At 37.4% G+C, this 71764-nt stretch overlaps 3 protein-coding genes and 1 non-coding gene across 7 annotated transcripts; 2 read left to right on the forward strand and 2 right to left on the reverse strand.

Moving 5' to 3' along the window:
• Positions 1 to 7919: 7919 nt before the first annotated feature.
• LOC148547236 (small nucleolar RNA R71) lies at positions 7920 to 8027 on the reverse strand. The gene has a single exon (XR_015898718.1). It is a non-coding gene; the product is annotated as a small nucleolar RNA R71 (small nucleolar RNA).
• Positions 8028 to 20156: 12129 nt separating this feature from the next.
• On the forward strand, positions 20157 to 25892 carry LOC107612360 (transmembrane E3 ubiquitin-protein ligase FLY2). Its single transcript, XM_016314107.3, has 14 exons — positions 20157 to 20740; positions 21563 to 21632; positions 22136 to 22263; positions 22389 to 22504; positions 22699 to 22759; positions 23012 to 23078; positions 23166 to 23243; positions 23511 to 23668; positions 23754 to 23813; positions 23964 to 24057; positions 24249 to 24416; positions 24693 to 25021; positions 25205 to 25321; positions 25409 to 25892. Exons 1-14 carry the CDS (start codon positions 20600 to 20602, stop codon positions 25508 to 25510), a joined length of 1689 nt encoding a protein of 562 aa, XP_016169593.1. The 5' UTR covers positions 20157 to 20599; the 3' UTR covers positions 25511 to 25892.
• A 248-nt stretch (positions 25893 to 26140) lies between these two features.
• On the reverse strand, positions 26141 to 28786 carry LOC107612361 (ADP/ATP translocase 1, mitochondrial). Of its 4 annotated transcripts, none has more exons than XM_016314111.3 (4): positions 28667 to 28786; positions 27811 to 28278; positions 26971 to 27345; positions 26141 to 26699 (listed from the first exon to the last, which is right to left on the reverse strand). In XM_016314111.3, the coding sequence occupies exons 2-4, from the start codon at positions 28255 to 28257 to the stop codon at positions 26400 to 26402; spliced, it is 1122 nt and encodes a 373-aa protein (XP_016169597.1). In that variant the 5' UTR covers positions 28258 to 28278; positions 28667 to 28786; the 3' UTR covers positions 26141 to 26399. The 4 variants fall into 4 exon arrangements, with proteins under 4 accessions (XP_016169597.1, XP_016169596.1, XP_016169594.1 ...); XM_016314110.3 differs by having other exon boundaries at positions 28641 to 28758; XM_016314108.3 differs by having other exon boundaries at positions 28627 to 28746.
• Positions 28787 to 66439: 37653 nt separating this feature from the next.
• LOC107612053 (squamosa promoter-binding protein 1-like) lies at positions 66440 to 67716 on the forward strand. Its single transcript, XM_016313886.3, has 2 exons — positions 66440 to 66958; positions 67338 to 67716. The coding sequence occupies exons 1-2, from the start codon at positions 66663 to 66665 to the stop codon at positions 67561 to 67563; spliced, it is 522 nt and encodes a 173-aa protein (XP_016169372.1). The 5' UTR covers positions 66440 to 66662; the 3' UTR covers positions 67564 to 67716.
• The last annotated feature ends 4048 nt before the right edge of the window (positions 67717 to 71764 follow it).

Consider the following 71764-nt stretch of genomic DNA (forward strand, 5'->3'; position numbering starts at 1 on the left):
CACAACAGACAGAAAGATCCTACTTAGCCATTGTCCATTGATGCAGGGTAGAAAATTGAAGAAGTCATTCTCGGTGGTTTACAGTAAGTGTGGTGAAAAGGGCCACGACTACAAAACCTGCAAGGGAGCTCCATCAAACCCCAACTGGAAGCCGAAAACAAAGAAGCCTAAGAAGAAAGGAGGAAGCAGCTCTCAACAACTGGTTGTGCTTCCTTTGTCCCAGTCAGCTCTACCCCCAGGGGTAAGTTTGCATTGTGTATTTTGAGTTTGGATTATACACTCTTATAGAGAGTTTGATTTAGGATTAAGTTTGACAGGGACTGATCTGTCTTAATGCCATATAGTTTAGGGGTTAATGAGTATTAGTAACATATTCTTCAAGGCTCAGTATGTCTTAGTGTACAAAAGTTAGGGGACTAATCTGTCTTATTATCATACTGATAGATCATGTTCATTAACTCTCCAGGATTCTTCAAGTAGCCAACCAAGCAACACAACATCCCTACAACAAGCAACTACTGTAACTATTTAATTTGTTGTATATGTGATCAATTTGATATATGAGTTGTTTGAACCCTAGTTGATGTGCTTTATTTTTTTCCATGGATTGGTCTTCTCCTGCGTGCAGGTTATGAGTGCAGCCGCACCAAATCCTGCAAATGTTGTACCAGCTCCAACCAGGGTTACTAGATCCACACTTGTGATAGCACCTCCGGGAGCAACAGTCACTCCATTCAGGCCACCAGCCCCAACTACAACCCCTCCATGTAAAGATCCAGGCAAGGCTCCATCGATAGTTAACCACACTTCTCGTCCGAAACCATCAAAATTCATACCAAAGCAGAAGATCTTCAGGCCACCCGCACACCACTGGTTCAAGGACAATCTAGCACACTGCAGGTAGCACCAGCTGAGGAAGTCTCCTAAACAATAACACCAACTGACCCAACATCTAGGGAATCAACATGAGTGAAAGCTGACGATATTATACTTTTTTTTTTTGTTTAGATGTGACCCAATGTAACTGATAACCACAAATTCTAGATACAATTTTTTTTTTGGTTTGGGTCTTTATTTTGGTTCAAACATTACTTGTGAAGTAAGGAGATGTTAATGGTAGCATGCCATACTAGTTTCCTTATATTTTGATGTTAGTTTAGATGATGAATGTATAGTTTTACACTATCAATGGTTGAAACTTTGATTTCATGTGATTTTGCCAACTTTCGTTTCATACATACATAATCACAAACATGACTCAAAGTGATACCAGATACACAAATGAGTTATAAATTTCATTTTTAACAATTTACATGTCTTACATCATTTCTTACAACTAAATAAAGTAAATATCAGGACAATAAACATTACACATATGCTCTACCCAATTGGATTTTTTTAACCTCTAACGCTTCTATCCTCTTCTCCAACAACATTATCCTATTTTCCATGTCTTTGTTCCAGTGACGCTCTTCACCATGCAAAATTTTCTCCTGCCCCAGGTACCTTGTAACACCAACACCAAGACCAGCTATGTGCTCGTCCAGCCACAAAAAAACTTGCAACATGGTTGTCTTACCTACACAAAATCAATCCTCAAAGCTCAGAAAATTAGGAATTGAGGATAAACCCTAACACTAACGAAGTTAGACAGATTTTCTTTGCATACCTTATAAAAGGGACATCCCAAAAATAATCTGTTCGGATTGCTGGTCGTCCTCGACATGAACATGATTGCATTCTCTCCACAGAAGCACTTTGGTGACATGCCCTCTTTTCCATCATTGCCGTTCGGAACTGGGCCTCTTCTCGAGCTTGACGACACTCCTTCGGATGCCATGGTCGGAATGCTCCCTTTCTTCCTTCACCCGCTTCACCCTCAGACTGCATTCGAAGGATTAGGGCTCAAGGATTTCATAGATTGGGGATGGGGGAGAAACGGCAGCGTTTTCGACTATGGGGTTTAATTTGTCCTCTTTTGGAAAGCCCATCCGATGTGGCAGCCCGTAACTAGGGGTGTTCAAATCCAAACCGATCCAAATTAAACCGCTTATTGAATCCGATCCAAACCGAAAACCGATTAAAACCGCACTAATTTGGATTTGATTAGATTTTATTTTTTGCAAACCGCTGGATTGGATCAGATTTCGGATATACTTTTCATAACCGATCCAATCCAATCCAAACCGCACAATGTGTTATAAAATTATTATTTTATTATTATATTTACAATTATACTTATAACATGTTCAATTTGTTATACATTTTTCTATTATTCCTGTATTATTATTATTTAATAAATATTTTATATTCAAAATGTTATTTATTTATTTATTTTAACTAACCTATAATTTTATTTCTATTGTTATGTTATCGTTAGCTTTTTAAGATATTGTTAAGACTTGTTATGTCATTATTGATTATTTAAAATTTGATATTGAGACTTGTTATATGTATTTAATTTTTTTATTTAAAAAGCCACAAATCCAAACCGATCCAAACCTCTTGTAATCGGATCGGATTTCCAAAAAAAATTCATCCAATCCAAACCGCACCGCACATAAATTAAGCGTTCGGATCGGATGACTTTTTCCCTTAAAACCGAACCAAACTGCACCGCGAACACCCCTACCCGTAACGGCCAGGTCAGCGCCACGGAACCCACGTCATGGTTTTCCGTCAGGGCAAACAGAGACACTCTAACGGAGGGGTAAAAATGTCTGTTTTTCTGGGGGATCAGGGACATTAAAGTATTTTCCAATCTTCAGGGACGAAAATGTCTGCGGTAAAAAAGGTCAAGGACGTATTTGTCCTTTACTCTAAAAAAATGCCCCCGTTCCTTCTCCGTCATTGCAAGTTCTTGTTTAATTACCCCTTAAGAAATGCAGATCTCCTCGGTAAATTTTTGAAAAAAAATAACACAAAAAGATATAATATAATAATCATAAAATAATCAGTTCAATATAATTCAACACAATTTATAACATATTCGTTATGAAAAATAACATTTCAAAAGGAGAAAACATAAAAACATATTCCAATATAATAACATAACATAATTTTTTGGGACGATACTGAGCGACATAGTGACGGACTTGAGAGGCAGAGAAAGTGAATTAGAGAAAGAGGATCGAGGCTGAGAATGAGTCTGAAAGAAAAAGGAAGAATTCGAATTGGAGGTAGAAATTAGGATTACTAAATTAGGATAAATTAATAATTTTATTCCATGGGGCGGGGTACTCATGTCTGTGTCCCATTAAGGGTGGCAAACAGAAAAGCATGCCCTGTCTTGCCAAAAGTCTGCGATCTGGTGGGCTAGCCTTCCCCGCCCCGCCTAGTAAGGCGGTCTTAAATTTCTCCCCCGCCCTGTCTTATGGTAGGCTGGCGGGTTGGTGGGCTCTCTTTTTTTTATAAATTATTAAATATTAAAAAATATATATAATTTCACAATAATTTTAATAAATTTATAATTTCTAAAAATATAAAAAATTATAGTTATAAATATGTAATAAACATAATTATAAACTAAATTTTTTGAAACAAAATACTCAATATTGTCCAAAGCAAAACAAATATTGTCCAAAATATATAATTAAACATCTTTAAGTTTATAATCAATCAAACATAAAAACATAATCTAAAATAAAACTTAGAACATCTTCAATTATCATCTTCATCCTCTTGTAGATTAATAACACTCATAGAAATTTGTAAAAAAATGGTCTTGACAAAATAAAAAGTTGGCCCAACGGGAAAACCTGCACCGTCCCACCGAAACCCGCCAAAGCTCATGGATTAGGCGGTGCGGAGTAGGCGAGCTTTTTAAGTTTGTGATGAGCGGATAATTTATACGCTTTTTGGCATTGTTTTTAGTATGTTTTTAGTAGGATCTAGTTACTTTTAGGGATGTTTTTATTAGTTTTTATGTTAAATTCATATTTATGGACTTTACTATGAGTTTGTGTGTTTTTCTGTGATTTCAGGTATTTTCTGGCTGAAATTGAGGGACTTGAGCAAAAATCAGATTCAGAGGTTGAAGAAGGACTGCTGATGCTATTGGATTCTGACCTCCCTGCACTCAAAGTGGATTTTCTGGAGCTACAGAACTCAAAATGGCGCGCTTTCAATTGCGTTGGAAAGTAGACATCCAGAGCTTTCCAGAAATATATAATAGTCCATACTTTGGCCGAGTTTAGAAGACGCAAAAGGGCGTTGAACGCCAGTTCTATGCTGCAGTCTGGAGTTAAACGCCAGAAACACGTCACGAACCAGAGTTGAACGCCAGAAACACGTTACAACCTGGCGTTCAACTCCAGAAAGAGCCTCTGCACGTGTAACATTCAAGCTCAGCCCAAGCACACACCAAGTGGGCCCCAGAAGTGGATTTATGCATCAATTACTTACTTCTGTAAACCCTAGTAGCTAGTTTAGTATAAATAGGACTTTTTACTATTGTATTAGACATCTTTGATCAGTTTTATGCTATCTTAGACTCTCATGGGGCTGGCCATTCGGCCATGCCTGGACCATTATCACTTATGTATTTTCAAACGGTAGAGTTTCTGCACTCCATAGATTAAGGTGTGGAGGTCTGCTGTTCCTCATGAATTAATGCAAAGTACTACTGTTTTCTATTCAATTCAACTTATTCCGCTTCTAAGATATCCATTCGCACCCAAGAACATGATGAATGTGATTATTATGTGACGCTCATCATCATTCTCACTTATGAACGCGTGCCTGACAAACACTTCCGTTCTACATGCAACCAAGCTAGAATGAGTATCTCTTAGATATCTAATACAGGGGACCGAGTCCAAGTTATTAGTATCTTCGTGGTATAAGTTAGAACCCATGGATAGCCATTCCTGAGATCCGAAAAGTCTAAACCTTGTCTGTGGTATTCCGAGTAGGATCTGGGAAGGGATGGTTGTGACGATCTTCAAACTCGCGAGTGCTGGGCGTAGTGACAGACGCAAAAGGAGGGTGAATCCTATTCCAGTATGATCGAGAACCTCAAATGATTAGCCGTGCTGTGACAGAGCATTTGGACCTTTTTCACAAAAGGATGGGATGTAGCCATTGACAACGGTGATGCCCTTACAGAAAGCTTGCCATGGAAAGGAGTAAGACTGATTGGATGAAGACAGCGGAAAAGCAGAGAGTCAGAGGAACGAAAGCATCTCTATACGCTTATCTGAAATTCTCACCAATGATATACATAAGTATTTCTATCTTTATTTCCTGTTTATTTATTATTAATATTCAAAAACTCCATAACTACTTGATATCCGCCTGACTGAGATTTACAAGGTGACCATAGCTTGCTTCAAGCCGACAATCTCCGTGGGATCGACCCTTACTCACGTAAGGTTTTATTACTTGGACGACCCAATGCACTTGCTGGTTAGTTGTGCGAAGTTGTGAAGTTATGTCTGGACCATGGTATTGTGCACCAGTTTTTGGAGCCATTGCCAGGGAGAGAACGAACAACAAATTTTACAACCTCAGAGTAACAATTTCGCATACCAAGTTTTTGGCGCCGTTGCCAGGGATTGTTCGAGTTTGGACAACTGACGGTTCATCTTGTTGCTCAGATTAGGTAATTTTCTTTCTGTTTTATTTTCAAAAATTTTTCAAAAAAAAAATCTTTCAAAAATTTCTCACCTGTTTTCAAAAATTATTCTAAAATTTTTTTAAGAATGAATTCTAGTGTTTCATGAAGCATGTAAAGCCATGTCTAAATTCATTTGGACTGGGGCTTCCAACCCAACATTATCAAGAGCAAGCTAGTTGTTGCTAATCCACCTGCTGCTGTTCCTGATCCACCTGATTTACATGCTAAAGCTTGACTGGCTATTAAGCCATGTCTAACCCTCAGATTGGAGCTTTAGACTAAGAGTGCAAGATTCCTGGAATTCATATTAAAAATTTTGGAATCCTTACTTTTCTTTTTCACAAATAATTTTCGAAAAATACAAAAAAAAAATTATAAAATTATAAAAATAAAAAATATTTTGTGTTTCTTGTTTGAGTCTTGAGTCACTTTCAAGTTTGGTGTCAATTGCATTTTTTCTAAAAATTCTTTACATTTTTCAAAAATTCATGCATTCATCATGATCTTCAAGTTGTTCTTGGCCAGTCTTCTTGTTTGATCCTCATATTTTCTTGTTTTGTGTCTTTTCTTATTTTTCATATGCATTCTTGCATTCGTAGTGTCTATACATGAAAAATTTCTAAGTTTGGTGTCTTGCATGTTTTCTTTTCCTGAAAATTTTTCGAAAATATGTTCTTGATGTTCATCATGATCTTCAAAGTGTTCTTGGTGTTCATCTTGACATTCATAGCATTTGCTTGCATTCATTGTTTTGATCCATAATTTTCATGCATTGCATCATTTTTCATGTTTTTCTCTCTCATCTTTAAAAATTCAAAAATAAAAAAATATCTTTCCTTTTTTCTCTCATAAATTTCGAAAATTTGGATTGACTTTTTCAAAAATTTTTAAAATTCAATTGTTTCTTATGAGTCAAATCAAATTTTCAATTTAAAAATCTTATATTTTTCAAAATCTTTTTCAAAAATCAAATCTTTTTCATTTTTCTTATTTATTTTCGAAAATTTTAAAAATATTTTTCAAAATATTTTTCTTATTTTATCTCATAATTTTCGAAAATCACATCATCAATTAATGTTTTGATTCAAAAATTTCGAGTTTGTTACTTACTTGTTAAGAAAGATTCAAACTTTAAATTCTAGAATCATATCTTGTGATTTCTTGTGAGTCAAGTCATTAATTATGATTTTAAAAATCAAATTTTTTTCAAAACTAATTCTAATCATATCTTCCTATCATATCTTTTTTTTTAAAAAAAATCTTATCTTTTTCAAAAATTTGATTTTTAAATATCTTTTCTAACTTCTTATCTTCTTATCTTTTCAAAATTGATTTTCAAAATCTTTTTCAACTAACTAACTGACTTTTTGTTTGTTTCTTATCTTTTTCAAAACTACCTAACTAACTCTCTCTCTCTAATTTTCGAAAATATCTCCCTCTTTTTCAAAAATTTTTTTTAATTAACTAATTATTTCAAAATTCAATTTTAATTTATTTCTTCTTTTAATTTTCGAAAATCACTAACCATTTTTTCAAAAATAATTTTCGAAAATTCTCCCTCTCTCTCATATCCTTCTATTTATTTATTTATCTACTAACATCTCTTCCTCACTCACCAAAAATCCGAACCCCTTCTCTCTCTCTGAGTTCAGATTTTCTCTTCTTGTTTTCTTCTACTCTTCTTTTCTTCCACTCACCTAAGGGAACCTCTACACATGGGCAAAAAGGATCCCTATTATTATTATTTTTCTGTTCCCTCCTTTTTCATATGAGTAGGAGCAAGGACAAGAACATTCTTGTTGAAGCAGATCCAGAACCTAAAAGGACTTTGAAGAGGAAACTAAGAGAAGCTAAATTACAACAATCCAGCAAGCACCTTTCAGAAATTTTCGAACAGGAAGAGGAGATGGCAGCCGAAAATAATAATAATGCAAGGAGGATGCTTGGTGACTTTACTGCACCTAATTCCAATTTACATGGAAGAAGCATCTCCATCCCTACCATTGGAGCAAACAATTTTGAGCTTAAACCTCAATTAGTTTCTCTAATGCAACAAAATTGCAAGTTTTATGGACTTCCATCTGAAGATCCTTTTCAGTTCTTAACTGAATTCTTGCAGATCTGTGATACTGTTAAGACTAATGGAGTAGATCCTGAAGTCTACAGGCTCATGCTTTTCCCTTTTGCTGTGAGAGACAGAGCTAGAATATGGTTGGACTCTCAATCTAAGGATAGCCTGACTTCTTGGGATAAGCTGGTCAAGGCTTTCTTAGCCAAGTTCTTTCCTCCTCAAAAGCTGAGTAAGCTTAGAGTGGATGTTCAAACCTTCAGACAGAAAGAAGGTGAATCCCTCTATGAAGCTTGGGAGAGATACAAGGAACTGACCAAAAAGTGTCCTTCTGACATGCTTTCAGAATGGACCATCTTGAATATATTCTATGATGGTCTGTCTGAATTAGCTAAGATGTCATTGGATACTTTTGCAGGTGGATCCATTCACCTAAAGAAAATGCCTGCAGAAGCTCAAGAACTCATTGACATGGTTGCTAATAACCAGTTTATGTACACCTCTGAGAGGAATCTTGTGAGTAATGGGACGCCTCAGAAGAAGGGAGTTCTTGAAATTGATACTCTGAATGCCATATTGGCTCAGAATAAAATATTGACTCAGCAAGTCAATATGATTTCTCAGAGTCTAAATGAAATGCAAGCTGCATCCAACAGTACTCAAGAGGCATCTTCTGAAGAAGAAGCTTATGATCCTGAGAACCCTGCAATAGCAGAGGTGAATTATATAGGTGAACCATATGGAAACACCTATAATCCCTCATAGAGAAATCACCCAAATCTCTCATGGAAGGATCAACAAAAGCGTCAACAAGGCTTTAATAATAGTGGAAGAAACAGGTTTAGCAATAGCAAGCCTTTTCCATCATCCACTCAGCAACAGACAGAGAACTCTGAACAAAATACCTCTAATTTAGCAAACTTAGTCTCTGATCTATCTAAGGCCACTGTAAGTTTCATGAATGAAACAAGGTCCTCCATTAGAAATTTGGAGGCACAAGTGGGCCAGCTGAGTAAAAGGGTCACTGAAATCCCTCCTAGTACTCTCCCAAGCAATACAGAAGAAAATCCAAAAGGAGAGTGCAAGGCCATTGAATTGACCATCATGGCCGAACCCACAAGAGGAGAGAAGGACGTGAATCCCAAGGAGGAAGACCTCCTGGGACGTCCAGTGATCAATAAGGAGTTTCCCTTTGAGGAACTAAAGGACTCTGAGGCTCATCTAGAGACCATAGAGATTCCATTGAACCTCCTTACGCCCTTCATGAGCTCTGATGAGTATTCTTCTTCTGAAGAGAATGAGGATGTTATTGAAGAGCAAGTTGCCAAGTTCCTTGATGCAATCATGAAGCTGAATGCCAATTTATTTAGTAAAGAGACTTGGGGAGATGAACCTCCCTTGTTCACCAATGAACTAAATGCATTGGATCAACTGAGATTGCCTCAGAAGAAATAGGATCCTGGAAAGTTCCTAATACCTTGTACCATAGGCACCATGACCTTTGAGAAGGCTCTATGTGACCTTGGGTCAGGAATAAACCTCATGCCACTCTTTGTAATGGAGAAACTTGGAATCTTTGAGGTGCAAGCTGCTAAAATCTCATTAGAGATGGCAGACAACTCAAGAAAACAGGCTTATGGACAAGTAGAGGACGTGTTAGTAAAGGTTGAAGGCCTTTACATCCCTGCTGATTTCATAATCCTAGATACTGGGAAGGATGAGGATGAATCCATCATCCTTGGAAGACCCTTCCTAGCCACAGCAAGAGCTGTGATTGATGTTGACAGAGGTGAACTAGTTCTTCAATTGAATGAGGACTCCCTTGTGTTTAAAACTCACGGACATCCTTCTGTAAACATGGAAAAGAGGCACAGTAAGCTTCTCTCAAAACAGAGTCAACCAGAGCCCCCACAGTCAAACTCTAAGTTTGGTGTTGGGAGGCCACAACCAAACTCTAAGTTTGGTGTTGGGGAGTCTCAACAATGCTCTGAACATATGTGAGGCTCCATGAGAGCCCACTGTCAAGCTATTGACATTAAAGAAGCGCTTGTTGGGAGGCAACCCAATTTTTATTTAATTATATTTTTATTAGTTATTTCATGTTTTATTAGGTTCATGATCATGTGGAGTCACAAAAACAACTGAAAAAATTGAAGAAAAATCAAAAACAGCAAAAGAAAAATCACACCCTGGAGGAGGATCTTACTAGCGTTTAAACGCCAGTAAGGAGCATCTGGCGTTGAACGCCAGAAACAAGCAGCATCCTGGCGTTCAGACGCCAGAAATGCACAGTGAAGAAGAGCTGGCGCTGAATGCCAGAAACAAGCATCTGGCTGGCGTTCAACGCCAGAAATATGCTGCATCTGGGCGCTGAACGCCCAGAACAAGCATCAATTCGGCGTTTAAACGCCAGAATTACATGCAAAGGCATTTTACATGCCTAATGGGTGCAGGGATGCAAATCCTTGACACCTCAGGATCTGTGGACCCCCACAAGATCAACTCAGCATTTGTGGACCCCACAGGATCCCCACCTATCACCACTTCACCACTCTTTTCCATTACCATTGATGGCACCTAAGGCCGGAGAATCCTCTAGAAAAGGGAAAGGGAAGATAAAAGCTTCCACCTCCGAGTCATGGGAGATGGAAAGATTCATCTCCAAAGCTCATCAAGACCACTTCTATGATGTTATGGCCAAGAAGAAGGTGATCTCCGAGGTCCCTTTCAAGCTCAAGAGAAATGAGTATCCGGAGATCCGACATGAAATCCAAAGAAGAGGTTGGGAAGTTCTAACAAACCCCATCCAACAAGTCGGCATCCTAATGGTTCAAGAGTTCTATGCCAATGTATGGATCACTAGGAACCATGATCAAAGTAAGAACCCGAACCCAAAGAATTATCTCACCATGGTTCGGGGGAAATACTTAGATTTTAGTCCGGAAAATATGAGGTTGGCGTTTAACTTGCCTATGATGCAAGGAGATGCACGCCCCTACACTAGAAGGGTCAACTTTGATCAAAGGTTGAACCAAGTTCTCATGGACATATGTGTGGAAGGAGCTCAATGGAAGATTAACTCAAAAGGCAAACCGGTTCAACTTAGAAGACTGGACCTCAAGCCTGTGGCTAGAGGATGGTTGGAGTTCATCCAACGCTCCATCATCCCCACTAGCAACCGATCTGAAGTTACTGTGGATCGGGCCATCATGATTCATAGCATCATGATTGGTGAGGAGGTAGAAGTTCATGAAGTCATCTCCCTTGAACTCTACAAAATAGCCGAAAAGTCCTCTCCCTTGGCAAGGCTAGCTTTTCCTCATCTTATTTGCCATCTATGTTACTCAGCTGGAGCTTTCATAGAAGGAGACATTCCCATTGAGGAAGAGAAGCCCATCACTAAGAAAAGAATGGAGCAAACAAGAGAGCCCACTCATGGAGCTCAAGAAACACATGAGGAAGCTCATCATCAAGAAATCCCTGAGATACCTCAAGGGATGCACTTTCCTCCACAGAATTTTTGGGAGCAAATCAACACCTCCCTAGGAGAATTAAGTTCCAACATGGGACAATTAAGGGTGGAACATCAAGAGCACTCCATCATCCTTCATGAAATTTGAGAAGATCAAAAAGCAATGAGGGAGGAGCAACAAAGACAAGGAAGAGACATAGAAGAGCTCAAGGACATCATTGGTTCCTCAAGAAGGAAACGCCACCATCACTAAGGTGGATTCATTCCTTATTCTTAAATTCTCTGTTTTTCGTTTTCTTTATGTTAAGTGCTTATCCATGTTTGTGTCTTATTACATGATCATTAGTATTTAGTAACTATGTCTTAAAGTTATGAATGTCCTATGAATCCATCACCTCTCTTAAATGAAAAATGTTTTAATTCAAAAGAACAAGAAGTACATGAGTTTCGAATTTATCCTTGAACTTAGTTTAATTATATTGATGTGGTGACAATGCTTCTTGTTTTCTGAATGAATGCCTGAACAGTGCATATGTCTTTTGAAGTTGTTGTTTAAGAATGTTAAATATGTTGGCTCTTGAAAGAATGATGACAAGGAGACATGTTATTTGATAATCTAAAAAATCATAAAAATGATTCTTGAAGCAAGAAAAAGCAGTGAATACAAAGCTTGCAGAAAAAAAAAGAGAAAAAAAATTTAGCGAGAAAAAAATAGAAAAAGAAAAAGCAAGCAGAAAAAGCCAAAAGCTCTTAAAACCAAAAGGCAAGAGAAAAAAGCCAATAGCCCTTAAAACCAAAAGGCAAGGGTAAATAAAAAGGATCCCAAGACTTTGAGCATCAGTGGATAGGAGGGCCTAAAGGAATAAAATCCTGGCCTAAGCGGCTAAACCAAGCTGTCCCTAACCATGTGCTTGTGGCGTGAAGGTGTCAAGTGAAAACTTGAGACTGAGCGGTTAAAGTCAATGTCCAAAGCAAAAGAAGAGTGTGCTTAAGAACCCTGGACACCTCTAATTGGGGACTTTAGCAAAGCTGAGTCACAATCTGAAAAGGTTCACCCAATTATGTGTCTGTGGCATTTATGTATCCGGTGGTAATACTGGAAAACAAAGTGCTTAGGGCCACGGCCAAGACTCATAAAGTAGCTGTGTTCAAGAATCAACATACTGAACTAGGAGAATCAATAACACTATCTGAACTCTGAGTTCCTATAGATGTCAATCATTCTGAACCTCAATGGATAAAGTGAGATGCCAAAACTATTCAAGAGGCAAAAAGCTACAAGTCCCGCTCATCTTATTGGAGCTATGTTTCATTGATAGTTTGGAATTTATAGTATATTCTCTTCTTTTTATCCTATTTGATTTTCAGTTACTTGGGGACAAGCAACAACTTAAGTTTGGTGTTGTGATGAGCGGATAATTTATACGCTTTTTGGCATTGTTTTTAGTATGTTTTTAGTAGGATCTAGTTACTTTTAGGGATGTTTTTATTAGTTTTTATGTTAAATTCACATTTATAGACTTTACTATGAGTTTGTGTATTTTTTTGTGATTTCAGGTATTTTCTGGCTGAAATTGAGGGACTTGAGCAAAAATCAGATTCAGAGGTTGAAGAAGGACTGCTGATGCTGTTGGATTCTGACCTCCCTGCACTCAAAGTGGATTTTCTGGAGCTACAGAACTCAAAATGGCGCGCTTTCAATTGCGTTAGAAAGTAGACATCCAGAGCTTTCCAGCAATATATAATAGTCCATACTTTGGCCGAGTTTAGAAGACGCAAAAGGGCGTTGAACGCCAGTTCTATGCTGCAGTCTGGAGTTAAACGCCAGAAACACGTCACGAACCAGAGTTGAACGCCAGAAACACGTTACAACCTGGCGTTCAACTCCAGAAAGAGCCTCTGCACGTGTAACATTCAAGCTCAGCCCAAGCACACACCAAGTGGGCCCCAGAAGTGGATTTATGCATCAATTACTTACTTCTGTAAACCCTAGTAGCTAGTTTAGTATAAATAGGACTTTTTACTATTGTATTAGACATCTTTGATTAGTTTTATGCTATCTTAGACTCTCATGGGGCTGGCCATTCGGCCATTCCTGGACCATTATCACTTATGTATTTTCAAACGGTAGAGTTTCTGCACTCCATAGATTAAGGTGTGGAGGTCTGCTGTTCCTCATGAATTAATGCAAAGTACTACTATTTTCTATTCAATTCAACTTATTCCGCTTCTAAGATATCCATTCGCACCCAAGAACATGATGAATGTGATGATTATGTGACGCTCATCATCATTCTCACTTATGAACGCGTGCCTGACAAACACTTCCGTTCTACATGCAACCAAGCTAGAATGAGTATCTCTTAGATATCTAATACAGGGGACCGAGTCCGAGTTATTAGTATCTTCGTGGTATAAGTTAGAACCCATGGATGGCCATTCCTAAGATCTGGAAAGTCTAAATCTTGTCTGTGATATTCCGAGTAGGATCTGGGAAGGGATGGTTGTGACGATCTTCAAACTCGCGAGTGCTGGGCGTAATGACAGACGCAAAAGGAGGGTGAATCCTATTCCAGTATGATCGAGAACCTCAGATGATTAGCCGTGCCATGACAGAGCATTTGGACCTTTTTCACAAGAGGATGGGATGTAGCCATTGACAACGGTGATGCCCTTACAGAAAGCTTGCCATGGAAAGGAGTAAGACTGATTGGATGAAGACAGCGGAAAAGCAGAGAGTCAGAGGAACGAAAGCATCTCTATACGCTTATCTGAAATTCTCACCAATGATATACATAAGTATTTCTATCTTTATTTCCTGTTTATTTATTATTAATAGTCGAAAACTCCATAACTACTTGATATCCGCCTGACTGAGATTTACAAGGTGACCATAGCTTGCTTCAAGCCGACAATCTCCGTGGGATCGACCCTTACTCACGTAAGGTTTTATTACTTGGACGACCCAGTGCACTTGCTGGTTAGTTGTGCGAAGTTGTGAAGTTATGTCTGGACCATGGTATTGTGCACCAGTTTTTGGAGCCATTGCCAGGGAGAGAACGAACAACAAATTTTACAACCTCAGAGTAACAATTTCGCATACCAGTTTGGCAGTCTCAAATTTTTAGTCCAACCCTCCTTTATGTCGGGTTATACGAGTCACTTCGACGGATTTTGGCCCATTTGCACCCCAAGTTCCCATCCATTTTCGGGTGGCAGGTCGTGAGAATTTCATGAGTCCCAATCTAGCCCCAAAATACCAGTAATCCCTGCAAATACCTTTTTTGGCTGTTTTTATGATCATTCCTATTACTAGCATTCATTGGTTTGTGATGTGGAGTTATTCTAGCCACTCAATAAATTCTCAGATAATCAATGTTTAGCTAGGTTATATCATTTTTATACAGTCACATGTATCCTTGAGAAAGCTTTAACTTTTTATTTTTTATTGAATAAATTACCATTTGTACCCATAAAGGATACAGATGATGACAAATGTACCCATATAAGAATAAAACAACAATTATAACCACGAAAGATGGCTTCCGTGTGCCAAGAGTACCCGGACGTTGGTTACACAATTGGTCTATTGGGGTATTCTTGGCACACGGAAGCTATCTTCCGTGGGTACAATTGTCGTTTTATTCTTATATGGATACATTTGTCAGCGTTTGTATCTTTCATGGATACAAATGGTAATTTATTCTTTTTTATTAGCTATCTTTTTATCTACTTTGCACTGGATCTTTCTCATTGCCATCCTTCCAAGCTGCTCCAACTATCTGCAATATGCGTCTATCCTCTCTCTTCTTTTTAAGTTTCAAACTTTGTTGCATACAATTAGCTAGCTCAATTTTCCACCCTGATGACCCTCTGTTATTCTCCACCATCTTCCCTCCTTCTTCTTCGCCGTCGTTTGCTAATTTAACATAATATATATCTCCACTTTCTGCTTTATAGTCTTGCTTGTATTTCTCTTTCTTTCTTCTTTCATTGTTCTCACTCAACTTCTCCTTGTTGTTCCTATAATTCCAACGTGTGTGTATCAGCTCATAATCATTATATAATGCTGGAGTTATTTTTTAAGCATGCACTTCTCTATTGCTGCCATTTGTCTAGTTGTTGTGAATCACTACTTCATATTCTGTTATCCTTGGGATGTGGACTTCATAGCTTGATTCAAATATGTGATGTTCCTTTTGATCTAGATTCTTTCTTTCTCTTTGAGTTAACTCTTTCCTGATCTAATTAGTTGGATCTTCAATGTTGGGCTCTTTTTCAGCCTGCTTGCTTAGTTGAACATGAGTTGTTTCTCTATTGGGCCTTTTGTCAATATTTAACCCAAATCTTACCCTCTATTGGAACTCTCCTTCAGCTTCTTGTTGGGCTGGTCTTTCTATTCCCTTATTATTTTCCCTGGTCTCCCTTGCTGAACTATCTATTATATAGACTGCCCTTAATTCCTCTAGGTTAGTATTCATTCTCTGAAAATTTGGGATATTCTGTGTTTTCTTTACTTGCCCCTCTGCTCTTTCTCTCTCATTCTCTTCCACAAATTGATTTTTCAAGAAATCTTCTTCCTTTAATTCATACTGCAAATTCTGCTCATCTTTGATCATACTTTTTTCAGTATCTTGTTTGTCCTCACTCCCTCTTCTCATGCTTTGTTGTTCACATGCTATTTCTTCTACATCTTGCTCTTTTCATCCTCCTTGTCTTGAGCTACCAGCACCCATGGATGTAGTAGATTGAACCTTGCTAACTTCTAAATCTGCTGAGTATCTAAGCTTTGTCAGATCCCAAACCACCATTGCTGTTAGGTTTTTGTAGCTTTTTTTTTTTCATGTCCAATGATGCCACAGTCATATTGAAAATATACCTATAGGTTTAACGATTTGTCTCTTGCTAACCAAAATCCTGTTGGAAGAGCCTTCGTTATATTGATGCCTATTCTGATTCTCAAGAAAAATCTCCTAAGAACTCCATCCACCTTTGGGTTTTCTACTTCAGCAACAACTCCGAACATGTTCCCAATATAAATGGTCGTTTCCTTGCTCATGTAGTCAACAAGAATACCATGAACTTGAACCCAAAATTTCGTAAAATCATGATTAACTTCAAACACAGATTCACCTTCTGTCCAAAGCTAAAGATTAATCAGATTGTCTCTCACATTCCACGATCCATTCTGAAGTATTTGCAGCCCTTTTTTTCCTGTCTTTGAAGCTGAAAAGTATCTTCTTTAATCCTATCTCAGTGACAGCTACACCTGGTGGATTGCCCCACATTCCCAATAAAGCATTCCTGCATGCCTTATAACTTATCACTTTATTAGAGATAACTTTTTCCACTATGTTGAGACAATCGACTTTGAATTCTAGCTCCCCTAGTTTGTTGAGACTGATAACTTTTCCTTCTATAGAGTCTATGTCTAACTTTACCTTCACTTGCTATTGCTTATCTCTTGCATGTTCTATGTCTGTGTCTTGCTATTGGTATGGAAGTCTATGTAAGAGTATGAGCTTAGTTCGGGTTATGAGATCAGTTCGGATTATAAGACTAGTTAGGTTGTTAGTAATACTAAAGATAAGTGATTGTTAAAGTAGTTAGATTATTGGTATAAATGAGGATTGGTGATAACTCCATATTAGAGAAGAACCTGATATTCAATAAGAACTCTCCTATTGAGAGAGAATTTTCTCTTATTGAAAATTTTCTCTTAGACCATGAACTTCAACCTAAAATGCTAATTTTAGGTTGGCAAGGTTTCTTCCAAATGTTTTGATTCCTTAAGAGTTAATATTCAAAATCGTCCCTGAAAGATACCTCGATCTCCATTTCAGTCTCCAAAAGAAAAAGTTAACCAAAACAATCCCCGAAAGATATGCGAGTTATTCAAGTTCGTCCTTCCGTCATCTCCTTCGATGATTTGGCTAACGTTCGCTGACGTGTGATGTTAACTGCCACCGTGGCAGATGCCTACGTGTGCCCTGCTATTGCTGACAAGGTAACTATGTTAAAACAGTTCAAATCAATCCCTTAGTGTTTGAACCTTAATCCTAAATTCGACGATAAATAAGTCGCGTTCAACAACCAGAGGACCATATGCCTGGGTAGACCTTGAAATTGTTGGTTTGCAGTGAGGATGGAGGCAGGAAATGGAGGTCGTAGTGGTGGTGTGTCATTTCCGTCGAACGGCAGTAATGGTTCCAGCGCTTCAATGCGAACCAGGAGAAAAACTCATGGGGAATCATGTTTCTGTGGGTTGAAGGATGTGATAAAAAAATCTGGGACAACAGAGAACTCAGATAGACTATTCCATGAATGTCCAAGGTACCGGGTGAGTGTTGTGGAAAAAGCTAAAGGTTTTCCATCTTGTTTTCTGTTGTTGGGTATTTTTCAATTTTTTGTTTTCTGATTTTTGAATTTGCAGAAGGGCAGTCACTGCAATTACTTTAAGTGGGTCGATGATGATGACTATCAAGGGGTGACTGAAGGTGGAACAAAGAAAGATTATCAGACTGATTTGCAGGTTGAAAGTGACTATGATGAATGGAGGTTGAAGGTGGCATGGAGACTGGGCAGCTTGGAAGCTGAAGTTAAAGCATTGAAACTGCTAATAATTTTCATGTTTGTGGTAGTTGTCATTAATGTGATCCTTTGTTGTTTGTTATGTAGTTCCAAGTAAACTAAATTCTGTTGATATGTCATGGTGTAATAAATTGAATGGCTTGAATGAGAATAGATGTTTCCATTTGGTTTTTTAAGATTAAGACCAAACTATCCATCAAATGTTCCAAACTAATTAGAATCACTGTTACAGTAAGATATATTAAGCCATGAATAGAATCAGTAATCGAAGTACTCTTAAGCCTTGTGTTGCCACAGAAGGCTAAATGTCACATTGTCTTAAGGATAAATACCATAGCAAATTCATAAGGTTTTACATGAGGATACAAAGATGAAAAGAAGGCTAGACCAAAATAAAAAGGCAGAATACAACTTTCAATTACACAGATAACCACAATGTTTATAATGGAACTTCAATTGCCTTGTGCAAAAAACATAAAGTACCCCCACACAGAAAAAAGGGCTTCATTGTTGGTTTGTTAGGCTGTAAGGTTGGTCTATTGGGCTGAGAGGTTTGCTTCTTGGACTGAGGAACCATTGTTGTGGGCATCTTGGCAGGTTGAGAACTACACTTCTTAGCTTGGGAAGATTTCTTCTGTTTCAAGCTTTTTGCTTCGACATTCACTAGATCCTCCTCCATGTTGTCTACTATACAAGGCTGTGAAATACAATTCTCAAGGTAGAGATTGATTACATATTGGTTTCTCCTACAATCCTTGCACATTGCAAGTAAGTCTGCATCTGTGACTAACCTTCTTAACCCGGATGAAAGAGGAACTCCAGGATCTTTTCACCAACAGTTTCCAGCTTCAATGTAACCTAACTCCTTATAGTAACCCCTTACAAAGAACACATCAAGCGTGTACATCCATCAACACCTCTGTATTATCAGGTTCATATATCATGTCTCCTTCCACATTCCTTTAAACAATCCACTATGGTGAAACATAAAAGTCATCGGAGGACCTTCCATCTACAATAACAAAAACGAAAATACCCTTAGCCCACAGATTGTCACTAGCTATTCTCAATCATAAGAAAACAAATCCTAACCCCAAAATGAACATGCAACAACGAAAAAGAACCATCATTAAAATGAAACACCCATAACCAAAAATTATCATAATGGCAGTCAAAGTAAAGTATTCTGACACACTCAAAATCTTCAAGAACAGTCACACAAACCCTTAGCCACCCCAAACTCCTGCCTTAAATCAGAGGAAAACATACAGCACACCACTAGGAAGACATCATGCCACAAAATGACTCAAAAAACATGAAAAAGCTTTCAGCCTTACCTCTAACCGTCGTGATTGCTTCTTCTGCAATCAATGTTGCTCCAAGAGACGATGAACTCTGTTTTCAGTAGCGATACCTAGTCTGCTTTAATCGTCAACCAACACTAACAAAGGTTGATGGCGTGGTTCAAATGCAAGGTGAAACGCTTAGGGCATAGCTTGAGGGAGACAAAACATTTTGGAGCCAAACATAGAGAGATAGTTGTTATGAGATGTGGTGAGACTTTGCAACATTTTGAATCTCTTCTGCACACAAAACGACGACGCATCAGGGCTAGGAGGGCATTCAATCAAAACTGCATCGTTTTCCTTGTCTGCCACGGTGGCAGTTAACGTCACACGTCAGCGAACGTTAGTTAACTCAGCGAAGGAGATGACGGAAGGACGAACGTGAATAACTCGCATATCTTTGGGGGACTATTTTGATTAACTTTATCTTTCAGATGGAGATCGAGGTATCTTTCAAAGATGATTTTGACTATTAACTCTATTTCTTAATTGGTACAAACATCTTGGACCAATTTCAGCTGCTTTTTTGACAAGGTTATTATTACTATATCTTTATTTTATATTTTTTTTTGGACCAAGATGAGTACACACCGTTACAATGGTGGGCTTCAATATGTGGGCCTTTTTATGAAAATTTGACTTAGGAATTACTTTTGCTAACATTTTTTTTTTTTGACTTTTTTGCTAGCGTTTCTTACGAAAAACAGTTTACTAGTTACTTACGAAAGTCTTTAGATGTGAAAACTTGTTCAGACCAAAAACGGTGAAAATAACTGTGCAATCAGATACTGACAAAAACTCCTGACAAACAAAAAAAAAAAGATTTTTCTGACAAAAAATCGCAGGGAGCATTCAGAATTTCAGATATACATATATTCAGGTAATAAAACTACCTAAAAAAAAACTTTCTCAATATATTAAGGCCATGATTATAAAATTTGCAATAGTATCAGTAAAAATGTAATTATGTAACACAAAAATGAATTTGATTAGTAGGAGTAATAAACTGTGCAAAGAAACAAGTAATAATAATATTAAATTAAATTAAATTAATAATAGCGTGGAGTGAACCTCCGTTTACCAAAAACCACAACACATCGAACTCGTCAACAACCTATGCCGCAACAAACATTACAACAAAATTCCCGTAATCTTTCGCTTTCACTTCTAATTTGATTATTGATTTGTACAACGTAAGCTTCGCATTCTCTTTCAAAAACTAAGCTTGTCTAAAGCACCCTTGTTTGTTGTTTGCTTCCAAATTTTGCATTCTTTGGTCACCAATTGAGTAGTTAATCTTTCATTTTCTTCTATCTGATCAACGTTGGGTTCTACCCCTTTTGACTCCTCTTCAAGCAACCCCCTTTCTATTGATTTTTTTGTTCCTTAAGTTAATTACTATGTTGAGTACTGGGTTATTCCCTTTGATTCGCTCTAATCAGCTTCAGCTCAGAACTGGGTCGTTGAATTTGAGTTGAAAAGCTTCTCTTTTCGACATCTCGGGAATGAGATTTGACATGGTTCCCAGTGAAAGATTCAAGCTTTGTATAAGAATTGCATTTGGGTGGTGGATTTTTCTACTGTTTCTTCCCTCTGTGACTGGTCTCAGACCCTTACGGGAAAGAACTCGTTCTTGGGGCGATGAGGTTTGCTTCTATCTTGATTCTTGAATGTCTGGAAAATTTGAGGATGTATATTGTAAATTTTACCCAAAAAAGTTGTCTTTTAGTTTTTAGTGTTGATCATTTACTGTCAAGCTGTGAGGGGTTGCTATAGCTGCTATTCTGCTGTTTGAAAGTAGAAACTAGAAATAAATTCATAGTGTAGTGTTCTTGCAATAATGATGCTGTAAATATGGAACCATGTGGTTTAAGGAAGATGATAAAGGTATTTGAACATATTGTAAGTAGTGCTAAAGTAGTGCATAATTTATTTAGTGAGAGAATTCAACAAACTTATACATTCCACACTTTACTTATAATTGGAGGGCATTGCTATAATACATGGCTAGTTTTATGCTCAATTTCCATGGATTATTGTAGAATGCTCTTTTAACAATCAGCAATCATAACTGTCAACGGGCATTTGCAGGGTTATTTCTTTTTGTCCAAACATTTCTTTGCTTCCGAAGTGTTGCAGTTTCAAACATTTTTAGAACCTGTGGTAGAAGTAGCTGAAAAACATTGTGCCGTCTAATTGAAAACAAACTAGATCATTTGCAAATAAGTTTATAGAAAAATGTACATGACTTTGTCATGTGGTTTTTACTGATTTGTTAGTAGTAATTAGTAACATCCAAGGACATGATCACAGACCATAGCTTTTTGACTTTATTGATATTTAACTTCCCTAAACACTGGATTATCATTAGAAATTATTTTACTTGATAAATTGTGATTTATGTGATTGAGGCAAAATCTTAATGGAGAAGAACTCAACAAATTTCATTTTCTTATTGCTTCTCCCAGTGGCTTACAAGAAAAGATGAGACTGATAGTGGTCCATTTTCACAATGGAACATAACTGGAACTTATAGAGGTTTGTATTCTTTAAGAAGCTTGAGTCAATTTTTTTTTTTTTCGTGTTCGTAGCTTGCTGTTGTCTTGAGGTTGCGGTTTGGTCTGCTGTTCTAAAGTTTAATATGTCCATTTGTATAGTTGAAGTACTGCTTTTAGGAGACAGTTTGACCTTTTTTAACGAGTTGACACTTTCATGGAGTAGAATGTTTTCTTTGAAGACAAAACGGTCTAAATGCTAATCATAAGCTTCTTATCTTTTGGCTTAAGTTACTTTAAATACATTTTTTACTAACTATTCTCGGGCAGATAATATATGGGAAAGGGGGGCAGCACCTAGGTATAGGCTAAGATGTTTCCATGAATTATCAAAATGAACTTATGGCATTTGGACAGATCATGTAATTTAAAAAGGTTTTGTTCTTCACTTCGAATAGTGTGAGTTATAATACTTGGTTCATTTACAACGGTGTGTTTGTTTGTAAAGTCTGAGACTGTTTTTGTATATTGACCTCGTTAATGCAGGGAGTTGGAAGTTTTCAGATGCCGCAAATGGCTCTTCCAGATTTCCAGACATCAGAAAAACAACTGGTAATTCTGTAATTGAATTAGTTAGTACACCAACGAAGATAACTGGAGTACATTACGTTCAGGTGAGAATTGAAATATACATTTCACAGAAATTCAGCTATCGTAACTCATATAGCTTCTTAATTGTTCTATCATGTGCCATATACCGAATAGCTAATTAACAAACATATTCATGCTTTTTCCTCAGGGGGTTATTATATTCCATGATGTGTTTGACAATGAATATAATGTTGGTGGTGCCCAGATCAGAGTGGAAGGTGTATATATATGGCCTTTTAGACAGCTTCGAATGGTAGCCAACAGGTGATTTTCATAATATAAATGTCTACTCAAGTTTACATATTAATCGTGCAAGTTGGCGAATGTTATCATGCTTGTTTATATTTAGAATTTCACCTTGAATATGTTCTTTAATGCTCTGTTGTATTTGCAAAGAAATGCCTAAAATGTCCTTACTCTTTTGAATATGCTCAAGAGTTTCTTTCCTACTATTGCAGTGGAAAAGAGGGAGAATTGAATCAGGATGGAGATTATATTTTATCCAATCCATACCATCTGGTAACCATCATTTTTTTATGTATCCTTGATGTTTACATTTTGTATATTTTTTGTAGAATACCTCCTCCCCCCCCCCCCTTGTAGCTTTAAATATTTTCTCTTATTAACTAGTAGATCACTATGGAGAATTTCTTACACTCCAAGTTCCTTGTACTTTCCTTCTCTTCATCTTAACAAATTTTCTCTTTTATTTATTTATTTTTAAAAAAGTGAGCATCCAAAGTAATTATCTGCTACATGTATTATACACAGCTTGGAGTTTTCTCATCTCAGGTACTGCAAGATTCTTCCCGAGATAAGATGTGGAGAAAGAAACATTGTAATTTATCTCCCATACTAATACACTGAAGGAATTTCCCATAATTTTGTGGTATTATTGACTTGCTATTCTTTTTCTCTGCTGCAGCTCCAATGCATGACATGGAGAAACATTGTAATATTGAAATTGCTGCACAGCTTTCACGCTTACCATCAACCAAAAATGGTACTTTCCCCGGCATTTCAATACTTATTGACTTCCTCACAATAAAAATATTTAACATTAATATCTTCCTTTTGGTGCTCTTCCATTCTAATATAACCAATTCCGGATATTACATGTTCAGTAGGAAAAGAATTGTTTGTACATTGCACAATGAGTTTTCCTCATTTTGTTTTTATCCATTGAGATCATTCTTTTTATTGATAATGATTATATTTTTGTATATTTTTTACCGGATGATTTACCATGTGCTTATATTATTTCCTATAGAAGGAGAACATGATCGTTTTCACCTCGAAGGTTTGATGGAGAGTCCCTCCACGGATGATGATGGGGACTGTTTCTCACCTTTACTGTTAAATACAACTTCTGTCAACATTGAGGTGTACTATAACAAAGCAGTGAACTATACCTTGATGGTTACTTTTGTATCCTTCAATCATGGATATTCTTACAGCATTATTATTTGTTGTTGTTCATAACCCTGTTAGTTCCTTAACGTACATATATCAGGTTTCTTTCTTGCAAGTTCTTCTACTGATTCGTCAAATGGAGCATAGCAGCACTCAATCTGTAAGAATTTACTTTTATTTGAGATTTCATATGCCATGGATTTATAAAATGGAATTAATATGTAAATCTTCAATTTGGATGTATGTATCAGATACTATTTATTTCGTGATTTCATAGTAATCTGTGAATATGATTTTGATATTTCCGCAGGGAGCTGCTAAGGTTTCAATATTGTTAATTGGCCAGCAGGCGATAATGGATGCTTATCTTTGCCTTTTACATCTGACTGCAGGAATACTAGTTGGTAAAATTGAGATTTCACAACTTGAAACTGATGAATGAGAATGACCCACAAAATGCAGTGTTATGTTTTTATTGATTTTTATATGCTATTACCATTGTTGCAATAGAGCGGACTTGAGTCATTGATTATCTTATTTTGTAGTATTTATCAGATTCTCATTTTAATAATTATAGCTGCTGCCTGAAATGCAGAATCCTTGTTTAATGCTTTTGCAACTGCTGCATTTTTCAAGTTCGTCGTCTTTTCAATATTTGAGATGAGATATCTCCTCACCATCTGGAAGGCAAATAGGCCTTTGAGTAGCGGAGAAGGTTGGGAGGCAATGAGGCGCGAACTTTCCGTCTTATATAGCCGTTTCTGTAAGTATTCATTTAGAATGAAACGTTTGAGAACTGCTAGGAGATCATCAGAATTTATTGTTTTTGGTCATCACTTAGCCATCAACTCAATTCTTTTAGTCTAGTAATCCAACAACATATTTTATTTCATACTTTTAAATATTGATGACTAACTGATGGCCAAAAACAATAAATTATGATAGCCTTCTAGCATTGCTCGTGAAGAAATAGTGCCTGCATGATAAAGAATTCATTGTATGATGTGGCCGGATTTTAATGGTTTCACTTTCTCTGCAGATGGAATCCTGTTAGGAGGCATTCTCCTCATGTACGAGTTCCATCACCATTTGAGACCTATTCTTCTTCTTATATACTCCTTTTGGATACCTCAGATAATCACCAACGTTATCCGTGACTCGCGCAAGCCGCTGCATCCTCATTATATCCTTGGGATATCTGTTACTCGCTTAGCAATCCCGCTATATGTTTTTGGTTGCCCAAACAACTTCATGCGCATACAGCCGGACAAGAGCTGGTGTGTTTCGTTGGCTGCATTTATTGGCCTTCAAGCTTCAGTTCTTCTTCTTCAGCATTATCTCGGCTCACGGTGGTTCATCCCTCGCCAGGTTAGGCCAACTGTCTTCTTGTTGCTTTATGACCACTTACACATTCAGATGATTTCATCAAATTCTTCTGATCATGAGCACGACTCTGCGGCGAAGATGGCAATATCCAAACTCTCACTATTGTGATCTGTGGAACACTTGCATGAATCTTTTCTCTATCTTTGTTTCTTTCATGATTCGCAGATACTACCTGAGAAGTACAGCTATTATAGGAGGTTTAATCAAGATCCAAGACACGCTATGGATTGTGTTATTTGCATGACATCCATTGATCTTAATCAACGGTCTAATGATTGCATGGTATGTCAATATAAACTTAAACCTTTGTTAAACTCGAATTAAGAACTACAATCTGGATTTAAGCCTAATGTGCAGACTATTACACAGGTGACACCTTGTGATCATTTCTTTCACTCTGGTTGTCTGCAAAGATGGATGGACATAAAGATGGAGTGCCCAACTTGCCGGCGCTCGCTACCGCCTGCATAAAGTGATTTTTCGTGGCTTATTTCAATAGGACCAACAACTGACCCTGTTCAACTTGATAGATACTTCTGGAGTTCTGGTAACATGCTTAGGCCGTAGTTACATCCAACTTCTTTACATTGTTTTGCTTTCAATATTAGGTGGCAGAAGTGAAGGTTTATTAAGTTTTATTTTTGTTACACCAACACCCCATGTGAGCTAACTACGATTGCCTCACATGGGTTTTATGTTAACCCTTTCTTTTTCTTATAGAAATTTTGTAACTTGATTTTTCCACCATATTCCAGATGCTGTGAGTATGGTTTATGTAAAGAAAAATGTTAAGCTACCAACATTTTATTAGATCAAATGCAAAATAAATCCAAAAAAGGTATTAATCTTCTAACGTTTTTCTTTAAGGTGCAAAAGAAAAGACAAAATTGTAATTTTACCTTTTAACACGAAATGTAATCTTTATTCTTTTTGTCATTTGTGATTCCCATTCTAACTTCCTAAAATAGATTGCACCGTTGCACATTAGTGAAAATATTTGTTAGTTTCTCTTTCTTTATCTTTTTCATGTGGCACCAACACTTTCGTACTATATTAAGATACATTGATCCAAAAAATATATGAAAAATTGATAGTGATAAATAACAAAGAACAGAGAACTTACCTTCAATGGAACACAAGTGAACAGGAGTCTTCAATTATTTCAACCAAAATGGTCATCATAACCACTCAAGCTACAAGCTCCAGACATGTACCCACAAACAATTTAAAAAAAACTATGGTTTCTAAATATCCGAGTCTATAAACTCTGAGAAAGCTCAAATAGTTATTATTTATTTTCAGCATGAATGAGATTCAACATACTGTCCCATATAGTTTCTTTCATCATTATCTGTATATCTTAGCCTCCACCACCAGAACCATATTTCTTTCCAAACAAGAGGAGCTGTAGCTTGTCATAGCCGGCAAGCACACCGGCACCTGCAACAGCACGCAATATGTTTGCACCGGCACCTTTGAAGAGTGACTTAGCACCCTCTTTGGCGATGATCTGCTTGAATGCATCCACAGAGCCGCTGTATTTCACGGCTTCTCCGGATGTCATCATCATTCTTCTACGAACAGTATCAATTGGGTAAGAGGCCAAGCCAGCACCTATTGTGATCCCCCAACCCAAAAAGAAACTTGCAAAGAAACTATCCTGTTAACAAGTACAAAGTTATAGTAAGTAAAAAGCATTGTATGAGTAGTCTAGGATACTATGTCAATTCATTTTTTTCACTGTAGCTACTCACATGAAATTGTCTTCCCGTAAAGATGATAGGTGAAAATCGTTAAATGACACGTTTGATTAAATTGTTATTTAATAATTCTCAACCATAATCTTCACATAAAAGACAATTTCATGAGATTAGTTACCTTTTTCTACAAGTTACAACATACTAGATTTGAAATTCAGATTTTGCACGAACCTGCAAGCCATCGACCAGAACCACTGGTTTCAAAGAATCATACATTCCGAAATAGAGACCACGATACACAACAATCCCAACACAAGAGATGGTGAATCCGCGATAAAGGCCAGTGATACCATCGGATTTAATGGTTTTGGTGTAAACATCAATCAAGCCATTGAACTGCCTTTGACCACCCTGCTTAGCAGCAACCTTGGCATCATTGGCCAAACGAGTTCTGGCAAAGTCCAAAGAATAAACAAACAAGAGGGAAGAAGCTCCGGCAGCCCCACCAGATGCCAAGTTCCCAGCAAACCATTTCCAATAGCCATCTCTGTCTTTCTTGAAGTTGAAGAGCTTCTTAAAATAATCCTTGAAAGCAAAGTTCAGCGCCTGCAGAGAAATGAAAACATAATACAGAATTGGAAAAGTATAGGCAAATAATGAAAATACTAAACAATGTGAACAATGGATATATTGGATGTTCATTTTATTATGTGTGTGGATGATTATTTTAATATTAAGATTTAGGTGGGTAATTTAAAAGTGTAGTGTGTTTTTATTTGATTGGTGGTTCTTCATATTGTTCAAAAAAGTCATTGGTTAGCTAGCATAACCCGACAGAATTTTTTCAAACAAGAGTAAAATTTGTTTCATCTCATCTCTGCCCATAAAATTCACATCTATAATTCAAAACATAAATGTGAATTCTTTTATTTATGCTAATGATGATAATAACAAACTCGAGATATAACTCAAATGGCATAATCTCCCCATACTCACCTAGAGGTCACGGGCACATGTGACATATCACATACAAATTTTACATTTTAAAATAAAGAGGAGGGAATAAAGAACCTGAGTAGGGAAGTATCTGATAACATTAGCAGTGTTTCCTCTCCAAAGTGAAAGCATCCCTTCATCCTTAATAGTTCTAGCAAAACAATCACCAATTCCCTTGTACGGATGAGACAACCGACCAGTCTTGAGCATCTCATCCTGGTTCTGAATTAGCAGCTTAACTCTCTCGATCGGCGCGGCCGCAGTCTTAGACACAGCAGCAGACACTCCTCCCATCAGAAAATCCACTATGAAAGAAGTAGTAGCTCCTCCTTTCTCCGCCGGAGAGTAAGCTGTGACCGGCGATACCATCGGGGTCACGGCCACAAAGCCATTGAGGTAAATGCCACTGCTGGAAGAGTTTCTTGAGTGAAATCCAGTGGCAAGCTTGGACACAAGAAAAGATCCTCCACCTAGCTTCTGTGATATTGATGGATGCTGCATCATATAAGGTCCACCCTCCATGATTTCTGTTTACACTGTGACCTATCAACAATTCAAATCACAAATCATATAACAAATTCAAATAATGATAACGGCTCTGTTCAAATAATAATAGTGTTTAAACTATACTCTTTTTCTAGTCTCGTAATGCTTATGCCATATATCATATACATAAATTTAGATTAAGTTGATCTAGCATGATGAATTTTTAGTACAAATCAAAGGTAGGATCCTATTATGTAAATCAATTAATCAAACCACCAGCTAGCTAGTTATCTATGTAACGAACTAAGTAGTAACTAATTAACGCGGGAAAATCGTGAAAAGAAAAGAAACAACGAAAAATATTATTAGAAATATATAGTAAGGTTGAGTAACAGAATCTGGTACTTGATTTACAATACAAGGAAAATGGAGGAAGTGTTGTTACACGAAAACGGTTCCGAACTTGGAAGGGACTCGAACTAGCTGAGACAACTCACTTAAGTGTCTGTAAACGTGGGACTTGGGAGAACCAACACAGCACCGGAACGAGCCACGTAAGGCTGTTATTTAATGACAATTTTGCCCATTTCTTTATTCCTTTTCTCCGACATGTCCCCACCTATCACCTAACAGACGAAAAGTTCAGGCCGTTCACGAAACTTCGGACTTTGGAGACCAAAGCCAAAGTGCACTTTAATTTAATCTTCAGCTGACACCTATAACATAAGGCTTTTTTTTTTTTTTTTTTTTTTTAAAAAGAAAAGTTTAATTAACGAGAGTCATTTAAAGAAAGACATCTAAAATATCTTTTTTAAAAATATTTTTTGATAATCAAACTGTGTTCTTTTGTCTTGATGATTATAATAATACTCTAGTGCAAGAAGAGCTCCTATGGTTCCAAAAGTCCAGAGAGCAGTGGGTAAGGTTTGGGGATAGGAATACAAGATTCTTTCATATTCAAACTCTTGCGCGAAGGAAGCATAATAAGATTCATGGCCTTTTTCTCAAGGATGGAGTGTGGAAAACTGATCCAGAGGTTCTGAGTCAAGAAGCAGAGTCTTTCTATAAAAGCTTATTCTGTCATTTGGATGATGTTGATTTGGGTTGCCTTGGTGATGTGCCTCTTCCTTCTCTGAATGAGGAAGCTTGCAATAATCTTACGGCACCAGTTACTATGGAGGAAGTCAAAACAGCTGTTTTTCACATGAACTCTTTTAAAGCTCCAGGTCCGGATGGGTTTCAAGCTTTCTTCTTCAAAGAATATTGGGAGATCATTGGTCTTGATGTTTGGAAGATGGTTAAGCAGGCATTCTCCGGTGTTACTCTTGATCCGAGAATGTTGGAGACTTTACTGGTTCTCATTCCAAAGGTTGAATCACCGGTATCTATGAAAGATTTCAGGCCGATTAATCTCTGCAATGTAGTTTACAAGATCATCACGAAGGTCCTTGTTAATAGGCTTCGTCCTCATCTTGCGGAGATTATTGGCTCGCTTCAAGGAGGATTTATTCCGGGACGAGGAACTCCTGACAACATCATTATTGCTCAAGAAGTCCTCCACTTTATGAAGAAGACTAAATCAAAGAAAGGCACACTGGCCTTTAAGATTGATCTGGAGAAAGCTTATGACAGAGTTGACTGGAGGTTTTTAGCTCATACCCTTAAGAGCTTTGGTTTTCCTATTCCTACACTTAATTTGATTATGAATTGTGTCACTGCTTCTTCCTTATCTATTCTTTGGAATGGGAGTCGTCTGAATGGCTTTACTCCTAGCCGAGGTCTTAGACAAGGAGACCCTATGTCACCCTATCTTTTTGTGTTGTGTATGGAGCGACTGGCATGCTTTATTAGTCATCAGGTTGATTTGGGCTTGTGGGAGCCGGTTGCTATTTCTAGAGGGGGACCAAGAATATCCCATTTAATGTTTGCGGATGACTTGCTTCTATTCTGTAAAGCTACAAAGAGACAAGTGCAAAATGTGATGTTGGTTTTAGAGACTTTTTGCAAAGCATCTGGGATGAAGATTAATGTGGAGAAGTCTAAAGCGCTTTGCTCCAAGAATGTCTCTGCAACAAGGAAAGAGGTTTTCACTGGGGTATCCTCTATCAGATTTGTCCAGGATTTGGGCAAGTATCTTGAGTTACCCTTAGCCATTCTAGGGTGACTCGTTCAGCTTTCAATGATGTCCTTGATAAGATTCGGAGTAGGCTAGCAAGCTGGAAAGGGAGTTTACTCAATCGGGCTGGTAGACTCTGCTTGGTTAATTCTGTTGCCGCTGCTATTCCCACGTACCAGATGCAGGTCTCTATTTTTCCCAAAGGAATCATTAGTAAATTGGAGTCTATGATGAGGAATTTTCTTTGGAAAGGACAAGTTGATGGAAGAGGATTGAATCTTGTTAGTTGGAAGGTACTGGTTACTCCAAAAAAATATGGAGGTTTGGGGATTAGAGATCCTTATTGTGTAAATATTGCTCTTCTTGGGAAGCTAGTTTGGACTTTTTTCCAGCAGCCAAACAAGCTATGGGTCCAATTATTGGATGCCAAATACCGATCATCTCTATATGACTGTTTTAGTTATCCTAAGAACAAGGACTCTCCCATTTGGAGGTGTCTTTGCAAGGCTTGGAAAGTGTTGAAGGATGGGTTTGCTTGGTGTATTGGAGATTTGAACCAGAATTTTTGGTTTTCTAGCTGGAGGAGAGAAGGACGGTTATCTAATGAGATGGATTATGTCCACATTTCTGATTCGAATCTCCGGATACAGGATATTTGGTCGGTTGGTAGGTGGCATTTGGATACTCTTTATTCTCCTTTATCTCAAAATCTGAAAGATAATATTCTCTCTTACAATCCAGATGAACAAGCAGGTCTGGAAGTGGGTTGGTATTGGAGTGGGTCTGCTGCCAAAGTCTATGACTCACGCAATGGTTACTTGTGGTTGTGTAAGCAGCTGTTTGGTTGGGAGGAGAGGGAGAATTGGCTTTGGCTTTGGCGTCAGCTTGTTCCGGAAAAGCATAAGTTTTTGGCTTGGTTGTGTCTTAAGGAGGCTCTTCCTACTGCAAGTTTTCGCTTTAGAAGAGGGATGTCGTCATCGGATAGGTGTCCAAGATGTCTTTCTAGCCAGGAATCGGTTATACATTGTATTCGGGATTGTCCAAAAGCTCAGCTTGTCTGGCAAAGGTTGGATATTCCTTGTCATCCTTTGGATTTGAAGAACTGGTTCTTGTATCATAGCAGAGAGCACCCGTTCAAGTTCTTTTCGGGACTTTGGTGGATATGGCGAGCAAGGAATAACGACATCTTTAATCCCCACGAAACTTGGCCTCCGGAAAAAGTCATTTGTCTGGCATTAACTTCAGAAAAGGAGCTTAGAAATATTTTTGAATTACAACGTATGTCCCTTCCCTCTACTCTAAATGGTTTTTGGAATCCCCCATCCATTGGTACTTTTAAGATTAATTGTGATGCTAGTTATTTTGGTTCGGGTGATAGTGTTGGTTTTGCTTGTGTTATTAGAGATTGTAATGGGAGCTGGCAAAGGGGGTGTTTGGGAATGATTGAGAGTAATAGTATTCTTCAAGGAGAATTGTTTGCTATTTGGAGAGGATATCTCTTAGCTTGGGATGTGGGTCAACGAGATGTTATTTGTGAGACAGATTGTGTGGAAGCATTTAATCTTGTTACTCAAGATGGTTTTGGGTTTATTGATCCACTGGTGCTCAAAATAAGAGATATCATGCATTGGAATTGGCGTGTTGACTTTCGTTTGATTATGAGAGATGCAAACACGGTGGCAGATACTATGGCAAAGATGGCGATGAAGTTACAACTTTCGCATGTGGAGCTTCTTTCACCTTGGGAGGAGTTTAAGAGTAGTCTTAAACGGGACTGTCCCTCTATTTAAGCAGTTCCTTGTTTTGTTTCTTTTGTTTTTCTTTGTTTAATTTATTTCAGTCACCAAAAACTGTGTTCTTTTGTTAAAATTAGACTAGACAAATTAATTTGACTAAAAAAATAATGAATTAAATCTTGAACGGTCTAAATTAATATTATTTTTTTATAGAAAATAACTATAATATCCTTATTATAGAAAATGACTTTTATATATAGAAAATGACTTTTATATATATATATATATTAATTTTGAGAATCTTAAATTCTAGCCCTTTATTTCTCTGTGGTCATAGGATTAGGATTTAGATTTTTCAAAAAAAATATATATATATATATATATATATATAAATAAGTATTTTAGTCATTTTCTATAATAAAGGTATTGTAGTATTTTTTATAAAAATTAATATTACTTTAGATTAGTTCAAAATTTGATTTATTATTTTTCGGTCAAATTAATTTGTCCAGCCTAATTTTGATAAAAATAACACGGTTTAATCGATTATATGTATTAAATTTTAATTACTAAAAGATATTTTTAAAAAAAGACGTTTTAGACCTCTTTATCTGAGTGGCTCCGTTAATTAATTTGTGGTTGCTAAGGCTGCATACGGATCGGATTGGATATAGCCTATAATTCTATCTGATCCGTACTGTACTCATCGGATACGATATCTGCAATTTTTCAGGTTGGATCCGATCGGATCGGATATCGAGTATATCCGCATAATTAAAAAAAAAATACTATTTTAAAGCCCTGTTTAGCTGTTTTTACAAAAAAATGTCCAGAAAATTCATTTTTTCATCTGTTTAAACCTATTTACTCATAAAATATTATCAATAAAAGTTCTCTTGAATAACAAAAAAATAATAATAATAACACAAGATCTAAGTTTAATTATTCAAAGTTAAAGTACAAAATAAAAAATTAAAAACAAGAAACTATGCTATTTATATGAGACATGCGGATATGCAGATCGGATCTGCGGATATCACTGCCAAATCCGCAATCCGATCCTAGTATAAATCGGATCTTATCCGATCTGATGGCTCTACGGATCGGATAATATATATCCGCAAAATTTGGATCGGATACGGATAATTACCACGGATATGCGGATATTATCCGATCCATGTGCAGCCCTAGTGGTTGCTTACTTTGTGTATGTAGACCAGGGAATAGAAATAACAATTAATTTCTGTCAATTAATCTAACACTGGTCAGTCTACAAATCTACATCCTTTTTTTTTGGACGGGGTTGGGTTGAAAAACCAAACCAAACCAAGACCCAAGTATAGAATAACAAACATAACTCCTAATTCTAGCTCCTTAACTACCCAATTGAATTACTTTTCGTCCCCTGTAACCACACTACCATAAGAAAACACATTTGACGCTAAATTATGTGACCAAATCAATAAATATGGATCTGCTTCGAGGAGTAAAAGCACGGTACAAGGTGCGCAACAATCCAGAGCGGGGACGATCCAGAGCGGAAAAATCGGGGGAGCTGCAACTACTCTGATCTGAGTTTGAGTAGAAAACAGAAAGCGACATTAGAGACGACTGTGAAATCCATCACTGAACTGTCTCAGACATGGCACCACTGATGATGGAAAGGTAAACCCAGCTTCTCATTTCTAATTATCTCTGCAATCTGTTTGGGTGGGTTAGATGGCCAGTGTTTGGTTAGTTGATTTTGCAATTTCAGAGATACCAAGGTGTGAGCTAACATGTTCCCTTCTAGAGGAATCCAAGAAAAATCATAGTTTGGGAGTCTCTGCTGGATAGCTTTAATGTCTTGAATTATTGGTTCTACTTACCAGAAGGTATTTTCTTCTTTGATTACTTGAATTAGTCGTAAGCAGACATATTTAATGGTTGCATTCTCAATTTTGAGATTTTCTATTAAAATGATTGCTTCTCTCATGGCAGTTGCTTCTGCAAGGATGCTGGAGTTCATTTGGATTTTTGAAGCTGTCCCTCTCATGAGGGCTCCATTGCAATCTCTTATCGCTACTACTACACTTTCTAATTTGGTGTCATTGGAGAAGGCTGCATCCGTGTTCAATTTGAGCCAATTTTGTGGAGGGGCTCTCCAGATTATAGGTACCGTCCTTCTCCTATTTGGTTCTTTGGTGCTATTATTTTCCTTCTCTGTTACCTTGAAATATTCCAGTTCAAGATTTTTTGCATAGTTGATAGTAGACTCTGGATTAGGCTCTGTGTTTTGAAAAAATTTTTCATTTCTTATTTTTCAAATTGCCCACATTGTGAAACCAATTCGACTCCACGTTTGATTTGCTCATGTTTTGCTTCCTTGGTTGCATTTTCTGAACATTTCTTGTAACCACATCCCGACTGAGCTTACGCTTTTTTTTGTTGGTGTGCATTGAGCTTGCGAGCCAAACCATACCGCTTTTGTCCATTCATATAGAAGTAGATCATGTTCGGTAGTCTCTTCCTCCTGCAGACAAATAGGACATAGATTACAGTTAGTTATCTTTTTTTTAAATCAAATTGACTTTTACCGGAAGGATATTGTGGGTTGTCCGCCATAGGAACATCTTTATCTTTTGGAGAATTCTCATATTCCAAATTCCTAGCCAAAGATCTTCCAAAGGTGTACTTGTTGAGGGCCTGTCTTTGGAGTATTTTTCCTGTTCTTCTTTTTTTACTATATGATATCCATCTTTAACAATGTAGTTGCCATCTTATCGATACGGCCAAATTAAATTGTCTTGTCTTGCTATTCTGCTGATAGGAGTTTTGATGATTTTTTCGGCTATGACTGGGGGAAAGGAATTTTTAATTTTTGCTTGGTCTCACTCTTTTGAACTTGAGATTAAATCCTCCACTCTTAAGTCTTCATTGTTTTCTTTGTCAAGTGGTTGATTCAAGCCATATATCCAATTGTCCCTCCACACTTTGACTTTTTTCCTTGGCCTATGTTCCATTTAGCTTTGCTCTTTAACAAATCTCTCCCCTGTAGAATGCTATTCCATATTCAAGACCCTCTTTAGTGACTTTGAGCTTCCCAGAACTCACAGTTAGGAAAGTATAAGGCTTTCAGAATTCTCATCCAGATAGCTTCTGAATTTTTTATAATTCTCCATACTTGCGTAGTCAGTTGTGCTGTGTTTTGGTGATGAAAGTCCTTGAACCCTAATCCTCCCTCTTTTTTACTTGTGCAAAGCTTTGTCCAAGCACTCCAGTGTATTTCTTTTTCCTTTCCTTGACCTTTTCACCAGAGTTTAGCCACTTTAGCACTTAATTTACTACAGAATGACTTAGGAAACTTTAATATGCTCATGGCTTACGTTGGTGTCGCTTCAATAACAGCCTTGATGAGCACTTCCTTCTCGGCCTAATTCAAAAGATTCTCTTTCCACCCTTCAATTTTTTCGTCCACCTTCTCCATCATCCAATCCAAGGACTTGCTTTTTGATCTTTTCCATTGTGCTGGTAACCCTAAGTATTTTCCAGGTTTGTCCCAAGTTGGGATATTGAGGATCTCCTCTATGTTGACTTTGGTTTGGAATGGGATCTGATTATCGAAGGTAATTCCAGATTTCTCTAAGTTGATCACTGATAAACCCATATTTTATGATATATATTGTGCTCAATCCAAGAGATTTATTCAATTCTTCACCCACTTATTCATGTAAATTTCATGGTTTTACTTTTCCTTCCTTATTATGTGATATATGTGAAATACATGTTTCTTATGCTTTGAAATTATTTATTTCTAATTACCCTTTATTACCATTCGATGCCGTAATTTGTGTGTTGAGAAGTTTCAGATCTTCTAAGGCAGGAATGACTTAAAGGATGGAAAGGAAACATACAAAAAAGGAAAGAAAGCACAAAATGGAGTTTTTGAAGAAACTGGCAGCGACACGAACGCATGGACGACGCGGCCGCATGCCCAGTGCGAAAAGGCAGCGACGCGAACGCGTGACTGACGCGGATGCGTGCCATGAGCAGAACACAGATGACGCGTACGCATGACCGAAGCGAACGCGTGACAAGGAAAACTCCAGATGACGCGACCGTGTGAATCACGCGGACGCATGACAGACGCCACGCACCAGAAATTACAGAAAACGCTCCCAGCGATTTCTGAAACCCTTTTTGGCCCAGATCCAAGTCTAGAAGGCACAGATTAGAAGTTATGAAGTGGGAGAATGCATCCATTCATGAGAGATCTCTAATTATTCACTTTTCATAGTTTATATGTAGTTTTTAGAGAGAGAGGTTCTCTCCTCTCTCTTAGGTTTTAGGATTAGGATTTCTTGTTATTTCAATTTAGTATTCCGACTCTTTATCAGGTTCAATATTCCTTTTGCTTTATATTTCTCTTTTGCTTTCAGATCTTTTAAAGCTTTCTCTTAATTACTTTTGTTGCCAATTTGGCTTATGAACCATTCATGTTTAGATTCGAATTTCTATTTAATATAATTTGAGGTATTTCAGTTTATGATTGCTTTCTTTTATTTATGTTACTGTTGCTTCCAATCTGAAGACATTTTTATTCGAGTAAGTTTACTTTTCCCCTTTTGGCCTTGGTTAAGTAATTGGTAACTCATGAGTTATCAAACTCAACGTGATTGATAATTGTTGTCTTTGCTAATTGAATTGAACTTTAATAACTCCAGTCCTTTCTTAGGAATTGACCAGGACCTGAGGATCAAACTAATTGGTCTACTTGACCTTCCTTTGCTTTAGTAAAGGCTAACTAAGTGGGATTAAAACTCAATTCTCATCACCATTGATAAGGATAACTAGGATAGGACTTCCAAATTCCCATACCTTGCCAAGAGTTTATTTTACAGTTATTTATTTATTTTATTTGTCATTTAAATTACTTGTTCCTTACTTTCAAAATCCCAATTTACAAAACTCATAACCAATAATAAGAACATACCTCCCTGCAGTTCCTTGAGAAGACGACCCGATGTTTAAATACTTCGGTTATCAATTTTAAAAGGGGTTTGTTACTTGTGACAACCAAAACGTTTGTAAGAAAGGACTTTTGTTGGTTTAGAAGCTATACTTGCAACGGGAATTTATTCTGAATTCTAGACCACGCAAAAGTTCTCTCTTCAAAATGGCGCCGTTGCCGGGAAACTGCAAACGTGTGCCTTATTATTGGTTATTGTAAATATTTTTTCTTTTATTTGTTTATTTGTTTTTGTTTTTACCTTTTTTTATTTTTTTTATTAGCTACTATGAATTCTCACCCCTCTCGCTTTGAGTTTGGTTATAATATTGTTGAAGGGAACGGAAGTTATAGCAGGAACATGCATCAAGGTCAGAGAAATCAAAGATGGATGGAGCCAAGAGGATTTGATCAACCCTTTAGGCAACAACACCCTCCAAGATATCATGGACAAAGACCATTCTACAATGCACACCAAGTTGATAGATACGGTGGACAACCTTGTAACTACCAACAAGCCCCACCCTGTGCCTATAGACCATCCTCTCAACATAACTTTGAACCACCACACTCACAAGCTCCTTTTCACCATTCACCACCATACGATCCTTATTTACCCCAATTCCAATCCAATTACTCCCAAACACCACCACTTCCCTATGTACCATGTCCAAATCCATCACCTTGAGAATCACAGGCTCGCCTCAAGGAAACAGTAGACCAACTTCATACAACCCTTCATCAGCTGGAGCAAGCAATACATCAATTATCTTCCAGATGTTTAGACCCTCAAGGAACTCCAATAGCTTTATGTGGAGAATCTAATGACGAACGTAGCATGAAGGAGACACTAGAAACCCCAGTGGGCAGTAATGAGCATAACTTTGTTCTGGAACAATTGGAGGAAGCTCAAATTATCCAAGAAGAAGAAGTACTGATTGAAGATTTAGGAGATGCTGAACCTCCATGGGAATCCAGAGTTGTGAAAAATTCCGTCAAGGACGTTACAATTAATGCTAAGGAGGGTAGTGCACAACCCCCAAAGCAGGTATTTCATGAAGAACTAGATGGAATAACCCAAGACGCACGTTTCCTTGATGATAGTCTCAAGTCAAGTTCTCCTAGTAATGAACTTGCATCCGCAAGTGAATTCTCTGAGATTGAAGAACCTTATCCAAGTGAATACGAAGATGATGTGGAAGTAGATTTTTCTCAACCTCCAATTTATGACTTGAGTGATGCAGAAGATGTCGAAGACTTTGATCAAGACGTGGTTGCATTTGAAGAAGTTTGCAAGGAAGTGGAGGAATTCGCAGAAGATTACAAGGGAGTAGAACTTACAGAACCACTGGAAACACCTATCCCAAGGCCATTACCACCCAATACAAGCTTCAAGTGGGTACAATCCTTAACCTTTAACTTTATTTTTCCACTTGAATATGGTTTGCTTGAAACAGATGGCCAGCTTAGAGCTCTCTGCGGCTTTAAGAGTAAGAGGGAAATGGCTCGTACTCAGAGCTGGTGCACAAGGTTCAATAAGGTTCCACGCCTCAATTCGAAGTGCACGGATTGGTATCATGTTCAATCGAACGGATCTCGGAAAATGTTTGGTCATCTTGGTGAGAATCTAATTTCTAAACCGCCCGGATGGAAAAATATAGATCAAGACGAAGGTGGATTTAAAAGCAAAGTTTGGGATCCTGGAAAATATTCTGATATTCGTCACCCCGGAAGCCTGAACATCTGTTTGAAGCTGCTCAGAAGCTTTACATGCCTAGTTTGGGACCCCAGAGGCTGTTGGCATTCCAAACATTGGTGGAGATTTCTGGATGAATTTAAGCATAAGCCACCATAACAGAAAGCTCATCCAATGTCCAACTTAAGGACTTTAACTAAAAGTGCTAGGTGGGAGACAACCCACCATGGTATGGTCGTTTCTTTTTCAATTTTTTATTTCATACTATTTGATTTTATGTTATATTATTTTTATTGAACCTGGATGTTATTCATAGCATTTGCATTAGCATTGCATACTGCATAATTGCATACTTGCATATATAAAAAAAAAGAGGAAGGCGTGCGACGCGATCGCATCGCTAAAGCGTTCGCGTCAGTTGCGAAAAACTCCTCCCACGCGTCCGCATCAATCACGCAAACGCGTGATCTGGAAATCGGCGTAAAAATCCAACGCCCAGAAATCTGGGCTGGAATCGTACGGCTGTTGTGCGTTTAGCACAAAACGGCCCACGCATTCGCGTCCCTGACGCGAACGCGACACTTGCAAAACACCCATCCCAGGCGAAAGCGTGAGCGACGCATTCGCGTCGTGTGGATTGCACAACACCCCAAAGGAGACAGAGAGTTGCGCTGAAACGACGCTGGAATTGTGCGTTTAGCACAATTTCCAGCGACACAATCGCATGCCTCACGCGACCGCGTCATTCATCCTTTTACCCATTCCATGCGATCGCGTCAACCCCTTTCCACCCTAGCCACGCGACCGCGTGCCCCACGCGTTTGCGTGGATACAATTTCACTAACCCCCAGTGACGCGAAACCCTACCCCATCGCGCCCCATTCTTCCCCCCAAACCCCCCACTGCTCCCTCTCTGTTTCCCACTACCCACAACCACCACAACCACCCTAACCACCTCCAACCGCCGCACCACCCTCGACCACCCAGCCACGACCGCGACGCCACCCCCCCTTCTTCCTTCCCTCTCTTTCTTCTCTTTCTCTTCCTCCCTCCACCACCGCTGCCCCCACTGCGGCCAGCCACCCCCCACCGCGCCCTCACCGCCGCGCCTCCCACCACCAACGCCCACCCCCCTCCCTTCCTTCCCCCTTAACCTCCCCTCCCTGCACCCCAGCCCTCACCCAACACCACAAAACCATCCCTGCCGCCACCAAGGTTCGCCGCCGTGCCACCCTACGCCGCCGCTGCACTGCCGCCAACACCACCCCACTCCCACCACCTCTCTTCGTTCCATACTTGTGCCTCTAACCACCAGGTTCCACCGAACGCCGCTTTTCTTTCATACGTCATTAGTTGCATATTTCTCAGTTTATGTTTAAATTTAGGATAGTTAGAGATGTATGTTGTAGTGGATTCTAGGTGGTTAGGTAGCTAGGATGTGGTTAGTGGATTTAGGCCTGATTAATTACACTGTTCTTGCTACTTGTTTTATAATTTTCGCAATTTTGCTGTTGCTGTGATGTTAGTATTGTTCATATGATGTTCTCACTGTTCATGCTACTATTGCGACTGCTCTTTCATGTTCATATTATTTATGTCTATTTACAGATTTGTTTTAATTTTTATGAACTATTTTGCTTGCTGTTTATTACCCGAGAACATCCAATTTTAGCCGGAATACTGCCCAATTTTCTGTAAATCATTTTGATTCTCATTCATATAATGGTTTTGGCATTTTCAATTTTGCATTCCTTAGCTCTTTCCAAACCAATTCATGAATGCACGGGCCAGCATTCTTATTCCTCTGTTTTTCCGGTTAATAAATCACATTATTGTTGATTAGATTTCACTTTTTCGCTATTTCTATATCTATATGAATCATCAACAACTTGATTTTCTTGCTTGAATATGAGTTGTCTGTTGCTTAAAATTGTGAAATTCTTGTTACTTAGAAACCAATCATCATGCCACTTACTCTGACTTTCTTTTTACTAACTCACTGATTTTCGCTTTCTAACCTCTTTTTCAATTTTACCCACTTTTACTTTCCTAACTTCCCCCTCTGCTTCCTGACTGACTCTTTCAACTTTTTAACTCATGGCATGATTATTGTTGCTCCTACTTAACAAGTATTCCACTCATAAAATATTTTGGCTTGTGATTTCTCATCTCAGATTTTTACCTCCGAAACAATCCAAAATATACATTTCTTTAACTCATTTCATAATTATACTGCTCCTTTGCCACTTTGTGCTTATCTTGTTATCTGCCTACTTGTTTTCCTATTTTTATTATATCCTCGATTTCTGTTTGTTCAGGATGTCTGACCCTCAAAGAAAAGGAAAAGGCAAGGCTACCACTGGCAAAAGAAAAAGAGGTGAACCCTCTATGTCTATCCTGGAGATTATGCATGATGACTCCTGGCGGGAAAAGCACTTTACCCCGCAGAAAAAGGCTGACCAGCTCCTCCCTGCCAATGATCCAATCAAGTTTGCAAACTGATACTGTGAGCTGAAGTATCCAGTGTTTGCTACCTCCAGAAATCTATACCTGGAGAGGACTCTGAAGATTCCAGAAGAACTACAGCAGTACACCTCTGATCAGATCAAACAAAGAGGCTGGTTCTTCTTGGAGAGAAATTTGACAGAGGTCAATGCTTCCTGGGTAAGAGAGTTTTACTGCAATTATTTCAAGACTTCCCTGGATGCAGTGCACCTCAGAGGGAAACAGATACTGGTCACCGAAGAGGCCGTTGAGGATATTCTGAAGCTTCAGCCTAAGTCAGATCAGCCTGATGGTTACCAAAAGGTTGAAGAGGATATGAGGTTTCTGCGATTCGACTGGAATGCTGTCAAGGAGAGGATAGCCCTTGATCCTACTGTCCCATGGGTCATGGGTAAGAATACCACAATGCCTAAAGGAATCAAGCTTATGTATCTGAATGATGAGGCTCGGCTCTGGCACCAGATCCTGAGCAACTTTGTTATGCCGAGTACTCACGAGACGGAGCTACCTGCTACTATGATCACCCTTCTATGGTGTGTGCTGGAGGGTAAGGATCTGTATTTACCACGATTCATCCGGCACTTTATGGCCAGGGTCCATGTCAGAGGCACCCTTCCTTTCCCTTACCTGGTCATCCAGCTAGGCTGTCGAGCTGACGTGCCTTGGGAGGATGCTGATGAGAAGCCACCTACTGTGGACTGCAAGAAGATTATCCCTCACAGCAGGAAGTTTCGGGATTTAGGCTATATACCTCCATTCCTCACCGCTTCTGCTGAGACAGCCACGCCTTCAGCTGCCCCCTCTTCTTCCACTGCTGCACCAGCCCCACCCACTGCACCTCCACCTGCCCCTGAGCCTATTTATCATTTGGTGCATCGACTCTTCGCCTGCTTGGACCGTATGGAGCGTCGCAACAAGCGACGCTATGAGCACCTCAAGTTGATGATCCGATCCGGTGGCGACATCTCCTCCGAGCCTGACACCCCTTCCGATACATCTGAGGTGGCAGAGGACGATCACGAGGAGGAGACACCCACCCAGGCTGCATAGGCAGGACCGGAGCAGGCTGCGCCACAGCAGGAGGAGCCACACCAGATACAGACCACAGAGGCAGAGATTCCTATCCAGTCAGAGCCTCCACTACAGCAGACAGATCCTCCTACCCTCATCCAGTCTGTAGATCCTCAGGCCACCACCGAGACTCCAGCAGCCCATCCTTCCAGTGATGACACTCCTTCATACCCGACTTGAGTGACCATCGAGGACGATGCTTTATTTTAAGTGTGGGGAGGTCGCCATCTCTGGCATATCTTTTTGGTGAACTACTACAAACTCTTTTATTTTATTTTGGTTATTTTTCTGTATTTTTATCTTTATTTTTATTTTTATCTTTCAGTACTTATACATTGTTCTTTTCATGTGTTTTTACTCTATTTTCTGCATTTTGCACTTTAGTTCATATTTTAGCCATTTAGTTTAGTTGCAATTCTAACTTATTAGTTATAGAATATGTGGATTAATTAGTATAGTTTACCCTTTTAGCATATGATAGTTTAGTTTAAATTGAAAATAAAAAGGAAGTAAACTAGAGACTTTAACATAATAAAAAATAATCCACACCTTGTATATACAGCATAACATGTTAGTTAGTTAACAACATTTCATCAAGGAGGAACACTAAAACTTTAAAGCCACCCAAAAAAAAATTTACATTGAGAATAATGGGAACTCTTAATTTCTACTTGCATGACATGTATAACTATGATGTTTGAGCTAGAGAACACACAGCCTGTGAGTTTTGAGCTTAATTGTATGGTTACATTCAAACCATAATTTTATTCCTGTGTTTTGCCCTTCTTTTTTATTCTGATGTTCTTTGCTTTGTTTTAATCTATATGTCCAATATAGAATATAGATACATACTAAGAGATGATTGAGGCCATTGCTTGAAATATTTGCTCACTTATCCCAAATTAGCCTACCTTTTACATCACCCTTGTTAGCCCCCTTGAGCTTTTTAATCCCTTCTTGTTCTATAAACCACATTACTAGCCTTAAGCAGAAAAACAAAATAAAAATCCCAAGTTGAATCCTTGGTTAGCTTAAGATAGAAATTATGTATTGTTTAAGTGTGAGGAACTTTATGGGAACATGGATGATAGAAACAAAGGTGGAAAGTTAAAAAAGAATAAAGCTGTTTCAAAATAAAAATTTGGGAAGCATGCTCATGTGAAATCAAAACAATTGAATTACCATGTGCATTAAAAAAAATTTCGGTATTTAATTAAAGGGATACAAAAAATTCCCCAATTGCAAAATAAAAAGAATCAATGTACATGGGATAAAATTTAAGTTAATGCATGAGTTTGCAGTACAAAGTGAGAAAAGTTGGGCAAATAGGTTAAGAAACTTTGAATTACAAAATATGTATGTTAGGTGAGATCTTAGACTAATCAAGGATTCACTTATTAGCTCACTTAGCCTTATACATATACTCTTACCCTTACCTTAGCCCCATTACAACCTTGAAAAAGACCTCATGATTTTTGTATGTCTGTATTCTATAATTGTTGATTGGTTAGGTGAAGAACAAAGTTATAGAAAGTAAGGATAAAAAGAAGAATAGAGTGATTAACCCAATAAACACTGAGTGACTAGAGAGTAAACACAAAATCCAGTGAGGGTTCAATAGCTCACACCATATATCTCTGCTTGAATTGTTAATTGTCTTGCAAGTTTGAAAAATATTTTTACCCATCTCAATTGTAAAAGTGCTTTAACATTATCTAGGGTTTGGCTACGCATATATGATTCCTTGAGAATGTGAATTAATTTAACTACATGTAAGTTTTATATACAAGTGTATAACAATTAGAATTGCATGATTCATTTAGGTAGTTGCATTTAGAATAGATTGCATTGCATGAGATTCCACCACTTTATTCTTTATCTTGGACTTAGCATGAGGACATGCTATTGTTTAAGTGTGGGGAGGTTGATAAACCCATATTTTATGATATATATTGTGCTCAATCCAAGAGATTTATTCAATCCTTCACCCACTTATTCATGTAAATTGCATGGTTTTACTTTCCCTTCCTTATTATGTGATATATGTGAAATACATGTTTCTTATGCTTTGAAATTATTTATTTCTAATTACCCTTTATTACCATTCGATGCCGTGATTTGTGTGTTGAGAAGTTTCAGATCTTCTAAGGCAGGAATGACTTAAAGGATGGAAAGGAAACATACAAAAATGGAAGGAAAGCACAAAATGGAGTTTTTGAAGAAATTGGCAGCGACGCGAACGCATGGACGACGCGGCCGCATGGCCAGTGCGAAAAGGCAGCGACGCAAACGCGTGACTGACGTGGACGTGCGCCATGAGCAGAACACAGATGAAGCGTACGCATGACCGAAGCGAACGCGTGACAAGGAAAACTCCAGATGACGCGACCGCGTGACTCACGCGAATGCGTGACAGGCGCCACCCACCAGAAATTACAGAAAATGCTCCCAGCGATTTCTGAAACCCTTTTTGGCCCAGATCCAAGTCCAGAAGGCACAGATTAGAGGTTATGAAGTGGGAGAATGCATCCATTCATGAGAGATCTCCAATTATTCACTTTTCATAGTTTAGATGTAGTTTTTAGAGAGAGAGGTTCTCTCCTCTCTCTTAGGTTTTAGGATTAGGATTTCTTGTTATTTCAATTTAGTATTCTGACTCTTTATCAGGTTCAATATTCCTTTTGCTTTATATTTCTCTTTTGCTTTCATATCTTTTAAAGCTTTCTTTTAATTACTTTTGTTGCCAATTTGGCTTATGAACCATTCATGTTTAGATTCAAATTTCTATTTAATATAATTTGAGGTATTTCAGTTTATGATTGCTTTCTTTTATTTATGTTACTGTTGCTTCCAATCTGAAGACATTTTTATTCGAGTAAGTTTACTTTTCCCCTTTTGGCCTTGGTTAAGTAATTGGTAACTCATGAGTTATCAAACTCAACGTGATTGATAATTGTTGTCTTTGCTAATTGAATGAACTTCAATAACTCCAGTCCTTTCTTAGGAATTGACCAGGACCTGAGGATCAAACTAATTGGTCCACTTGACCTTCCTTTGCTTTAGTAAAGGCTAACTAAGTGGGATTAAAACTCAATTCTCATCACCATTGATAAGGATAACTAGGATAGAACTTTCAAATTCCCATACCTTGCCAAGAGTTTATTTTACAATTATTTATTTATTTTATTTGTCATTTAAATTACTTGTTCCTTACTTTCAAAAACCCAATTTACAAAACTCATAACCAATAATAAGAACATACCTCCCTGCAGTTTCTTGAGAAGACGACCCGAGGTTTAAATACTTCGGTTATCAATTTTAAAAGGGGTTTGTTACTTGTGACAACCAAAATATTTGTAAGAAAGGACTTTTGTTGGTTTAGAAGCTATACTTGCAACGGAAATTTATTCTGAATTCTAGACCACGCAAAAGTTCTCTCTTCAATCACCTAACCAGAAGCTGAGGTGTACACATTGAGTATTTGGACTAGCTAATACACTTCCTCCTCTTTAGCTCTTGAAAAAATGAGGCAATCATCAGCAAATAATAAATGTGTAATGATAGGAGCATTAGAGGCTAATTTGACCCCAGATATCAGGTTACTATTAAGCACTTTATCTATAAGAATAGTAAAAACTTCTACAGCAATGATAAAGAGATAAGGTGAAAGGGGGATCTCCCTGTCTAAGACCTCTCTGCAGGATTATCTGTCTAGTTAGAATTTCATTAATTTTGAACCTGTACGTCACACTTTTGATGCACTCCATGGTAAGCTTAACCCATTTTTGGTGGAATCCTAATGTCTTGAGCACTTCTTCAATAAACGTCCATTCCATCTTATCATAAGCTTTGTTCATATCCAACTAGATGGCTAAATCTTGTGAGGATTCTTTTCCTGTACTTGTGATCCTGTGGTAAGCTTCTTGAACGATGATAATGTTATCTTGAATCATTCTTCCACTAACAAAAGCGCTCTGAATGGGAGAAACGACTTTGTCCATGATGTCTCGGAGCCTTGCCACCATAACTTTAGAGATAATTTTGTAGATATAGTTGCAATAGCTCATGGGTCTCAAATGATTAAGTGTTTCCTCTTGCTTAATTTTTGGGATAAGTACAACTTGCGTCTCATTTACCTCCTTGGAAATGTGATCCTTTTCAAAGAAAATTTTAACCACTGCATAAATATCTTTTTGAATAGTACTCCAGTGCTTCTGGTAGAACTGGCCATTAAGACCATCAGGTCCAGGAGCTCTTGTACCATCCATACCAAAGACTGCTTGTTTTATTTCCTCTTCTGTTACTTCCTTCAAGAGATCATTGTTCATAGACTCAGTCACTCTCTTGGAAATATTCTTGATACAATCCTGCAGATTGGTACTTCCTTTTGATGTGAATAACCTCATGTAATACTCTTCTATTAACCTCAAAATATCTTCTTGTTTGTGAACCCAATTTCCTTCATTGTTTCGCAGCCTATCAATTCGATTCCTATCCCTTCTTTGTAAGATAGAAGCATAAAACAATGTCGTATTCTGATCACCCCGTTGAGCCATTTGATTCTAGCCCTTTGAGCCCAATATTTTTCTTCTTGACTCTATAGCTTCTTGATTTTTTTCTTTGCCTCCTTGATGAAAATTTGCTGATGTGGATTGTGAGGAGAATTTTGAAGTGACTGAATCTTAGATTGCCACCATGCGATCTCCTTATCTGCCCTTCTGAAACTAGTCCTATTCCACTCCTTAAGGACCTTGATGCAATTCTTTATTTTTTTTTATCAAAATTTTCCAATCATCTCAATTTCTGTTTCCTCCAATCCATCATTTCTTGATTACTTCCTTGCAATCTTCTTTGTTATCCTAATAGGCTTCATATCTGAGCAGTCTTGGAATTTTTTGGTTCGGCCTCATGTCAAGAATAAGGGGGCAGTGATCCGATGAAATGGCCGGTAGATCTGTGAGTCTGACATAATTAAACATTTGTCTCTACTTCTAATTAACCAATACCCTGTCTATCCTTTCTCTTGTTATGACATCGTCTCTTGGGTTACTGAACCAAGTGAATTTGCTCCCTTTTAGCTCCAAATGCATGAGATTCTTTTTGTTCACCAAGTCTCTGAATTTCTCTATTTGGATTGACGGCTTCGGGTGTTTTCCAACTTTTTCATCTTGATTGAGAATGTCATTGAAGTTCCCAATGAAACAACTTGGCTCATCTACCATGAATTTTGATTTACCTAATACTTGCCAAGTTCTTCTTCTATGCTTGAAAATTGGATTGTTGTAAACAAAACAACACTTCCAATCAGGATAATTATTACTCTTTATATCTGCAAAGATGAAATTTTAACACCATGAGTAGACTGAAATATTAACTTTTTCATTCCATAACAAACATAGACCTTCAGACATGCCCTGAGATTCTACACAAAAGACATTTTTAAATTGAAACTTTCTTGCTATTTTTCTTAATTTTTCCTCCTTAGCTTTAGTTTCCATAAGGTATACTATGGTGGGCTTGTGCTTATTGCACAGGTTTTTCAATTCGGAACCTGTCGCGGCCATTGCCACACCGTGACAGTTTCAACTTAGAATAATCATGGCTGAGGAGGGGGCATGATTAGGCCTGCATCCTCAGCCGTAGTTGCTATTCCTTGCTCTACCTTGGGTCTGCTGCTTCCTTCCTGAACAACATGGTTCTTGCTTCTTTTGCTGATTCTTGATTCCTGATCTTCTTCCCAGCTGAACTCTGTCATGTTCCTTCCTCCACTTTCATCTCGCTTCCTTTTGATTTTCAGATTATACTGCATCCCTATGCTCAAGACTTCTTCCCATATCTTCAAGTTATTATTGAGTTGATTGCTTTCTTTTGATTCTTCTTCTTCTCCTTCTTCTTCATCTGAAGCCAGTTCAACATAATAAATCTACCCTTTTTCATTCTTGTAAGATTGTTTCTCTTTGCATTTTTCAGCTTCGATCCATTTCTCCGCTTCTTCTCTCATGGCCCATTTTAGGCCAAATTCAATTTTCTTTTCTTCATCTTTTGAATATTGTCTCCATGAGTCTTGTTGTTGATTTTTGAACAGTTCATCTTGGTTACCGTTTTCTTGAGGAAGAAACCGTGTGTTGCGGCCCCCTAAGTTGGTTGGTTTTGCTTGTAGTCCACTTGGGGGTATTTTAATTGAGCCCATTTCATTTGCCTCCTAAAGGTTGATAAATTCTTGTTGAGCTTTCTTTTTTATTGTATTCTCTCCTTTAGTTAGATCGTCTTTGGGCTTAACCCAATTAGATCGCCCAATATTAGAATTAGCTCCTTTTATATTTTCTTCTTCAGCACCACCCATTTTCTCTTTTTGTGTGACTTCTTTTGTCCTTTCTACATTCTTTCATTTTGCCTCTTTTAGGTTTTATAGAGTTTCTCCGAGGACATTGAGAAGGAACATTTCTCGAACTTCTGAGCCACTTCCTTGTACCAGTGGATTTACTTCCTTGTCTTCTTTCATCTTTTCACCGCCAATCTTTTGCCCTTCTCGTATTCTTTCTTTTCACGATGAAACCTCTATGTCTGGGATGTATAATATCTGTTGGTCCTTAGGTTTGTCTTCTGAGCTTTGACTTTCTCCACCTTTTTCATCTCTCCTGTGGTGTTCACGCGCCTCTTCTTGTTCCTTGAGCTTCTGTTCTCATTTTTCTTTATCTTCTTCTGTATTTAGCAATCTCATCCTTTCAGTTGCTAACTCATTGTTGTATCTGGGTTTTGTTGAATCCCAGCATGCCATGGTTGTTGGCTTGCTGTAACTTTTCTTTTCATGTCCGATGATTCCGCATTTGAGGCAAAAGCAATCTTGGAGCCTCTCGTATTTGAAATTGATCCATATCTTGGCTTTGTTGTCCTTGTTGAGCCAAAATCCTGCCTGGAGTGGCTGTGTTATGTTGATGGCATCTCTGAAGCATAGAAAATATCTTTTTAGGGTTCTATTCTTCATGGGATCCTCCACCTCTCCCACTATTCCTATGAGATTTCTGATTGTCTTTGCAGTTTCTTTATTTAGATGCTTAATCGGAAAGCCATGGGCTTGAATCCAGAACTCCATGTGGTCATGGCTCACATTAAGAATAGATTCTCTATACAACCATTGTTAAAGATTCATTAGATTACTTCTTACGTTCCACGGACCGTTGTTGAGAAATCTTTTTTCGAGTCTGTTGTTCTTAAAGCTTATAAGAACTTTGTTTCTCCCCACTTCGGAGATTGAGACATCTCTGGGGCTACCCCACATACCCAAAATAGAGTTTTTGATGGCTCTAAACTTGAGGTCTCTGTCTGTGATAATTCTGCCAATCAGATTGAAACAATTTTGCTTAAAACCGGGACTTGGTTGTGTGTTCAGGGTAATGGTGGTGCCTTCTATGGGTTCAGTACCCATGTTTGGTCTGGCCATGATGAAAGGTTATGTAGATTAGAAGAGAATTTTGCTAAGAGTGACGGTTATTCTTGGTGTTTGGGGTTGAGATATTATGTGTTTAATGTTGTTAGATTGACATCTGTTTCAGACAATAATATAATGCTGGACCATTGTTTATATACGACAAGTAAAATCAACATGAGAAAAGTCTTGTGATGTTTGAAGGTCAGGTAGCCATGATAAGTAAGATGGTTATTGACAAATACAAGTTTTGGGTTGGAGGTGAGTTTTTGGTGGAGGTGAATATCTGAAAAGGTGATTTGAATTGGTTATATAGATGGTAATCGTTGAGACAGTTTGGGTTATATAAATTTAAAGAGAGCAACGATTCAGAAAACAGAACCCAGTGTCCTGAGATACTCTCCTAACGAAAGAAAACACTCTCCATCTTGAGAGAAATTACAAATCTACATCCTGGAACGATGAGAAAAAGCTTCTAGAACTATAGTTTTTTTTCTTATTCTAAGGAGAGGCTGATAACCCAAAATAATGAAACCCAAAAAAGATAAAACTACTCTGTAGGCATATTGGGTTTATCGTCCATTTGCACCTATCTTTATTTCTCTTTTCGTTTTATTTTTTTATCAACCTAGTGTGTATAAAATATGAATTTATGATCTGTAGCAATCGACCAAAAAAAGAACTATAGCATTTTGCTTTATGACTATTTGATCAAGAGAAATATCTAACGAGAAAAAAGACAAGAAGTTGTTTGAACATAATGCTGTGTTTTTTTTACATCGATGTTATTTACTCGATCTAAAATTAAGGAGAAGTATTTTTTTATTTACGAATCAATTATTTTGGTATTGTCATTAAAATTGAGCACAAATCAAATTACAGAAATACAACAAAAGAATGTAAATGTTTCAACAACTAAAACAAAGCAAAATAACAAACATGAATAACAATTAAAATCTATGATCCTTTCTTTTATTAATGTATTTCTTATATTTTCTCTAGATGATGCACCACCAATTTTCATGCTGCTTCTTTTTGGATTGGTCTTCCAACATCCATGTCACTCTATTTTCATGATATACATTATTATCTACCATCTCTTAACATTTTCTCCTAACACCATGTCTTCCAGTAAACGTAGTAAGTATGCTAATATCAAAATCAGCTTATTGATATCTTCCTTATGCATTTGGTTTCATAAACTTTTCTTCAACTAATCTGTCTCAATTGTGAATTCACTTTGTCCAACTTCTACCTTTAATATTTGTCTTTTCTTTCCACTCTTTTCTATATATGAACTCTTTTAGGCTTGCAATTTCATACTCAAATTTTGTATGATGAGCTTTAAGTTCATGATTTTATTTTTCAAAACAAAATTTTGTTCCCAACACACCACCTCCTTCCCTTTTAGTCAATCTACTATGTTCTTGTTATCCACTATTACCACAATATCTTCCACCTTAATGCTTGCCTCCTCAAGCATCCATTGAATGACAATTTGCATTCCACTCAATAATGTCTCACCGTTTGAACCTTTTCTAATCACTTCACCCTTGTAGCACCACGCTTCTCCTCCTGTTCTTACCAAGTATTCTCCCACTATATACATACTTAAGTTAGTTAGTCAGCCCTATATAAGGTATATAGTCACCACCTTTATTTACTAACTTCTACACCATAAATTACTCTATTGCATCCTGTATTCTGTTTTTTTCTTATCCTTATACAATTGATTAGCTTGAACTTTCACTTGTTCCCACACTCTTTCCCATGCGATAACCTTGTTTTTAAAAATTCTAACACTCCTACATCTCTAAATAGATCAAACTATGGCAAAGAAAAGGATTATCCATTTTTTCCTTAGCATATTATAAGCGTCCTGTTTCTCCAAGTTTCAAACCAAATTCTAACATCCCTTTATCTAATCCAACATACATTATCATAACATAAGACTGACCACCATAACTTAAATGTAAAATTAAAATTACAATCTAATAACAAATGGTTTACTTTTCGGTGTCTCATTGCCCAATACACAATGTCATGGTAAATTTTAGAAGGTTAGATTTAATAGTATTTGTATAGTTTTCTGGAGTATTTGAGAATGCTTTAGATGGTTCTAGAACGTTCTAGAATATCCTAGAAGGTCCCAAAACATCGGGATGGTGACTCCCACATCTAGCACAAGCTTGCTCATTCAGAGGCTGCTTCCCAAATTTTCTTCCTGGGGCATTATTGTTGTTGGGCCTTCTGAAGTTATTCTGACCCTGATTCCGCTGTGGTACAAAGCCTCCCCGCTTGAAAGGCAAACCTATAGGAGAAAAGATCTTCCCTCGGTTCTGTGGGAATGGTCCCCTATGGCTTCCTCTCTTTGCAGTTGCCTTTTTCACACACTCTTCAGCAACCCTGCTCTTATTTACCAACTATGAGAAAGTCCTGATCTCCATAGGCCCTATTGGACTGAAGATGTCGCTTCGGAGCCCTCCTTCATACTTGATGCGCTTCCACTCTTCAAAGTCTCCCGGAGCTCCCTGACACATGTGGAAAAACCTGAATAGCTCCTCAAACTTGTCTGTATACTCAGATACGGACATAGCACCCTGCTTCAGCTGCAGTAACTCAAGTTCCTTTGCCGTCCGGGCGGAATTTGGAAAGTACTTCTTATAGAATTCCACCTGGAAGGCATCCCAGGTGATAGGGTCATCACCCTGCTGCAGGAGACGTCGGGCTCCCTGCCACCAATGCAATGCTTCCCCAGTGAGCAGATAGGTAGCAAATTTAACACACTGCTCTTCAGATACCAACTGCATTTGCAGTGCTCGCTCCATAGCCTGAAACCAGGTATCGGCTTCAATCAGATTGATGGTTCCCTTAAACTTTGGTGGATTAACCTTTAAAAAGGTTGCCAGCATCATCGGGCCCTGAGGTCCATTCCCGCCATTTCTCCCATTATTATTATTGTTCATCTGCTGCCCGAGTGCCTCAACAGTGGCCTACATAGCAACAGCCATGTTTTGCAATGCCTCCATAAAGTTTACTGGGTCATCCGGGTTGGTTTCCGGCCCTTGAGTACCGGTACGATCTCTCCCAAAGCCTTGACCGCGTCCACGAGGTGCCATCTGGTTCCTATATACACCAAACAATCGATATCAAGTTGATTAGTCTCAATATCGGAAGTCTAGTTCTCAAAGTCCCAAATGTATGCTCATGAACATTTATGCCAGTTATATCAATTAGATATCCTAATAGCACATAAACACATACACAGAGAATGCACAGAAGCATAGTCAGTCCGTCCCTCAGGCTCTACAGGAACGAACTGCTCTGATACCATAATGTAACACCCTACCATACAGAGTCTTATGCTTATGTCATAAAACAGAGGTGGCGAGGTATTACGACCTCTAAAAATAAATTTTAGTATATATAGTAGTGTGAAAAATGTTTATAACCAGGAGCCTTTGAAGAAAAGGGGTAAATCAAAACCGTTAAATTGAAAAGCGCAACACTTCGATCGATAACGTAACGAAGCAGACAAAGGATAAGCTAACACGAGTATATATATATATATATAAGAGTGCCAAAATATAGATAACAAAGCTCAAGACTCGGTTTGCGAAGATAACTGGTCCGAGCATAGAAGTATACATACATATATAGAGGAACTACCCAAAATAAAGCCCAAAATACAGAGTTACAAAGCCTGAGTCTCCAAAATAACCTCTAAAAGGAGTTAATACAATATATATATATATATATATATATATATATATATATATATATATATATATACAGTGGAGATAATAAGTATCTAAGCAAGTCTATAAAACCAAAATAAAGTTCCGAGAGCTAAAAATTTCCGCTAAAGCAGAAGTCTCCAGCATGCCTTAGCGAGGAGCCTCACGTCCTACATCTGAAAACCACAAAATCCGCATGGGTGAGAACCGGGCATTCTCAGCAAGGTAACAGTGCCCAAATATCTAACATGTAATGTCCTAGGAAAGCCGAAGGCAATCCTAGAACTCCCAATTCATAATCAAAGCATATAATTATACTAAACCATGAGAAATGAAAATAGGCGACTAACTATGGTTCTTCAGTCTAACTAAATATCCCATTTCCAAATCCTTCGAACCTCCCAACCGCCACTAGTAATTTGATATGCAAACACAATTATATCAAACAAAGAAATGCACAAGTAGGAGGCAGATACGGTAGTTAGACAATTAGCAAGTAAATATGCAGTCAATTAGGTATTCCAAACAAATCACATATAATTCATATGATGTATGCCTGTCCTAGTGGCTGATGAGTCTCATCTGTCAGTTATAAAGCCAACCCGACAAGTCCTGGTAGCTAACCATTGGATTGTTCCTCTGTCGCGCATCCTCAACTCGAGTTATCCACAACATAATCATAATTCACATCCAACACCCTCATTGGTGTATATTCACGGGAGCGAGCTCATCCGGAACTTTCACAGTGTTCGGCCACACTTACGACATAGGGTCAGCAGAGTATCAAGTCTCCACCTAGAGCACGTGGTGGCTAGCCACTGCTTTCACCCAGGGAAACTCGTATCTCAGATAGGTGGAGTGCTACAATCACAATATCAATATCTCAGCATATATGCATTTATTCTCAACCATAAATCAACATTCATCTCAACCATCTGGCTTAAATTCATAATTCATAATCAGCCATAAACCATCTTCACACACAGCAATTCGGCTCATATCATACACAGCACTCCACCATCCTCCTCAACAACTCATAACATCATCACTAGTCATAATTTCTCATTATACCCCCTTTCTTCATCCTCAAGTTACCCCCCTTCCCTAGCTTCCTCTCAATCACTAGGCATTTTATATTGATTTAAGATTTAAAGGATGAAAATGGGGGTTTATAAGCTTGAAACAACGTCTCGAAAGGTTACAAGCTTGTTGGAAAGGTGAAACATGTAAAAACAAGGTTTTTATAGAAGACAAGGCAGTGTGCGTACACACAGGGGTGTGCATACGCACAGAAAGCCAAATTTCCAATTGTTGAGTGCACGCACAGGACGTGTGAACGCCATCAACAGAATGCCCTTCCCAACGTGTGCGTGCGCACAAGGCTGTTCGCGCGCACAGCTTGCCAAACTTTGTTGGTTGTATGTGCGCATAGAGCGTGCTAACACTCCCAGCAGTAACCACACCCCTTTGTGTGCGTACACACAAGGCTGTGTGTACGCACAGGTTAAAAAGTCACGGGGGTGTGCGTGCGCACACAAATTAGAGATCACTAATTCTGCAGAATTTACAGAATTCATATTTCAAGCCCCAACTTTCAACGATCATATCTATTTCCACAAAATTAGATTTCCATTAAACTTAAACCGTTTTAAAGCTTATAAAATTATCTTTCATTTGATATAAAAAGCATTAAATTTCAAAAACAGTATCTCAAGATATGATCCGTTGAAGTTCATCAAAATTTTGTTTTTACCAAAGTCCATAAACTTCCAATTTCCAAACATACACTTTCAAATTCCATTTAAACTAACCAAAACTCAACCATTCCACATCAAGCATTTCCAACCTCTCATTCAATCCTCAACCCACCAATTCTCCACTTTTAACTAATCTCAATTCAATAAATTCAATTCATAATCAACATTCCACATCTCAATTTTTCAAACAATTATTCAATTTCATCAATCACTAAGAATATACATATCAATATCACACACCAAAGCATGCTTACCAACAAGAGCATCGATCTTACCAACACTTGAGCATATCAATCCATATCACATACAACTTTACATTCTTTACCAATAATTATTACCATTCACAATCATCCTACCATTATACATATATTCAACTCAATTCATATCATCCAACAACTACATCAACATTTCAAAATCCTATCCTAGGGTCACTAGCCTAAGTTTTCACAAATACATTACATTTTAGATACAAGAAACCGAAACCATACCTTGGCCAATTCCCGTTCAACCCGAAACACTCTAAAATTCAACTTTCAAAGTTTCAAAGCTTCCAAGATCAGATTTCCAGCTTGTATATCACCTCAAGTTCTCAAAATCTCCATCAAACTTCAATCCATTCACATATATACCTTGCCTAACACACATAATATACATCCATCTATACAAACTCACTATCTAATCACAACAACCCAAGCATTTGACTTAGGGTTGAGATACTTACCAAGCCCAATGATCAAAAGAGGCAAGAAGACGCTTTTTCTTCAAGCTAATTGGATCCTATAACATCAAAATTGAAAATCTCAACACTTTACCCACTAAATTTCCGAAATTAAGGGCTGAGGAAACCGAATTGAAATCGTATCTTACCTCAAAAACAATTGTATGAGTTTTGTAGAGCTCGACACCACGGTCGCGTGACCGCAAATGGTGCGTCAATCGGAGCTCTGGATCAAAAGTTATGATCAAAGGAAGTTGGAAGTAAATTTGGAAGAAGGGTTTCAATCTTTCCCCCTTTCCCCTTGCTGTGTTTCAGCGTGTGTGTGTTTGAGAGGGGAGAGAGAATGCTGAGCTCTCTAGTTTAGTGGGGCTTGGCTGGGCCTTGGCCCAATATGGGTCCGGTTGGCCCGGTTTGGCCCGTTCGACCCGATCTTGAGCCGATTACTTTAAAATTGGTGTCAAAATTCTCGTTTTAATTTTCTCTATCATATTAAACCATAAAAAACTCATTTCTTATTTTCTAGAATATATTTTAATTTATGGGTTAATTAGTCATTAATTACGCAGATTTTACAAGGCCATCGTGGTGGTCGAATCACTTACTGAGTATCATAGGGGAGACTTTAAACCCAAGTCTTCCTCCAAGCCTAGTTCTACCAAAGGTGAGAGAGACAAGGGGAAGAGTTTCTCAACCAAGAAGAAAGGAAAATACTCTTCAAAGAAAGAGTACGAAGAAAAGAAGAAGGCTTTCGTGCCCAAAGGAGGATGCTTCGTGTGTAAGAGACCACACCAAATGAAGGATTGTCCCAAGCTAGGGACTCTGGAATCTATTGTCGAGGAACGAGAAGCTCAAACTCAAGTAACTGAATGTGTTGGATCTATCCAACACATAAATGCTGTGAAGTGCAAAGAGGCAAGCACTGCAGAAAAGAAAGGCTTGATGTATGTCAAAGCCTTTATCAATGAAAAACCTGTCATGGCTATGATCGACACTGGTGCTACACACAACTTCATCACGCCTGATGAAGTAAAGAGGCTTGGGTTGAAGATCACCGAAAAGAATGGTTGGTTTAAACCCGTGAATACCAAGGGTGAACCCCTTAAGGGAGTAGCAAAAGGGGTTGAGATGACGCTTGGTTCTTGGAAGGGCCTTGTGGATTTCTCAGTAGCACCCATGGATGATTTTAAAATAGTCATCGGGCTTGATTTGCAAAGGAACACAAATATAATACCTATGTCATAGTATGCGTCATGGAGAAAGGGTCTCCATGTATGGTCCCTACAGTCTCTAAAGTTAGAAGATCACCGATGCTCTCTGCTATGCAACTCAAGAAAGGATTCAAGAAGGGAGAGATTACATATTTGGCTCTATTACAAGAGGAGTCAACACCTAAAAGAGAAGACATTCCTCCCGAAATCAAGGAAGTCCTTGAAGAAAATAAGGATGTGATGCCTCCCGAGTTGCCAAAACAACTCCACCTAGGAGGAAGGTGGACCACAAGATTGAATTGGAGTCAGAGTAAAGCCGCCTGCTTCAACACCTTATAGGATGGCACCACTAGAACTTGAGGAGTTAAAGAAGCAACTCAAGGATTTGCTAGATGCTGGATTCATCCGTCTATCGAAGGTACCTTATGGCGCATCAGTCTTGTTCCAAAAGAAGCATGATGGTTTGTTAAGACTATGCTTCGACTATCGAGCACTTAACAAGGTAACCATTAAGAACAAATACCTTATTTCTTTGATAGCCGATTTTTTTTATCAACTTGGTAGAGCCAAGTGGTTCTCAAAACTGGATTTGAGATCAGGATATCACCAAGTGAGAATTACTGATGGTGATGAGCCTAAGACCACGTGTGTCACGAGGTATGGATCGTATGAGTAGTTGGTGATGCCTTTTGGCTTGACCAATGCTCCTGCGACCTTCTGTACCTTGATGAACGAGATCTTTCGACCTTACCTTGATCGGTTTGTAGTGGTCTACTTGGATGACATTGTTGTCTATAGCAATACCTTGGAGGAACATATAGAACACTTACGAACCGTGTTTAAGATCTTGCGAGAGAATAACCTATATGTGAAGAAGGAAAAGTGTTCCTTTGCAAGGGACGAAGTTCACTTCTTGGGACACATCATTAAAGATGGAACTCTCTGTATGGATCAAGGAAAGGTGAAGGCTATCAAAGAATGGGAGCAGCCAAATAAGGTATCTGAATTGAGGTCATTCCTTGGGTTGGCTAATTACTATCGGAGGTTTATCAAGGGATACTCCACCAAAGTTACACCATTAACTGATCTTCTCAAGAAAAATCACTCTTGGGAATGGTCAAACGAGTGTCAAAAGGCCTTTGATGAGTTGAAGGCTGCTATCATAGAAAGATCAGTACTAGCACTACCCAACTACTCAAAGGTGTTTGAAGTCCACATTGATGCTTCTAACTACACTATTGGAGGGGTTCTGATGCAAGAAGGACATCCGATTACCTTTGAGAGTCGTAAGTTGAATGATACAGAGAGGCGATACATTGTCCAAGAAAAAGAGATGACCGCAGTGGTTCATTGTCTGAGAATTTAGCGTCACTACTTGCTTGGTTAACACTTCATTGTCAAGACAGACAATGTAGCTACAAGTTACTTCCAAACTCAGAAGAAGTTAAGCCCCAAACAAGCTAGGTGGCAAAATTTCTTAGCTGATTTTGATTTCGAATTTGAATACAAGTCAGGCAAGACTAATGTAGTAGCAGATGCGCTGAGTCGCAAGGCTGAGTTGGCAGCCATTTCTATGGTTGAAGGAGATATTGTGCATACCATCAAGGAAGGGTTGCATCACGATCCATTAGCCAAGAAGTTGGTAGAGTTAGCTAGAGAAGGTAAGACCAAAAGATTTTGGCTAGAAAACGACCTTCTCTACACAAAGACTATACGTCCCTAAATGAGAAAATCTAAGAAGAAAATTAGTGAGAGAATGCCACGACACCAAGCGGGCTGGTCACCAAGGTCAGCGAAGGACCTTGGAACTCATTGAATCTTCTTATTATTGGCCTCAAATGAGAGATGAAGTGGAGAGCTATGTGAAGACTTGTCTTATGTGCCAATAAGATAAGATTGAAAACAAGACACCAAGTGGGTTGTTGGAACCTCTGCCTCCATCAGAGCCATCGTGGAAAAGTGTCTCTCTAGATTTCATCTCTGCCTTACCGAAGTCTGAGGGTTTGGATCTATTCTTGTGGTGGTGGATCGATTTTCGAAGTACGCTACCTTTATACCTGCCCCTACTAACTGCACTGCAGAGGAAGCAGCACGACTATTCTTCAAGAATGTGGTGAAGTACTGAAGATTGCCTAAGAGCATCATTAGTGATCGAGATCCACGCTTCATAGGACGACTATGGATAGAGCTGTTCAAACTCCTTCGATCGGAGCTTCATTTTTCAACAAGCTTCCATCCTCAAACCGATGGGCAGACTGAGAGAGTGAATGCCTTACTCGAGTGTTACTTGAGGCATTTCGTAAGCGCTAATCAGAAGGATTGGATAAAACTCCTAGACATTGCTCAATTCTCATACAATCTGCAAAGGAGTGAGTCTACAGGGAAGAGTCCGTTCAAGATTGTGACTGGACAACAACCACTTACACCTCACCCTCTTTCTTCCTCTTACTCAGGGAAGAGCCCTGGAGCTTATCATATGATCAGGTTATGGGAAGAACAAGCAAATGTCGCTCATTCTTACCTCGACAAAGCTGCAAAGAGGATGAAGAAATGGGCAGATAAGAAGAGGATGCATGCAAGCTATAAAGTGGGAGGCAAGGTAATGATTAAACTTCTTCCACAACAATTCAAAGCCTTTTGCAAGGTTCATAAGGGCTTAATCCGCAAATACGAAGGGCCATTTGAGATCATTGGACGTGTTGGGGAGGTTGCTTACAAAGTACAACTCCCTCCCTCTATGAAGATCCACCCAGTCTTCCATGTGAGTATGCTTAAACCATATCATGAAGATCAAGATGAACCGAGTAGAGGTGACTCGAGTTGTGCTCCACCTGTGGTGATTAGATCCTTTGATAAAGAAATCGAAGAGATCTTAGCTAATTGCATCGTGCGACGAAGAGGAGTACCACCAAGTATCCAATACTTGATCAAGTGGAAATGAATCCCGATAATCGAAGCTAGCTGGGAAGCTCGTGAAGATCTGTGGCAATTCCAAGAACACATAGAGCGCTATCATGAACAAAACGCGATGAGGACGTCTGCGCATTAGGTGGGGAAGAATGTCACAGTAAATTTTAGAAGGTTAGATTTAACAGTGTTTGTATAGTTTTCTGGAGTATTTGAGAATACTCTAGATGGTTCCGGAATGTTCTAGAATATTCTAGAAGGTCCCGGAATACCCTAAAAGGTTCTAAAAGACTCTGGAAGGTCATAGAGTATTCTAGAAGAGTGTGGATGTATATAGGAGTATGAAGAGTAGTATGAAAGAATATAGAAGTATTTAGAAAGTTGTAATAGGATAGATATTTGTAATGAAGGTTCTAGATAATTAATCTGGACCGTTGATTAGATTTAATCCTAACCATCCATTAAAGAGATGGATGGCTATAAATAGGAGGTGAGAGTTAGTGTGAGTTATGGGTGAGTCACTTATAATAAATACTTGAATAATAAATTGTTCTTCCACCAAAACTTCCTTTCTCTTGTGTTCTCTTGTATTCTTAACTTTCTTGCTAAGTATTGAGGGTTAGACTGACTTGGTCTTAACTCAAGAGTTTGAGTAAATCCAAGTGCCGGCACGGTAGCGTTGGAGTGTGTCCAAAACCGTGACAACAAGCTCCATCCCTTTGATTAATAATATTTCTCTTTATTAGTTTATCCTTCTAATTTGATACTTTAAACTACTTTAGAAACTTCTTTTCGAATGTCAGTCCTTCTAATCATTTATCCCTTTAAAATCTCGTATTTTTTCTATCACTAACACACATCTACCATCCCTCTTTACATATTTTGTTATATATGTTGTTATTATTGGCAATTTTAGCCCATTTCCTTCCACGGCCTGCTGTTCCAAGATTAGCAATTTCCTTCGACTAAATTTCCATAATGGTCCCCCAGATTCAGTCTGTGCACCAATTTAGCCCCTGAGATTCTAATTGCACTATTTATGTCCTCCAGATTGCGCTCCGGGCAACATAATGGTCTTTTAGTGAATTTTCGGCGTGACTCAGCGACGGCGTTGCTTATGTGGCATAGCCACTGCCACGTTGGACGTCAGAGTGTACAGATGACGTGGATTGTATTGTAAAATTTTCTAATGTAGTCCCTGTCTTCATTTTTAAACCCTAAAACTCCGTTGGCCTCCCCTCAATCTGGTTTTCTCCATCAACGTCTCCTTCTGCATCAACGTCTTCATTGAATTGATGTTTTTTATTCTAAAATCTTTTCAAACATGAATCATTATCATAAAAATAGGAATGAGTAGTCAGAAAGAAGTTATGGGCAAATAGACAGTCTGCTGCTAGGTCAAAAGAAAGGAAGATGTGCTACATCGCTGAGCTTGAAAAAAGGGTACAAACATTGCAAACAGAAGCAACATCCTTATCTGCACAATTAATTATCTTGCAGGTGTGTATTAGCTAATCATCTGTATCTGATTTTACAGTATTTTCTACTTTACTCCACTTGTATCAACTCGCGACTGTGATTTATATATGTTTAAACTTCTATCTTCTCAATGGTGTGTATTGTCATTATTTACTATGTCGCTTTCTGTTTGAAAAGCTCTTTTGGAGGAAAAATAATCAATTCATTTTGGTATCTTATGAGCAGAGGGATACAGATGGATTGAATGCCGAAAACAATGAGCTAAAAGTGCGGGTGCAATCGATGGAGCAACAAGTTCACTTGCAAGATGGTAAGCTCATGCTGAAAACAACCTTATAATGTTTCTTAACTTATTATGGCACATTTTGATGTATTGTGTATTACTACTTGGAAATTGAAATTTTGTTGAAGTTGATACACTTGTTATACTATTGCCTTCACTTTAGAAACCATTCCATGAAAGTCAAATTTGAATTTTGAATGTGCCAAGGTAGTTGATCTTGAATCTGATCTTATATCTCAGTTGCTATAAGAATCAGGTCATTTATATTTTCGTGTGTAGCGCTTAACGATGCATTAAAAGAGGAAATTCAGCATTTGAGAGTCCTTACCGGACAAGCTTTGCCAAATGGAGGAGCACCTATGAACTTTGCTTCATCAGTTGGAGGAGAACAACAATTCCAATCCAAAAATCAGTCGATGCACACCATTTTAGCTGCCCAGCAGTTACAACAACTCCAAATTCGCTCACGGAAGCAACAGCATCAACAGCAGCTATTCCAGAACCATCAACCTCAGCATCTGCAGCAGTTTCAGCAGCCACAACCACCACAGCAACAACATGAACATTAGCATAGAATTTAGGAACTGCACCAATTACCCTTTAGTTTGTGTTGAGTTTAGAGTTTAATTTAGGACATAGTCATTCTATTATCCCTTATTCAAGAACAGTAGAAATGGTTCTAATAGTTAGAGATTAAGGATTAGATTTTATATCTTTGCCATGCAAACTAGTCTTCTTGTACCTTTAGCTATGGTAATGGATCATGGAGGTAGATTTTTTTTGTTAGCTAAATCTTGCCATCAGTTTCTTATGGTTTCAACTTTCAAGTTCAACTACACTTTTGTTTGTATTGGGCTGAGTTTTTTATTTTAGGCATAAAACCTAGAGGCTAGAGTAGATAAAAAGATACAAGATAAAGGTGCTTTTCTTTTTTCTTTTTCTTAGTTAATTTGAAAGGTATTTTCTAAAATAATTTTATATATTATTTAAATAAAATAAAACCGCAGATATATCTTGTAATCTTAAAGTTGGGTTAAGCTTTCCTTCAAGAATTATCTCCTTGGCCCTTATAATAAACGAGGGATTCAAAATCACTAATTTAAATAATTTTTTCATCCCTAATTCCAATCCAAGCATTGATATTTGAATTTTATTACTAAGAATCTAACTACACTTTTACAAGAGATTATTTGAAAGAAAACACAAAAATCCCCATGACCCTCTTCTTCCACATCACAAATGCATTAATGAATGAGTAAGAAGCTGTAACCCTCAGTTGCAGGATTAAAATTCCATCAACATTTAACACTTGCACCTAACAGTAAGACTCATTTCTCAATTATGCATGTTCATTTTTTCTCTGAGATTGGGAATAACTATGTATGTTTTTGCTATGAACCAGCTCACTGGTTTTGATTAGAGCTAATACTTCTTTTTGACTACTCATTCCTGTTTTTATGATAATAATTCATGTTTGAAATGATTTTTAGAATAAAAAAATCAATTCAATGAAGACGTTGATGCAAAAGGAGACGTTGATGGAGAAAACCAGATTGAGGAGAGGCCAACGAAGTTTGAAGGTTTAAAAATAAAGATTGGGACTACATTGAAAAATTTTACAATACAATTCACGTCATCTGTATACTCTAACGTTCAATGTGGCAGTGGCTATGTCACATAAACAACGCCGTCGTTAAGTCGCGCCGAAAATTTACCAAAGGACTATTATGTTGTTTGGAGTGTAATCTGAAGAACATAAATAGTGCAATTGAAATTTCAGAAGCTAAATTGATCCACAGACTGAATTTAAGAGACCATTACGAAAATTTAGTCAATTTCCTTCTGTGATCCGTTGGCACTTTTACAAGGATGCTCTTACTCCCGATATATCTCAGAAGGATTCACTCTAGAATACAATAAACAATTTATTATATCAACAACCAATATTTTTTCTTTTCCAGTTGATATGATCGAACTAGTCTTTCATTTAAATTTTATTTATAGAAAGTTTAATTAACACAAAAAATATAATACTCCATTATAATAGTAGTTACGCGACGTGGTGATAGGACAAAGGCAGGTCGTTGTTGTTGGGACCAAATGAAATGACAAAATCAATCTACTATCCCAGACGTTGCAACATGCTATTGGAGCAAGAGTTTTAATATGTCCTTCCACAATAAAAGGCCACCCTTAGATGATGTTATTATACACAATCTAAGGGTAAGAAAGATCCCAAAGAAAGTAAACTGTTGGTTCAGGAGTAGGGAGGGTCCCTAGTACGTGCACCCAAGTAGCCTAGCTCCAAGTAACGCCAAAACTTTATGAATGCATTATATCGTATCATATGGTTACAAACTATCTTATTTTTCAAACATTTCTGTACACGACAAATACTATCTGCAATGCTTGAGTATACACGGGAGGACCTTTAGTGTATATAAAGGGTAAAATTCAAATGAGGAGTAAGTACATGCGTCGTATAATGTATATAATGGTGTTAATTTTAAATTAAAATTAAAGTATTGAATGATTATTTAAAGTTATTCGCATATACTTATTTTAGAATAATAAAGGTATATTTGTGTAATCAGTTTCAAGTATTTTAAATTGAATGTTCGATTCAATAGAATATCAGATGTTTATTATCCTTAATATTCGAATGATTATTCTGGATAGTATACGTGTATTGTATTTGATAAATTAGTAATATTTTATTTTATATGTTCGAATCTGTAGTTCTGTACGATAACGGATGGTTAATTTTGATTTTTTATTTATATTGGGCCAAAGAATTAGCCCATTATACACATTGTATACTTACTCCATTGGCTCTCTAGTGGGATTCAATTCAAATTGTTCTCTAAATATATTTTGAGTGGTTATTTATTTATTTTTGTTTATGGCTATGTTAAGTGTATATCAAAATTAGTTACCAATATAAAATATATATTAAAATATAAATATATATTAAAAATAAATTAAATTATATATGTATTTATATACATATATTAGTGGCTGATTTTAGTGTACAAATAACATTTTTGTTTTGCTTATTACTAAAAAGCAACAACAACAATAATAACAATACTTTGTCCCATTAAATAACAAAAATATTTAAGAGATGATGATAAAAATTAACTTAAAATAATTTAATTTTTTTATTTTGTATTAGTTAATTATTGTTAAAATAATTAAATAATATTAGACGTAATAATTATAAATTATTAATATTACATGCATAAAATTATAAATATTAAGTTAAATAAGATATTTAAAATTATTATTTCCAAATATTATATTAAATAAAATTAATTATATGGATCAAAGTAACTTATTAAATTCTATAAAGTATTATGTCTATAGTGACATATTTTACACATATATAAATCTTGTTTTATCATGTTTCTTGCATATAATAAGACATTTTGCACATATAAATTTTTTTTCACCACTTTGTATAGGGTCTTTTTAAATCTTCTTTTATCTTTAATCAAAAGGCCTATCTTTCATGTAATTTATTTTTCTAATTGAATATTGTGTCAGTCTTCTCATGGCATGTTCAAACTACTTAGAACAAAATTTTATCATTTTTTAAACAATACACACTAATCCGTTCACTTTTATTAATAAAAAAAATTAACAAAACAAAAATTAACTTCAAACTACATTGCTTAATAAAACAAAATAAATAATTCATAGAATAGCATTCATTTGCTTTCCTTCACTTCTTTCCCTGTCCCCCCCTTCCCAACTCTCCCAATTCACCTTTTCCTTTCCAAGGTCCTACCACTTTTCCAGCATCTCACAACTCCAAATTCCCCCATTATTCCATCCAAAGATTTCATCCAACGGTTACTATTCAACCGAAAATTATAGACTTACAAAAATTAAAACATTAGCTAAGATGATAACTCATGTTCTAATATTTTTATGTGAAATTAAATAATTTTTAACTATTAAGTTTAAGTTTTAGAGTAAAGTATCATTTTTGTCCCCAACGTTTGGGGTAAATCCTATTTGTGTTCCTAACGTTTAAATCGTCCTATTTGTATCACTAACGTTTGTAAAAGTGATTCAATGTTATCCTGCCGTCAATTACACATCATGAGCGCTTTAGTTTGAGTTTTAAAAATCTCTTCTTGAAGTTAGAATACAAATGTTTGGGATATAATCGATAATCTACTCCAAAAAATAGCTCATCAAATGTTGAAACTAATTCTTACAATATTTACATAATTTACTTTTCTAGGTATATAATTGAATCTAAACACAAATAGTGGGTATAATATTTAAATCGAACACATCCAAGTGAGAATAATTGAAAAATATAATCTGATTTGTTAGTATAATTGATAGTAGGATAACATTGAATCACTTTTATAAACGTTAAGGATACAAATAGGATGATTTAAATGTTAAGGACAAAAATAAAACTTACCCCAAACGTTAGAGACAAAAATGATATTTACTCTAAGTTTTATATAAAGTATTATTAATTTCACATAAAAATAATTATACATGAGTGAGTCTTGACTCTTAACCATATATGTAGAATTTATGAGGATCGTAATAGTAACAAAGGACATGATCAGTTGGTTGATTGAATTTGGATGGACAGAGCGTCCTTGCAATTCAGTTTCAAGTAGTACCATAAATCATTACACAACACAACACAAAAATACAAAAACAAAGGCCGAGAAAAAATGAACTAGTTTTTGTGGTCCTCACTCATCATTACTGAAGTCATCCATTTAAGTACTTCATTCACCACCTAGCTTCAAGCTCACTCATCACAATCACAACCCTTTGTTGATGGACCGGGGTGGTGGTGAAGACGCGCCGCTAGAGGCGAAGAGGGAGCCTAAGCCGGATGAAGATCATAATAATAATAAGAAGAAGAAGAAGAAGAAAGAAGTGCCGGTGACATGTGTTAGCGGGAAGAAAGGTTCCGGTGGCGGCATGCGGTGTTGTCAAGCTGAGAAGTGCAAGGCGGATCTTGAGGAGGCAAGGCAGTACCATAGGAGGCACAAGGTGTGTGAGTACCATGCCAAGGCTCAGGTGGTTCTTGTTTCTGGCATTAGACAACGCTTCTGTCAGCAATGTAGCAGGTTTATCTCTTCTCTTTTCTTTATGTGCTCTCACAGTATATAATAAATGTTATCTTTTTTATTGGCTTAAGTTTTTTAGACGAATGATTTCATGAGATGATACCAGAGTTTGATATCTATAAAAATTATCTTCTCCTATCTGTTTAAATTTTTAAAATAAGTGGTTTCACTACAATTTTGATATATGTGTGGTGCAGTGGTGTTTATTAATTATTACTCGAAAAATAATAGAGTCAACACTCCTAATAAGTAAAGAAAGAAGTGACTAAATATTGAGTCAAATATAAAATAAATATAATAAAAAAATCTAAGAATCATTTGCTTTTTTTTGTTGTGTGTTTTTGTGGTTGATGTATCAAAAGTAACAATTGTGGTGCAGGTTCCATGAGATAGGTGAATTTGATGACACAAAACGAAGTTGCCGGAGCCGTTTGGCCGGACACAACAAACGGCGAAGAAAGAACTCTGATTCTCAAGCAGAAGGGTCGAGGCGCAAAGGGATATGTCCTCGGTTGAAGAAGGACACTGCCTGTGGAGATGATAGGAGCAGAATTCAGATTGCAATCCAAGAGAGTGGAGCTTATAAACATTTCCAGATAAGATGAAAAATGAAACTTCTTTCGTTTAAGCTTAATTGCTCCCTCTCTTCTGTCATCTTGGGAAACTTACTATTGTGTTTCGTAATTAATCTGTTCCTATGTCACATTAGTGGTGAAGATATGCAATTTGATAATAAAAACACTCTTCTTTCTTCTGGATATGTTAGATACTTAGATATAAGATATTTGAGTCAGATGAACTGAAACTAAACCAAAGGCTTCAAATCTTACCATTTATACACTAAAATCAACTATTAAAATTAATTATTAGTATAAAATATTCAAAATATAAAATACACATTAAATATAAATTAAACTATACATATATTTATAAAGAAATACATCATTTTAGTGTAGAAATAATATTTTTGTTTAAAATTAATCTTCGGTTGTTTTATTTTTTTATTTTATTTTTTGGGTACATTCATGAATTATTGTATCTAAATTCAAATTCAATTTATATTTAGATGTTTTGATTTAAATATTTAACTAAAAGTAAAAGAATATTATGGATCAGAGAGAATATTTACGCTTCTACCAAAATAAAACTTTTTTAGAACAATCTTAAATGTTTGATCATTGTCTAGACATAAAAAAAATAGAGACACTAAAATAAAAATATATTAATAGAAAAGTATAAAGATAAAAAAAAAGAAGTTACTATATTTTTATACTTTTTTTTTGTTCATATAAACACAGACACACACATTTGATCATTTTGTGTTCATAGGCCCATTTGAATTAGTATTAAGTAGTGGAAAACTCAATGGCTCCAAGGGTCAAGTTGGGTTTAGGAATCCAGATTGTCAAGTTGCAATGGGATAAGAATTCACCAAAAGCACAATAAGCCAAGTTGCCTTTACATGATTAAAGAACCAACGGAAAAAATACCACCTTATCATAGAATATAATGTCCTGTTCTTCCCATTCCTTGATTCCTTTTGGCACCCAAAAGAAAACGTCACGCACTCTAATAGAAATGGACAAGATGAATTTAAGACAATGACTAAGTCAACATTCATGTGTTAATGTATGGTCAATCAGCTTGTTGTTAATGAATGTAGCCATGAATGGACTTTCTAGCTAGTGTATACTCATACGTCATTTATACAATTTGAGTGCGACTTTTTATTAATTATTATTATTATTTTCAACTTTCAAGAACACCTTTTTAATACTGAAAAAATAAGCTAAAATAAAATTTGTGTAATTTATTCGGATAAAAAGCACTTTTCTTTTTTCTTATGAACACACTTCAATCTCTCTATGTATTCATACTATGAAACACCTTGAACTCGTTATTTAATTAATCTGAGACTATATTATATTATTATCCTTGTACTTGTAGCTTTGTGTTTATGAAACTTGTAAAATTAAAGGGTAGTTGTTTGGTAAATATAAGTCAAAGGATCTAATAATATGCAGAAACAGGGGTTTCTATTTTGTTCTTACATAATGCACTATAGCAAGGTCTAAAGACTATTTTGTTATTAGAATAAAACAAAAAAAAATATTAATTAAATTTTATGGTGTGAGAATAAAGAAAGGATAAGAGTAATTTTAGGAAGTAAAAAAAAATTAGTTTTAATAGGAGAGAACTCAAAATGTTTAGTAAGGAGTTTTTGTCGGAGAATTTTATTCTTATTCGTTGAAGTTATAGCATAGAGATACTATATATACGTCTCAAGAATTGTAATTGATATCAGTAACAATAACAATATCCTTATTTACATCATCTTATAGAGTTAGTTAAAAAAAATCTTTCATATTGTTTTTCCTCTTTACAAAATATATAGTGAGTGCATTATTGTGAGTAGTGTTCAATTTTATATTACTTTGTATCTATTAGAAGTCAAAATTCCGCTGTACACTCAACAATTAGTATCAAGAGCCAACGTTATATTATTCATTATTTGAGTGGTAAAATTCAATTTTGAATATAATGGCTTCTACTAGTAGTAATGTCAAAGTAGGCAAATATGAAATCGAGAAGTTTAATGGAAAAAATGATTTTTCCTATTGGAGGATGCAGATGAAAAATCTGCTTATATCACAAAAATTACATAAGGCACTGGCAGGAAAAGAGAAAAAGACGGAGGAAATGAAAGATGAGGATTGGGAAGAATTAGATCTTGAGGCGCGGGCTGCAATAATCTTATGCCTTGAGAGGGATGTTGCTTTTTTGGTAAATGAAGAAGCAACTGCAGCAGGCGTTTGGTTAAAGTTAGAGAGTAACTTCATGACGAAGACTCTAACTAACAGGATCTACTTAAAATCCAAATTGTATACATGCAAGATGGAGGAAGGCACCTCAATCCGAGAATATATTAATAAGTTTGACAGGATCATATCAAACTTAAAGGATATAGATGTGAAGGTTGATAATGAAGACCAAGCACTCATATTGTTACTTTCATTACCGAAGTCCTATGAAAATCTGGTGCAGACATTGATGCTAGTGGGTGACACTCTGACCATAGATGAGACGAGGGCATCACTTTTAGCGGATGATCTACGTAAGGTTGCTACAAGTGTAATGTCATCTTCAAATGGAAGAGAGTATAATGATCAAGCACAAGGATTGTTCGCGGCTAGACGAAGGACTAATGAAAGAGGAAAAGGTAATAAGCGTGGAAAGTCTAGGCCAAAATCTAGACCTCACGCGGAGAGAACATGCTTTAAATGTGGTGAGGCTGGACATTTCAAAGCAAATTGTTCAAATAAGAAGATAACTTTCAAGAAACAGAACAACGACAACCCAAAAGAAAAGCAAGAAGCAAGCTACGTCTCAAATGATGAGGAGGATTGTTACTCTGTAACAAAACAATCTTATGAAATCTCCGGTAAGTGGATTCTTGATTCAGGAGCCTCTCACCATATATGTCCAAATAGGAAGTGGTTTACTACCTATGAAAGCATAAATGGTGGCACAGTTTTAATGGGCAATGATCATGCTTGTAAAACTGTGGGGTTGGGTACTATAAGAATCAAGATGCATGATGGAGGAGTAAGAACCTTAAAGGATGTGAGGCATATTCCAGACTTGCGGAAAAACCTTATCTCCATAGGTTTGTTGGAGAAAAATGGCTGCAAAATAGTTGCGAAAAATGGGGTACTAAAAGTTGTTCGTGGTTCTTTGGTAGTGATGAAGGGAATTCGTCACGGTAATCTTTATTCTCTTTTGGGGACAACAGTCACAGGTGAGTTAGCAGTTGGAATTGGTGGAAGTAGAGATCAAACAAATTGCACAAGAATAGGGCACATGCGGCTTGGACATATGTCAGAAAAAGGTCTATCATTGCTTTGTGGACAAGGTTTGCTGAAGAATATGAAGAAACCACAAATGAAATTTTGTGAGCATTGTGTGTATGAAAAGGCACATAGGGTGAAGTTTTTTACAAGCAAGCATAAAAGCAGAGGGTTATTAGACTACGTGCATACTGATGTTTGGGGCCCGGCTAAAGTTACTTCCAAGGGTGGTTCCAGGTATTTTGTTACTTTTGTTGATGATTATTCCAGGTATGTTTGGATTTACTTCCTCAAATATAAGAATGAGGTATTCGATACTTTTAAGTGGTGGAGATCAATGGTTGAAAACCGGACAGGTAGGAAGCTGAAAACTCTACGATCTGATAATGGCACAGAGTACACGGATGGGGCTTTCAAGGAGTTCTGTGACCGAGAAGGCATTGCAAGACACTGGACAGTTAGAGAAACACCACAACAGAATGGAGTCGCCGAACGAATGAATCGTACGCTACTTGAGAAGGCAAGGTGTATGCGCTCTAATTCCAGGTTAGGCAGAGAATGGTGGGCAGAATCGGTTGCTACAGCTTGCTACATAGTGAATCGATCCCCACATTCTTCTCTAGATGGAGACACACCTTATAAGGTATGGTCAGGGAAACATGCAGATTACGAGAAACTCAGAGTCTTTGGATGCACAGCCTATTATCATGTCAAAGATAATAAGCTTGATGATAGAGCTAAGAAAGCAATCTTTTTGGGGTATCCAAGAGGGATTCAAGGCTATCGCCTTTGGAGTGTAAATGATTCTAAGTTTGTAATTAGCAGGGATGTTACCTTTGATGAACGATCTATAGTAGCTTTGTCTAAAGATGTGGTGCCAGATGATGGTGATGTTGGAAAAACTTCAAATACTCAAGTGGTGGAGATAGAGTCTAAATACCAACAAATAGACTCTAAT

The sequence above is a fragment of the Arachis ipaensis genome, chromosome B8 (genome assembly GCF_059453495.1).
Source record: "Arachis ipaensis isolate K30076 ecotype BB chromosome B8, ASM5945349v1, whole genome shotgun sequence".
NCBI classification, from domain to species: domain Eukaryota; kingdom Viridiplantae; phylum Streptophyta; class Magnoliopsida; order Fabales; family Fabaceae; genus Arachis; species Arachis ipaensis.

Bases quoted from the DNA above. Each gene is read 5' to 3' on its own strand.
- LOC107612053 (XM_016313886.3), top strand. From the start codon at position 66,663: ATGGACCGGGGTGGTGGTGAAGACGCGCCGCTAGAGGCGAAGAGGGAG. The intron at 66,959-67,337 runs GTTTATCTCTTC...ATTGTGGTGCAG, and splicing joins TTCTGTCAGCAATGTAGCAG to GTTCCATGAGATAGGTGAAT.
- LOC107612360 (XM_016314107.3), top strand. From the start codon at position 20,600: ATGAGATTTGACATGGTTCCCAGTGAAAGATTCAAGCTTTGTATAAGA. The intron at 22,760-23,011 runs GTAACCATCATT...TATTATACACAG, and splicing joins TATCCAATCCATACCATCTG to CTTGGAGTTTTCTCATCTCA. The intron at 23,814-23,963 runs GTAAGAATTTAC...ATATTTCCGCAG, and splicing joins AGCATAGCAGCACTCAATCT to GGAGCTGCTAAGGTTTCAAT.
- LOC107612361 (XM_016314111.3), bottom strand. From the start codon at position 28,257: ATGGAGGGTGGACCTTATATGATGCAGCATCCATCAATATCACAGAAG. The intron at 27,346-27,810 runs GTTCTTTATTCC...ATTTCTCTGCAG, and splicing joins TCAGATACTTCCCTACTCAG to GCGCTGAACTTTGCTTTCAA. The intron at 26,700-26,970 runs GTTCGTGCAAAA...ACTTGTTAACAG, and splicing joins TTCTGGTCGATGGCTTGCAG to GATAGTTTCTTTGCAAGTTT.